Source organism: Gossypium hirsutum, chromosome A04 (genome assembly GCF_007990345.1).
Source record: "Gossypium hirsutum isolate 1008001.06 chromosome A04, Gossypium_hirsutum_v2.1, whole genome shotgun sequence".
Classification (NCBI taxonomy): Eukaryota; Viridiplantae; Streptophyta; class Magnoliopsida; order Malvales; family Malvaceae; genus Gossypium; species Gossypium hirsutum.
The window spans coordinates 61,086,868-61,158,956 of record NC_053427.1 but is presented as its reverse complement, the minus strand read 5'-3'; the positions used below and the strand labels follow the sequence as shown (position 1 = coordinate 61,158,956).

At 34.7% G+C, this 72,089-nt stretch overlaps 1 non-coding gene and 1 pseudogene across 1 annotated transcript; one reads left to right on the top strand and one right to left on the bottom strand.

Annotated features, from left to right (window-relative positions):
* Positions 1–40,991: 40,991 nt before the first annotated feature.
* Positions 40,992–69,429, bottom strand: LOC107947813 (V-type proton ATPase subunit d2-like; annotated as a pseudogene).
* On the top strand, positions 61,611–61,717 carry LOC121228627 (small nucleolar RNA R71). The gene has a single exon (XR_005926203.1). It is a non-coding gene; the product is annotated as a small nucleolar RNA R71 (small nucleolar RNA).
* Positions 69,430–72,089: the final 2,660 nt, after the last annotated feature.

Here is a 72,089-nt window from a genome sequence, read left to right as displayed (position 1 = left end):
GTGATGCATCATTGAATGGTTTGGACCGCGTTTTGATGTAGGAAGGCAAAGTCATAGCTTATGCCTCGAGACAGTTGAAGTCGCATAAAAAGAATTACCTAATGCACAATTTAGAGTTAGCAACCATTGTGTTTGCATTGAAGATTTGCGCCATTATTTGTTTGGTGAGAAATGCCATGTTTATTCTGATCATAAAAGCTTGAAATATCTGATGACTTAAAAAGATTTGAATTTGCGACAGCAGAGATGGTTATAATTGCTAAAAGATTACAAGCTAGTTATTGACTAACATCCGGGAAAAGCAAATGTTGTTGCTGATGCATTAAGCTAGAAATCTTTATTTGTTCTATGTGCAATGAACACTCGGTTGGCTCTATCTGACAATGGCTCGGTTGTAGCTGAGCTGAAAGCAAGGCCATTATTTTTACAGCAGATTTGTGAAGCTCAAAAAGTTGATAATGAAATGTTAGTAAAACGAACTCAATATGATTCAAACCTTGATCCAGAATTTCAAGTTGACGCTGATGATTGTTTAAGATTTAGAGGCCAAATATGTGTTTCGAGAAATTCAGAGTTGATTCGGATGATTTTGAGCGAAGCACATAGTAGTCGTTTATCTGTTCATCCGGGAAGCACAAGAATGTATAATGACTTGAAACAACTCTATTGGTGGCCTGGTATGAAATGTGACATCTCAGAGTTTGTTTCTAAATGTTTGATTTGTCAACAAGTTAAAGCTTAGCATCAGGTACTGTCTATTTTATTGCACCTGATTATGATTCCCGAGTGGAAATGGGATAGAGTGACTATGGATTTTGTGTCGGGATTGCCCCTATCTCTGAGAAAGAAAGATGTGACCTGGGTTATAGTTGACAGATTGACAAAATCAGCTCATTTCATTCCTGTACGTATGAACTGTTCGCTTGAAAAGTTAGCTGAGTTGTATATCTCCAAGGTTGTGAAATTACACAGAGTACTTGTTTCTATTGTTTCGGATAGAGATATGAGGTTCACATCGAGTTTTTGGAAGAAACCGCAAGATGCATTGGGTACAAAACTACATTTTAGTACCACATTTAACCCGCAGATGGATGGTCAATCCGAGCGAGTTATACAGATACTCAAGGATATGTTGAGATGTTGTATTCTTGTGTTTGAAGGTACGTGGGAAAAGTATTTACCATTGATTGAATTCACGTATAACAATAGTTTTCAATCGAGTATTAAAATGGCACTGTACGAAGCTCTATACGGTCGTAAACATAGAACACCATTATACTGGACTAAGCTAAGCAATAATAAGATTCACGGGGTTGATCTAGTTAAAGAAACAAAAGAGAAAGTGAAAGTAATTCGCGATAGTTTGAAAGCTGCTTCGGATCAACATAAAACTTGCGCATATTTGAAACGGAAAGATATTGATTTTCAGATCGGGGATAAAGTGTTTTTGAAAGTATCTCCGTGGAAGAAAATACTTCGATTCTGCGGTAAAGGCAAATTAAGTCCGAGATTCATCGGACCGTATGAGATCGTAGAGCGAGTCGGGCCAGTTGCTTATCAGCTAGCGTTGCCGTCTAAGTTAGAAAACATACATAATGTATTTCATGTTTCAATGCTTCGATGATACCGATCCGACCCTTCACATGTCATTTCCTCGACCGAAGTTGATATTTAGTCAAATTTATCGTACAGTGAAGAACCAATCGGAATTTTAGCTCATGAGATCAAAAAGTTGAGAAATAAAAGAATAGCACTAGTGAAAGTATTATGGCACTGTCATGGGGTTGAAGAAGCTATGTGGGAACCCAAGGATGCTATAAGAAAGCAATATCCAAACCTATTCACTGGTAAGATTTTTTGGGACGAAAATCTCTAACGGGTAGAGTTGTAATAGCCCGGTTTTAGCTAAATTGGAACAGTAGTTTCGGAACCACAAATCTGAGGTAAAAAATTATTTTAATATTATTTTTGGTGTTTACAACATGTGATTATATATGTGTGAAAATTTCGTGAGCTAGTTTTATCGTTTAATAACTCAATTTGAGAAAAATGACTAAATTGCGTAAATTGCAAAAGTGACATTCTATATGTTAAATGCATTTAATTGCTATGAAACTTAAATGTGTAAGTCCTTATATGGTTATTTGACCTTTGGTTAATGGGATGGACAAAAATAGTCATCCATTAAGTGATTTTTAATGATAAAATGGTAATTGGTTAATTAATGTTATATTAAATAAAACCAAGTGAAATTATCATCATCTTTAGTTCATCCTAGCCAAAATTAAAAGAGAAAGAAGAGGAAAATGTGGTTTTAGAGTTTGACCATTGTTGTTCTTTATCAAAGTACGTTTTGAGCTCGGGTTTTGATGATTTCTATGTTTTCATGATCGTTGCTTTATGTTCTAGCTAGCGTATGTCTTAATTTTTGAATTTGTTGATGATTTTATGAAGTGCCATTGGTGAATGCTTGAGCTTTGTGATAGATGAGGATGAAAAATGAATAATTGTTGATAGATTTTAATGTTTTGTAAAGTGATTTTTGACAAAAATGTCAAATAAGGATTAAATTGTGAAATTTGGAAATTGAAGGGTTGAAATGTGAAATAAATGAAATTTTTGGGCTGCTAAGAACCTATATGAAATTTTGCTAGGCTTGGGTTTAAAGAAATTTCATTAATTTTGTGTATTTGTGAAATAGGGACTAAATTGTAAAAATATAGAACTTTAGTGGCTAAAGTGTAAAAATTCCCAAATAGGTATTTTTGGATGAAATTGAATGAATAGGTGATTAAATGAGTTAGTTTTGAATTTATATAGATCAAGAAAGAAATAAATTAGATTTCGATCGGGGAAAATCGAAGGTTATCGAGTAATCAATTTGATTCGTCAATTCTGAATACGAGGTAAGGTTGTATGTGGTAATTTGATTATAAATGCATGTTAAAACTGTGATTATGATATTTCAGATAATGTTTAAATTGTGATTACGACTCTACGGAAGTGTTCGATGATGAAATCGACAAATGAAACTTCCCGGATGAACCTTAGGAATAGTTAGGATGCTAATGACATGTCATTAGGTTAATGTATTGGCTTCGAGCCATGATTTTGGCACTTCGGGTGTGAATAATACCTTGATTTGGCAATAGGCCATGGTATAGGTATTTAGAAAGGAGTTACCTTGATTTGGCTACAGGCTATGGCATAGGTACTTCGAGGTAAGTTACATTGATTTGGCTACGGGCCATGGCATAGGTACTTATCGATTGAAATCTTGTGTATAAGACTTCTATTCCAAATGGTTCAACGGGTAAATAATGACGTGGTTGAGAAAGAGGTTAGTAGGAGGTGGTACAGGTACGTACGGAACCTATTCGAGTATTACATTGAGAAAGTTCGATGAAATGGTATTGGATCATTGTTTGAGACATGAGAAAGGTTTTTGGTTAATGTGATTTCGATTTGGTAATGTGTAAATAGTTGAATCACATTTATTAGATGAATTGAAATAATCACTTATGAACTTATTAAGCTATGAAGCTTACTATGTGTTATTTGTCTATATTTTATAGATAATCAAAGCTAGTTCAGACTCGGGGATCATCAGGAACCGTCATCACACTATCGATCATTTTGTTGGTACTTTTGAAGCCTTGTATATATAGTATATGACATGTATAGGCTAATGTCATTATGGTACATTTTGTGTTATGGAATTATAGCCATGTGATTTGGCTTGTATTTGGTTAAGTTGTGGGATGTGAATTTTGCTTATAAAATGTGTTTATATATGCCATGTGATGTGAATGGTATGCCTTGTGAATTTGGCATAGTATGGTATGAGATTAAGGTATTGGATTGGTGTTATTTTGAGATTTGAGTTAGTTATTTTGAAGGATGAATAAATGCATATTGAAATTAGGTGGAATGAATGAATTTGGCATATGAAATCAATATGATTGGAGTAGTAAATGTGTATTGAATTGGGTAATGTTATTATGGCATGAATTGTGCATGAGTTGATGATGTTTTGGATGCCTATAAAATGTCTTTTTGTAGGAAGGCATGAGGAGGGTGAGAAATATGGCTTTAACCAAGCCTATTTTCACTCTATACGGCCGAGCACACGGGCGTGTGGGTTGACCGTGTGTGACACACGGCCTTGGTACATGGCCGTGTATCCCCTGTGGTACCCTTTCGAATTAAGTCAGTATAGCCTACAGGTTTGGCACTACCTAGACACACGGGCTAGCACATGGGCGTGTGGCTAGTCGTGTGACCTAAGTCAGTAACCCTTCCAGTTTTCCCATGGCCATGGAACACGGGTGTGTCTCTGACCATGTGGTGCAAGTCAGAATGTATGCCCTGTTTTCACATGGCCTGTCACAGAGGCGTGTCTGGTGGCCTTGTGAGGCACACGGCCTGTTCACACAGGTGTGTGACCCTGAAATGCATGAAAATTTCAGAGTTTCTTAAAGTTTTTATATGTTATTAGTTTAGTCCCGAACCTCTTCTAAGCATGTTTTAAGGTCTCGTAGAGCCTCATAAGGGACATTGTAAATGTGTTCATTGGATTTTAATTATGAATGTATAAATGTATGTTAATGATGCATATTGATCGGTAATGCCTCATAATCTTATTCCGAAAATGGATACGGGTTAGGGGTGTTACATGGCTTGTAACCTCCACAACCAGACCTAGATGTTAAGCCCAAATTTGAAATATTACATTGGCCACCAAAATGGCCTTGTAAACGATCAGAGTTTATTAAATTGTCTTTTTAAAACATTTGCTTACTTTAATAGAAAAAGTTAGACTGTTTTCAAAAGGAATTTTTTTTTCAAAATCCAATTAATTTCAATGTTTACTCTTAAAAAAGTTGAATTCCAATTTTATGTGTATTTTTCGAAAACTATTCACTTAATAATGCAACAGAAAAGTGATATTTAATATAGTTTTAATGAAAACCAGATTTCATGCAAAATTGAATCAAATTCCATGTTTCAGCAACTTAAAATCAATTTAAATGTCATGCATGCCAAATAAACCCAAAACCTAAGTTCCATGCCACAATTCAAATACAACAATATAGTTCCAACATAACAGAATTTATAGAAATATGTCAAATAATTTTAGCTAAACTAAAATTTAGTTGAGTCCTCTATATACCGAGTCCGTATCTGAACGTGGTGGGTTATATATAAAGATGGAAATTAAGGGGAAGTGAGCTTAAAAAGCTCAGTGTGAGTTTAGTTAAAAGAAAACTAGTGCATCAGTAGATGAAGCATACAAAATAACAATTCTCAGAACAATTACACTCATATAGTGTTTTAGAGTATCAGTTCTTTGGATTAACAAATCAATATAATATTTCAGAATTCACAGTTATGCATGCACATGCTTATGAATGGCGATGCAATTTTAATTTATCAGAGAAGATCCTACCCAACTCCACTTCATGTAACAACCCAATTTCAGTGAAATCGAAACAGTGATTTCGGGACCACAAATTCGATCAGAAAATAAAATTTATTTTAATTTTATTACATGGTCCGTATTAAGTTAGAAATGTCATGTGAAAATTCAGATAAGAAAATTTTACCGATTATGTGTTTAATTACGGGAAGGACCAAATCGTATAAAATAAAAAAGTTAAATTCTAGTAGCTAGAAGGATTAAATAACTATAGAATTCAAAATTTGAGGTCCTTTTATGGTAATTAGACCATTAAAGAAAAGTACGTAGATTTTTTTGTGACTCATCCATGGAAATTTAGAAAAAAGGCAATGACTAAAATGGAAATTGAATTAACTTAATTAATTAAAAGATGATAAAAGAAATAACATCTTATTTTATGTCATCTTCATCCCCAAAACACATGGAAAACCTAGAAGAGAGAGAAGAAACTTTCTTGGCTTAATTAGGTAAGTTTTCTTATCCCGTTTTTAGTAATTTTGATATTTTGAAACCGGGATAGTTTAATCTATCTATTTGAGGGATCAATTTGAAAAGTTATCAAAGTATGGAAATTATGTCATGGATGAATATGTTGAAAATTTGAAATTTATGGTAGAAAATGAAAGGTTGTTGATAGATAAACAACTTTTACAAAGTGATTTTTGATTAAAACATGATTTAGGGACTAAAATGTAAAGTTGTGAAAATTAAAGGAAAATTCTGAATTTTATAGAATGTATGTGCTGTAAATTTTATAGTGAAATTTTTGTTAGACTTGGAATAGGGAGTAAATTGCATAAATTTCATTTTTCGAGCCTAGGGATGAAATTGGAATTTATGGAAAATTTGGGGGCAAAATGGTAATTTTTCCTAGGATGTAAATTGATTCCACTTGAATTTGAAATGTGATAAATTGATGAATAAATTCATTTGTATAGATCCGGATAACACAAAATCAAAGCTAGATCGAGGAAAAGAGAAAGTTTCGGATTAGTTGATTTATATACCCGAACAAATGTCGAGGTAAGTTCGCGTAACTTAATTGAGCTTGCAAATATGATAAATTGAATGTTGTGTTGTATGGAATGCGTTTTGTATTTATGTGAGTTAATTTGAATGTTATAATATAAGAAATGATTAGATGCTTGAGATTGTTTGAAAAAAGGGTTAAATTTCGTTTGAATATTGGATTTCGATAGATAAACGAAATTTCCTTATTAAATGAGGTCTTGCATTTGTTGCTGACGAGATTTAGCTCAAACGTGTAATCCTATTAACCTCATTATAGATAGGATTTAGCCCGGACAGGTAATCCTGATATAATCCCTCTCGAGCATATGTTATAATTAGGATTTAGCTTGGACTGGTAATCCTAATTGAGCTCTTCTTAGCACATGTTACAGAAAGGATTTAGCCTGCACTGGTAATCCTGATATATGATATGTGGCTCGAGAGGGCGCTCTCTGATTTAAGGATCATAATGGGTACTCTTGAATATAAATTAACGGGTTATTGAATTGTTCACCTTGAGTGTACTACCTAAATATCCATCGAAATTTCTTGATTCAACGGATAAAATACTTGACATGATATGAGAATTATGAGACAAAATGAATCATGTCTTGAAATTATATAGTATAATGAGCTTATCTATGCTTACTTGATGTATATGTGAACATTTATGTAACTAACTTATTTGATTGAGTGTATGTGTATAGGTAAAATTGCCAAATTGATGAAAAAGCATGTTAGTGAATGCTTAATGTTAATAAATGTAAATTGGTAAGTTTTAATTCCTATTATACAAATTTACTAAGCATGTAATGCTTATTTAGCTTTATTTTCCCTGTTTTATAGTGCTCGAAAGCTCGTGAAGGTTGGAGATAAGTTGGAACATGATCACACTATGCACAAACTTATTTTGGTATAAATAGTACACTTATTTTGGTATAATGGCATGTATAGGCTAATTTGGCCATAGATGGCTTAAATATGTTATTTGTAATCTAGCCATTCCAGTAATGGTATGTTTTGGTATTTCTAAAGCATAACGTCATGATAAACACTTATGTGTTAAGTATAAATGACTCAATGATTTCAATGTTTAGGTTAAACAAAGGTAAGAATTTAAACATGTATGGATGCTATGTTATATCATATTAGATGTTAAAATTTGTTTAAAATCAATGCTTGGATTGGTTGGTACTTGGATGTAAATTTTGGTGCAAAATAATGGTAAAATTTTGGGTGAGAAATGAAGCTAGAAATGGCTTTATTTTGTCCACATGGGTAGACACATGGGCATGTGCCTAGACAGAGTGTGACACACGGCTTAGTACATGGGCGTGTAGTTAGGTCGTGTGTGCTCTGCATCTTAAATTCGAAAAATAGAATGTTCAGAATTGAGCACACGGGCAAAGACACTGGCGTGTGTCTCAGCCATGTGTGCTACACGACCTGGAACACGGGCGTGTGACTTGGCCGTGCAAAACTTTCACCTAATTTCAAAAAAATTAATTAACCACACGGCCTAGCACACGGGCATGTGGCTGGCCGTGTGGCACAAGTCAGAGAGCTACTTAGTTTTGAACACGGCCTGTAGCACAGGCATGTTTTAGGGTCACACGAGCGTGTCCCTTGAACCACATGGGTGTGTGAACCCTATAACTTGGAAAACTTTTTGAAATTTCATGAAAATTATTTAGAGTTGCTGATTAAGTCCCGAGTCGAGTCTAAAGCTCATATAGGGCCTCGAGGGTCCATTTAAGGGACGTTATGAATAATCTCAGAAAATGAACAATAACTAGTTATCTGTAAATGTCCTGAAAACTCTGATATCGCTCCACAACCTTGTTCTCGCGACGTATTTGGATTTGAGTGTTACACTACACACCACAGCAAGAGTTCTCATAACTCATCCATCCCTACACACCGCGTTGTGGATAAACCACTAGTAATTTATAGATAATCTACCATAAAAAATTATGGGTAATGCATTAGTATTTTTTTAAAAAATGTTTGTAGTTAAACTATCAGTAAGTTGTGGATGAACCACCAGTATTTACAGATTATTAAATTTCCAATACATCATTATTTCAATCGTCCCGCCCCATGCAATATGCCATGCTAGTAACAGTATAGTACTGAAACAGCAGACATGCTTAACATTTATTCGATTCAATAGTAATAGTAGGCATGCTAAACATGCAATTAGTAATAGTTTATCAGTAATACAGAAATAGTAGGCATGTATTGTAACATTCTGAAATAGGGCCTAGTTGGAATAGTGGTTTCGGGACCACAAATCCGACATCAAAATATTTATTTTATGATCATTATGAGGCCTAGAATATGATTATATGCATGTGTTCAAGTTTCATGAAGAAATTTTAGGTATAAGGTGTCCAATTGGAAATTAGGGACTAAATTGAATAAATTGCAAAATTTGATTCCTAGAAGCAATTTGTATGAAATTGCTTTAGATTATGAATTAGAAGGTCTTGGAGAGCAATTTTCCCAAATTCTAAATTTTTGGACAAAAATAGGCTTGCATGGATGAAATTTTAAAGAAAGGGCATAAGGGCATTTTGGTCATTTGTCATTTTAATGAATTAAAATGGGAAAAATCAAGCCAAAATCAGCCATTTTCTTCTCCATGGCTGCCGAAAATTGAAGAGACACCATAGCTAGGGTTTTCAACATTTTCAAGCTTAATAGTAAGTGCTCCCAATCCCCGTTTTTAACGTTCTTTATATTTTTGAAATCCCAATAGCTGGATCTCTCCATTTCTACCCAAGTTTCATGCTAGGGTTCATGTTTAAAAATTTACCCATGCATGAGTTGCTTGTATTTTAATAGATTATGAAGGAATATGAAAGATTAATGTGTGTTAAACATCTTTTTCTAGTTGATTTTCATAAGAAACCCTTATAAGGACCATTTTGCAAAAGATGTAAATGTGTGGTAGAAATGAGAAATTAATGGATAATGTTGGCTACCATAAGAAGGAAAAGTGTTCGGATAGGCTTGGGTAAGGTAGAAAGTGCATGTGTTTCATTATACGAACCTAGGGACTAAATCATAAAAATATGAAAGGTTAGGGAGAAAATGGTCATTTGGGCCAGGGGTAGATATTAAACTCAAAATGCATAATGTAGGGTATTAATGGGTTAATTTTGCTGATATAGACCCCGAGGAACAAATTCCGAAAGTCAATCGTGGTAAACGTAAGGTTTTAGAACAAATTTCGAGAAGAGTACCAGGAAAGTTCGGATAACTTAAAGTAAACCCCTAATATGTATCATTACATGATTTATGAATGCATGATATTTGGATTTATTGATGGCATGAAAATGTATGAAATGCATCTTTGATAATGAATTGTTGATAACCGTCTCAGTTGAGGTTAAAAAGGGAATTTGATGGATAAACCATGTTTTGCATGTGGAATGAGATCCTGCATGTGTTGCAGTAAGGATTTAGCCCGGATGGGTAATCCGTGATCTCAAGTATGAAAAGGAATCTAGCCCTGACGGGTGTTCCCTGAATGATCAAGCCTCCCGAAGAATATGTGTGCACTATGGATTTAGTCCGGACGGGTAATCCAATTAGGGTCTGAATTTAGCCTGGACTGGTAATTCAGATCCGAGCTTATTAAGGGTGTTTGTCACTATAAGGGATTTAGCCTGGACTGGTAATCCCGACATCACCTTACGATTTCATGATATGAGGAATTTAGCCTAGACTGGTAATTCCGCCATGAAATGTGATGTTCACGGGAGTGCATATATGTAAAATGATCATTCATGAGAATTGACGGATACTGGGTATTCCATCGAGATTTCTTAAAAACTCAACGAGGTTAATATGATGTATGCTAACAAGATGATGAATGATGAACTCATCTATATAAATTACATGATGTTTTGTTAAGTGACTAACTCATTGATTGAGTGCATGTGATAGGAAATCATTTTATAATAGATGATTCCATGATTTAAGTATGGATGTATGCTAATTACTCGGTAAGTTTACTTTCCGGTTATTCGATCTTACTAAGAATGTAAATGCTTACCCCTCTCTTTTTCCCTGTTTCACAGAGCCCAAGGACTCGAAAGGATTGGAGGACAACTGGAGAGTCAACACACTATCAACTAAATAAGCTTTGGTATCGAGACTTTGTTCATTTTGTTCAATGGCATGTATAGTATTTTTGAGTATTTTGTTATATGTGTCATTTGATTTGCCAAATGAAGGCATGTAAAAATATATTTATTTCTTTGTATATAGCCATGAAAGTTGGCTTAATTTAAGTAGACTATGACCTACGATTTTATGCATGGTTTTATTTACAAACGATGGGTTGCTATCAATTGGCAATGAGTCTCTTGAACAAGCCAATTTCGAATGGATTAATGCACCATGGGAACCCATAAACACTAAATGGGAAATAACCTATCATGTATGAAACCAATGATAAGAGGTTTCTATACAATGAGTTTTATTAAGATTATTTACAAGTGTAAAATTGTGTTTTCTCTTAGACTTGGAAATTTCTAAACATAAGAGGTAGAAAGGGGTGACTTTAGGCTTGGAAAATAGCCTATTAGAGTCCACATCGGCGTGTGTCTAGGCCATGTGTGACACACGGTTTTCTCCCATGGGCGTGTGCTAAGGGCGTGTGTCCCCTGCACTTAAAAATTTTTAGCTCAAAGTTGTACACCGTAGGACACACGGGCGTGTGTCTGGGCCGTGTTAATTTAACTGAATGCTCAAGTTTTGAACATGAGGTGAGTCCATGGGCGTGTGCCATGGCCGTGTCTAAATGTCAAAGTTGCCCACGGGTTAAAGGCATGGACGTGCCCCAAGTCACACGGGCATGTGAGTCCACACGGCCCACTTGCACAGGCGTGTGCCCCTTTTTGCTAAGGAAAATGTTCTGAGGAGACCAAGGGAAATCGAACGAGCCCGAATTTGTCTCACATTGCCTTTCGATATGTTATAGGTTTCGAAGGCCTATATAAGGGACGAGATGTTCGTGATCGAAAGGTTTTAAATTTAAATGAAATTTTGTGACCTGAGTTCGTGTACCGAAAGTGTAAAGTTTCAGTAATTCCTCAAGCCCTGTCTGGATTTGGATACGGGTTAGGAGTATTACATTTATTAGTATCAGAGCTATGGCTTAGTCAGTTCTAGGACTACCGTAGAGGATTGTTAAAGTTCGCTATACATGCCATTATTTGAGTGTTGATAGTGTGACGTCTCCTAATTGTTTAAATTGTTTTGAATATAGTAAATGTCTTCCAATCAAGCACAAGATGAGTCCGAGGGAGCCGAGAGCCATGCTCCAGCTTTCGTACAACGAGCTGTATCTAGTAGTAGTAGAAGGATGATGTTAGAAGGCCGAGAAGAGGCCCGAGCTGCTTTCTTTGATATGATGGATGAATGGTTTGGGGATTATCTAAGAAATCGCCCCAATATACCAAGACCTCCCCCGCCTCCTAACCAAACTGATGAGGGTATGCCACGAGGTATGGCACCAGTGAGAATCGGTAAAGCCCCGGTAGATAAACTTAGAAAGTATGGGGCTGAGGAATTCAGAGCGAAAGTTGATGATGACGCTGAAAGAGCTGAGTTCTGGCTCGAGAACACTACGTTGGTGCTAGATGATTTGTCATGCACACTTGAAGAGTGTTTGAAGTGTGCTATGTCCCTTTTGAAGGATACTGCATACAATTGGTGGAAAACCATATCCTCAGTAGTGCCGAAAGAAAATATTACTTGGGATTTCTTCCAAGCAGAGTTTAGGAAGAAATACATTAGCTAACGGTTTTTGGACTCGAAGCGAAAGGAGTTCCTGGAACTCAAACAAGGGAACAAGACTGTAATGGAATACGAGAGAGAGTTCGTATGACTAAGTCAGTATGCAACTGAATGGGTCCAAACGGAATCGAAAATGTGTAAACGCTTCGAGGAAGGTTTGAATGAGGACATCAAGTTGTTAATTGGGATCTTGGAAATACGGGAGTTTGCCGCATTGGCCGATCGAGCCAAGATGGCTGAAGAACTCAATAATGAAAGAAAACAAGCTAAGCGAAAGGCTCAAGTTACGAGTAAGAGGTCTAGCGGTAAGACACTCTCGTTCTCTACGAAGAAAGCCAAGAGCCTGTATGAACGCTCCACTTCGTCAGTGGGATATTCGGGCAGATCAAGAAGCTCTAAGCGATGAGGTCAAAAGTCCTCCCCGATGGTAACTAGTGTGGAGAGTGTAGACGATCAAAAACTGAAGTGTAAGAGCTGCAACAAATTTCACTTTGGAGAATGCCGAATGAAAAGTGGCGCATGTTTCAGATGTGGTTCTCTTGATCATTTTCTTAGAGACTGTCCGAAACGAGCTAAAAAAGATGAGGAATTAGCTCAGAAGACAAATGCTCCTATTTCACGAGGTAGACCTCCGAGATATCCTGGGAGTGCTAGTGGCAGTTGAGTCGAGACGAAAGGCGCTGCAAAACCAGAGGTTCGAGCCCCAGAAAAAACATATACGATCCGTGCTCGAGAGGAAGCCTCTGCTCCTGATGTTATTACGGGTACTTTCTCTCTTTTTAATACCAATGTTGTTGCTTTAATTGACCCAGGGTCGACGCCTTCATATATCTACATGAGATTGGCATCTAGTATGAACATATCTGTTGAACCTATAGAATTCATCATTAGAGTGTCGAACCCACTAGGCAGATCAGTCCTGGTTGATAAAGTCTGTAAAAATTATCTTTTGACGATTCAAGGTCATTGTTTTCCGGCTAACCTTATGTTGTTACCATTTGATGAATTTGATGTAATACTTGATATAGATTGGTTAGCCCTTCATGATGTAATTGTGAATTATGGTAGTAAGTATATTAAGTTAAAATGTCTAGATGGTAAGATTCTACGGGTCGAATCAAGAGTATTGGGTTCGCCGCCAGCTGTAATTACTGCAATGGTTGCCCAGAGATATATGAGGAAAGGATATGAAGCTTACCTTGTGTTTGTGATGAACACTAAGGAAATTGAATTAAAGATTTGAGTCTGTGCCGATAGTATATGAGTATCCAGATGTGTTTCCGGAGGAATTACCCGGATTACCTCTTGAAAGGGAGATAGAGTTTGGTATTGAGTTGGTGCTAGGGATGACTCCCATTTTTATTGCCCCGTACAGAATGGAACCTACCAAGTTGAAGGAGTTAAAAGCACAGTTGCAAGAGATGATGAATAAAGGATTTGCTAGGCCAAGTTTTTCACCCTGGGGTGCCCCCGGTTGTTTGTAAAGAAGAAAGATGGTTCAATGAGGTTATGTATCGATTATCGACAACTGAATAAGGTGACTATCAAGAATAAGTATCCTTTTCCAAGGATCGATGATTTATTTGACCAGTTGAGAGGAGCCACTGTATTCTCTAAGATAGACTTGAGGTCTGGCTATTATCAACTGCGAGTTAAAGACTCGGATGTACCAAAGATAGCTTTCAGAATGAGGTATGGCCATTATGAATTTCTTGTCATGCCGTTTGGGCTGACGAATGCACGGGCTGTGTTTATGGATCTAATGAATAGGATCTTTCGACCATATTTGGATAAGTTTATCGTTGTTTTTATTGATGACATTTTGATCTACTCTAAAGATGATACAGAGCATGCGAAGCACTTGAAAATTGTGTTGCAGACCTTGCAGGAAAAGCAACTATATGCTAAATTTAGCAAGAGTGAGTTTTGGCTCCAGGAGGCTGGATTTTTGGGTTATATAATTTTGGGTGAAGGCATTTGAGTTGATCCAAGTAAGATTTCTGCAATTGTTGAATGGAAATCACCTAAGAATGTAACCGAGGTTAAAAGCTTTTTGGGCTTAGCCAGTTACTATCGAAGGTTTGTAAAAGGATTTTCTATGATAGCGACGCCGATGATGAAGTTGCTACAGAAAGATGTTAAGTTTGAATGGACGGAGAAGTGTCAGCAAAGTTTTGAAAAGTTAAAGACATTGCTGACCGAAGCTCCTGTTTTAGTGCTACCTGAACCGGGAAAAGAATTTGTGGTCTACAGTGATGCATCCTTAAATGGATTGGGGTGTGTGCTTATGCAAGATGGAAAAGTGATAGCACATGCTTCACGGCAATTGAAGCCCCATAAGAAGAATTATCCAACCCATGACCTAGAGCTTGCTGCTATTATTTTTGCCTTGAAAATTTGGAGGCATTATTTGTATGGCGAGACTTGCCGTATATTCACGGACCACAAAAGTTTGAAGTACTTGATGACTCAGAAAGAACTAAATTTGAGATAGCGAAGATGGTTAAAATTAATTAAGGATTATGACCTGATTATCGACTATCACCTGGGAAAGGCGAATGTGGTCGCTGATGCATTGAGTAGAAAATCTCTGTATGCTTTGAGAGCTATGGATACTCGCTTGACTTTGCTTGATGATGGTTTAATTCTGGCCGAGCTGGAGGCTATGCCCACATTTCTGCAGGAAATTTATAATGCTCAGCTTAATGATGATGACTTGCAAGCAAAAAGAGCTCAATATAAGTCTAAGGTTGAGTCAGATTTCTGAATTAGTCTTGATGGATGTTTAATGTTTAGAGATAGTGTTTGTGTACCCAAGGGCAATGAACTTATTCGGAAGATTTTGCAAGAAGCACATAATAGTCGTTTGTCGATTACCAAGATGTACAACGATTTAAAGAAGATATACTGGTGGAACGGTATAAAAAGGGATGTTTCTGAATTTGTATCGAAATGCTTGGTGTGTCAGGAAGTTAAAGCTGAACATCAAGTGCCTTCAGGTTTGTTACAACCTGTAATGGTCCCCGAATGGAAGTGGGACAGAGTTACCATGGACTTCGTGACAGGATTACCTATGAATCCGAAAAAGAAAGATGTCATTTGGGTTATAATGGATAAATTGACAAAGTCGGCTCATTTTATTCCGGTAAGGACGGATTATTCTCTTGATAGATTGGATGATTTGTACATTTCTGATATAGTAAGATTGCACGGAGTACCACTGTAGATTATTTTTGACAGAGACTCGAGGTTCACTTCGAGATTCTGGAAGAAGTTACAAGAAGCCTTGGGTACAAAGTTGAGTTTTAGCACAACTTTTCACCCTCATACCAATAGCCAGTCTGAGCGGATGATTCAGATTCTTGAGGATATGTTGCGTTGTTGCATCTTTGATTTTCATGGTAGTTGGGAAAAATACCTGCCATTGGTAGAATTTGCCTACAATAACAGTTTTCCAAACAAGTTTGAAGATGGCACCTTACGAGGCCTTGAATGGTAGGAAATGTCAAACTCCATTATACTAGACAGAACTCAAGGAACGTCAGATTCATGGAGTTGATCTGATCAAAGAAACTGAAGAAAAAGTTAAAGTGATACGGGATCATTTGAAAGCGGCATCAGATAGGACAAAGTCTTATGCTGATCTGAAAAGAAAGGAAATTGAGTTTCAAGTTGGGGATAGAGTATTCTTGAAAGTATCTCCATGGAAAAAGGTATTGAGATTTGGTCGAAAAAGTAAGCTGAGTCCATGATTTATCGAACTGTACGAGATTACCGAAAGAGTCAGACCGTTAGCCTATCATTTGGCGTTGTCACCCGAACTAGAAAAGATTCACGATGTGTTTCATGTATCTATGTTAAGGAGATATCGATCAGACCCCTCTCATGTAATTTCCCCAACTGAGATTGAAATTCGACCGAACATGACCTATGGAGAGGAACCGATTAAAGTATTAGCTCGTGAAGTTAAGCAGTTAAGAAATAAAGATGTGGCTCTTGTTAAAGTTTTATGGCAACGACATGGTGTAGAAGAGGCTACATGGGAGCCGGAAGAAACTATAAGGAGTCAATATCTGAATCTATTTCCTGGTAAGACTTTTGAGGACGAAAGTCCCTAAGGGGGGAGAAATGTAACATCTTAGAATAGGGCCTAGTCAGAATACTGGTTTCGGGACCACAAATATAACATCAAAATATTTATTTTATGATTATTATGAGACCTAGAATATGAGTATATGCATATGTTAAAGTTTCATGAAGAAATTTGAAGTATAAGGTGTCCAATTGGAAATTAGGGACTAAATTGAATAGTTTACAAAACTTGGTTTCTAGAAGTAATTTGTATGAAATTGATTTAGATTATGAATTAGAAGGTCTTGGAGAGCAATTTTCCCAAATTCTAAATTTTTGGAGAAAAATGGGCTTGCATGGATGAAATTTTAAAGAAAGGGCATAAGGGCATTTTGGTCATTTGTCATTTTAATGAATTAAAATGGGAAAAATCAAGCCAAAATCAGCCATTTTCTTCTCCATGGCTGCCGAAAATTGAAGAGACACCATAGCTAGGGTTTTCAACATTTTCAAGCTTAATAGTAAGTGCTCCCAAGCCCTATTTTTAACATTCTTTGTATTTTTGAAATCCCGGTAGCTTGATCTCTCCATTTCTACCCAAATTTCATGCTAGGGTTCATGTTTAAAAATTTAACCATGCATGAGTTGCTTGTATTTTAATAGATTATGGAGGAATATGAAAGTTTAATATGTGTTAAACATCTTTTTCTAGTTAATTTTCATAAGAAACCCTTATAGGGACCATTTTGCAAAAGATGTAAATGTGTGGTAGAAATGAGAAATTAATGGATAATGTGGGCTACCATAAGAAGGAAAAGTGTTCGGCTAGGCTTGGGTAAGGTAGAAAGTGCATGTGTTTCATTATACGAACCTAGGGACTAAATCATAAAAATGTGAAAGGTTAGGGAGAAAATGGTCATTTGGACTAGGGGTAGATATTAAACTCAAAATGCATAATGTGGGGTATTAATGGGTTAATTTTGCTGATATAAACCCCTAGGAACAAATTCTGGAGGTCGATCGTGGTAAACGCAAGTTTTCGAAATAACCGAAACACATTTTTTGAGAAGAGTACCAGGTAAGTTCGGATAACTTAAAGTAAACCCTTAAATAATTGCATGATTTATGAATGCATGATAGTTGGATTTATTGATAGCATGAAAATGTACGAAATGCATCTTTGATAATGAATTCTTGATAACCGTCTCGGTTGAGGTTAAAAAGGGAATTCGATGGATAAACCATGTTTTACATGTGGAATGAGGTCCTGCATGTGTTGCAGTAAGGATTTAGCCCTGACGGGTAATCCGTGATCTAAGGTATGAAAAGGAATCTAGCCCGGACGGGTGTTCCTTGAATTATCAAGCCTCCCAAAGAATATGTGTGCACTATTGATTTATCCCAGACGGGTAATCTGATTAGAGTCTGAATTTAGCCTGGATTGGTAATTCAGATCCGAGCTCATTAAGGGTGTTTGTCACTATAAGGGATTTAGCCTGGACTGGTAATCCCGACATCACCTTACGAGTTCATGATATGGGGAATTTAGCCTGGACTGGTAATTCTGCCATAAATGTGAGGTTCATGGGAGTGCATATATGTAAAATGATCATTCGTGAGACTTGACGGATACTGGGTATTCCATCGAGATTTCCTAGAAACTCAACGGGGTTAATATGATGTATGCTAACAAGATGATGAATGATAAACTCATCTATATAAATTACATGATGTTTTGTTAAGTGACTAACTCATTGATTGAATGCATGTGATAGGAAATCATTTTATAATAGATGATTCCATGATTTAAGTATGGATGTATGCTAATTACTCGGTAAGTTTACTTTTCGGTTATTCGAGCTTACTAAGCATGTAAATGCTTAACCCTCTCTTTTTTCCTGTTTCATAGAGCTCGAGGACTTGAAAGGATTGGAGGACAACTAGAGAGTCAACACACTATCAACTAAATAAGCTTTGGTATCGAGACTTTGTTCATTTTGTTCAATGGCATGTATAGTATTTTTGAGTATTTTGTTATATGTGTCATTTGATTTGCCAAATGAAGGCATGTAGAAATATATTTATTTCTTTGTATATAGCCATGAAAGTTGGCTTAATTTAAGTAGGCTATGACCTACGATTTTATGCATGGTTTTATTTACAAACGATGGGTTGCTATCAATTGGCAATGAGTCTCTTGAACAAGCCAATTTCGAATGGATTAATGCAGCATGGGAACCCATAAACACTAAATGGGAAATAACCTATCATGTATGAAACCAATGATAGGAGGTTTCCATACAATGAGTTTTATTAAGATTGCTTACAAGTGCAAAATTGTGTTTTCTCTCAAACTTAGAAATTTCTAAACATAAGAGGTAGAAATGGGTGACTTTAGGCTTGGAAAATAGCCTATTAGAGTCCACATGATTGGACACACGAGCGTGTGTCTAGGCCGTGTGTGACACACGGTTTTCTCCCATGGGCGTGTGCTAAGGGCGTGTGTCCCCTGCACTTAAAAATTTTTAGCTTGAAGTTGTACACGGGTAGGACACACGGGCGTGTGTATGGGCCGTGTTAATTTAACAGAATGCTCTAGTTTTGAACACGAGCTGAGTCCACGGGGGTGTGCCATGGCAGTGCCTAAATGTCAATGTTACCCACGGGTTAAAGTCAGGGACGTGCCCTAAGTCACACAGGCGTGTGAGTCCACACGGCCCGCCTACATGGACGTGTGCCCCTTTTTGCCAAGGAAAATGTTCTGAGGAGCCCAAGGGAAATCGAACGAGCCCGAATTTGTCCCACATTTCCTTCCAATATGTTATAGGTTTCGAAGGCCTATATAAGGGACAAGATGTTCATTATTGAAAGGTTTTAAATTTAAATGAAATTTTGTGACCTAAGTTCGTGTACCGAAAGTATAAAGTCCCGGTAATGCCTCGAGCCCTGTCCGGAATTGGATACGGGTTAGGGGTGTTACATGTATCATTCACATATCATGCATATAATAATAATTTAGTTAATCAAATCATAGATTCCAAAATATACATCTTATCAGAGGCTCAATTGAGTGAAACAAAACTCTAAAAATAGTTCAGGACTATACAGGAACTAATCTGCACAATTTAAAAATTATGGGCAAAACTATAAAATAGTGGTCACACTGCCGTGTGAAAAACACTAAATTTACCCTATAGGAAGGACACAACTATGTGGCAGGCCATGTGGAAGGGTTGTGGCCATATGGTTCACGAACTAGCCTAGGATTTACAGGGGCACATGGCCATGTGGTCTAATCGTGTGGTCCACACGCCCATGTGGGAGACTGTGTGGCCTTAAACTTCACATGATTTTCCAGTGATTCACTTGGAAAAGAATACACACCTTTCATCATGGGTTCGATTCACATGTGGTCCAGCACATGATACGATTTTTTAGACTAACACTTCTTTTTGTTTTAAACTCTATATTTTAAGCATACTCTGATGATTCCTAATTATTTACTGAGTTTGCAATGAACTCACCTACTCCTCTCTTACTTCAAAAGAAAGTAGGTCTTTGATGACAGTAGTGAGGTAGATGACTTGGTAAGGCTCATCCATGAACAGATACTAGCGAACCTGGGGAATAGACGCTGAGGTTTTACTTACGTGGGTTTAGATTTGATTCTGTTATTAAAAGAAATTCCTTAAAATTTAAGTTTATTTTTATTTCGTGAACCTTAAAGTTAAACCTTTATTACTAATTTCTTCTTAGCATGAATAAAGTTTGATGTTTCTTTAGTTCTCCTTGCATGTGTGCCATGTTGCATTCTTTCAATATTGCCAAAGTATGTAAAAATATCAAATGCGGACAAATTTTATTGCGAAGTATTATTTTCTGTGACCTTATATGCATGCGAACTCTTAGGAGCGATAATCTTTCTACTTAGCGAACCCTACCTAAGTTTGAAAACCTTTGCATGAATGTCTCTTTTGTTGCAAAGCTCGATTGTGTGCAATCCTATGATGCTTTGTTTTAAATTTGAACCCATGGTTATTGATGTTATGCGAACTCACACGTTATTCTGTTATGCAAACCTTTCCTTTATTTGTTTGATAAGCTCACATGCTTTACACTCTATGTAAGATATTATTTCATTGCTATGCTATAACTTATCATAATATAGGTTGTAAGTAAGTGGTGTGCTAGAGGCTAGGTTGGGAGTCAGTGGAGAGTCACTTCGGTGGCTAATGTTGCTCGCCAAATTTGGGTCGAACCTACTCGATCGGGTTTGGGGTGTTATAGTGCACAAGGTAATTTTAATTTTAATTGCTCTTACGATTTTTGTAGTTTTTATTTTCTTGATGTTTATTTTTTTAGATTTTTGTTTGCTTTTGTTTTCACCTTTAATTCCTTTGTACTTAAGCTTGTTTTAGTATAACAAAAAAATATTAACATTAGTTATGCATAATGCTAAATTTAGGGCCAGTTTAGCATTGCTTCGAAGAATCACTTTTCGGGTAAAAGGCACTTTTGAGATAAAAAACACTTCTTGAGATAAAATCATTGTTAAACAAGATGCTTTTGAGCTTTTCAAAAGTGCTCTTGGGATAAAAAAATGTTTTGCAAAAGTATTTTTTTAGCCAAAAGAAGAAGTCAAAAATTTTAGCTTTTGTTCAAAAGTGCTTTTTGGCCCTCAACGTCTATATCTTTTAAGCCAACTGAATTGTTTTTTTTAATGATAAATTTTTAAACATGATAGCTTTCATGACAATCCACATATACTTCATATTTTTTTTATTTTTTTTATATATTTTTTGAATTTTGATATTTTACTTTTTTGAATATTTGTATAAAATTGTAAATTATTTTTTGGTGTGATATATAAAACAAATAATGTCATGTTAGAATGAAGTACATGATGGGCGTTGAAATCACCAAAAATAATTCCTACAAAATAACTCTAAATAGTAGTAAAGAGTGGTAGTAGGGTCGAGTCCACGAGGATTGGTATTATAATCAACTTTCGCATTTAACTTGTGATTAGAATTTCTGTCGTGTCAATAGTCGTGGCTATAGTCATTCCCACGACTCCAAACGAACCTGCTAATAAATAAATAAATAAACGAAACTAAATAATTGTAACAACATAAATAATTAATTAAATAAATTAGAAATTAAAATGGAAATTAAATTCGGATTTTGTAATCAAAGATAATAAGCCTTAGCCCTAGACTTTGTGGATTCCGAATTTTGTAATCGATCCTTGAAAATTAATTTTCTCCTCCAAACAATAAGCTGGTTATAGCAGTTAAGAACGTCCTAACCACCAATTCTTCCTCTTGTACCTGGTCTCGGTACGACATGCAAACCAACCCTTACCAATTATCCAACTGAGATACAAGTGTTCCCGATTCAAGATTCCGGCAACCTTGCACTCTGAGGAACCCAACTCGAATTAACGGACTCAATCGCATGGGTCGTTTAAACCCGATCACTTCTTCCTTGATTTGTTCTCGAAGATCCAAATACGGCACGACCGACTCGCTTCTCCAACTGTCAGCAAACACGACTCTAACTCAACGTGCATTTTTTGACTTAAAAATTAAGTTAACTTTAAGGGATGAGTTGTCAATCCCGATACTTAAGAAAAATGTGAATATTGATTGGAAGGATTTTTAGTATGGATACGTATCTCACGATTCTCTACCGGAAAGAATATCAGCCTAAAACTAAGATGGAATTTAGTTAAACATGAAATTAATCATGCTTTGTAGGTTTTGAAAGGTGATTTGATGATAATGGAGAAGAATGGGAAAGAAAGGTACTTGAAAAGGATTTGGACAAATTTGGCAAAGAACAAAGAAATGAAAATTAAACAGTAGCAGCTATTGACGCAGCAACTCTGGAAGAAAAAAAGAACAATTCTATTTAATTCCAAAAGGAAATCAAATGTAAAATGTATTCGGTCTTTCTGAGCTTCCTTAAAGCTATATTTACTAAATTTGACTTTAATCACTTCAACATATAATTAAAATCAAATAAAAATAAAAATTAGATTTTTTTTCTAATTTTAGCTTTTACAAAGTCAAAAGAATCTTATGAGTCCTTGGTGTTTTTCACATTTTTTATTCGGCCTCACTTTATTGATTATGTTTTAATTTGGTCATTTTCTGCTCGTTTTTTACTCATAGCATCTCAATTGCATCTCAATTGCATCATTGACAAAATTAAAACATAAAAAACTAATTCAATAAGAATCAATTCAAAAATTAACCAAATTAAACACAAAAAGTCATGTAAATTAACATGTTATCAATACATGTGGACTATCACGCAAATTGCCACCCCAAAATTAATAAAAATTAATGTTTTAATCAGTATTTCTGTTAAAAAAATAGATAGACTCTTTTGAAAGGTTAATCAACAAATATAACTTAAAATAATAATAAAACTAAATTGAAAAAATATATATAAACGTATTCGAATTAATTAAAACATGTAACAAAAGAGAATCTAAATCGATCTTAGTTTAGGAAAATTGATGTGATGTATGGTTATTTTATAATACTTCGAATTTTTAATATTTTATTCTTTTAATATATCTGATAATCATATTAGATACATACGTAATAAAAATTTCAAAAGAAAAATGCTAAATAAAATAAATGATTTTTTTTTAAATTTCACTACCAATTAAGTATATGAAATATTACATAGTGTTGTTATAGTTATAAAATAATGTTGTCAAAATCACAACATCAATTTAGAAAATTTATTTAATACGAGACATTTTATTAAAACGTGTATGTGTGTAAAGAACACTTATTTAAAAGATAAAAATGTATTTAAAAATAATATATAATAAAAAATGAAACATATAATTTGAAACTGATTAATAATAACAAATGAAATATGTATAATATTAAAATTAAAAAAAATAAATTAAATTATGAGTAAAATAAAATTTAAATACATAAATATATCATATTAAGAATACTAAATGAGAAAAATTATTTATCATGGTATTGTTTTCAATCTTGAGTTGGTGTTGAGTTAACTTGTGACATCAGCTCAATCAACAATATTAATATATATATATGAAGGTAAGAAATTGTGCATATTAAAATAAAAATGAATAAAAAAATAAAATAAAGTTTTGATTGAGTGGTAAACTTAAGATTTTACTAATTCAACCAATACAAGTTTAAATATCATTATATACATATTTTTATTAGTTTTTTAAAAAATAAAGATATTAAAATACTTTCAAATAATATGACTTATCTTAATTATAAAATAATATTTTCGTAATTTTTTTAATCGAGTTGGTAGTTGTTTAACTCGTGATTACACAACTTAACTGATGACTTTATTAATAGTATAAATATTATCAATGTAATATTTAGATTGCATAAACAAGATTGAGAGGATGTGGTTTAGATGTCACCTTATCATACTAATCATATATATATATATATATTATAGCGCAATTTGATGTTTGAATAAAAGGAAACATTCCTATGTAATCTAATAGTGCCATTTGTCACAATAAAAACTTATCATGTGTAGTTAAAGATTATATTAAAATAAATAAATTTAAGGCTTCTTGAAAAGACTATTATGGAAAGTAGTAATTTTTTAATTGCAATAATAACTATACAATCCAATTATATATCTTTTAAATTATTTTTTTGGAAATAATTATATTTATTTTATTGAGAATCAATTTGTTGCCAAATTATTTTATTTAACCATGACAAGTTAATTTTTCAAAAAGAAAAATAATATTGTTAATACATTAGAAGTGCTAAAGCATTATTTTCCAAAACTTTACAAACAAACTTTTACGGAAACCGACAAATAAATTACTTAGAAAACATCTGATCTTCTTTAAATTCAAAAAAAAAATCAATAATAAATAATTTTAATAATTACAAATATAAAAATCCATAATTAAAAAAAATCATGTGTCATATATTTTGATAATTAAATATCAATAAAATAATTGACATAAATAATACCAAGAGTCAAATAAATAAATAAAATAAATTATTTCTCATAGTCATGACATGCTCTCGGATTTAGCAGTCACGTTTTAGACTTCAAGCAGGAGTATTTCTCCTAGTTATCTTTTGTCAATTAAACTCTAATTATTCTAGGGATATTCATTAACAAGAGTTTTTCTTTGAAGACGATAAGATATAGTCGCATATGAATTTTAATGAGAGTTTCATGGTAATTATGGAGAGTATTTTGTACCCCTTTTGTGAGTGCCCAATAAGATTTAGAGTTTTATTTATCGATTTGCTCTTTGAGATTTTGAGCTTTGTATTCGAGGTTTTGGGCAATGTACAAGTTGTACATTTAAATTATTTTCTTTATATTGTACTTTTATTTGTTTACTTATTTAGTGAAAAACCTATACCTCCTTTAGTTGTGGTTTTTATCCTCTTTGAAGATTTTCCATGTAAAACATTTGTGTTTGTTCTTTTTCATTTTTATTATTTCGTTGCTTATACGAGTCGATACTAACGTAAATAATGATTAATAAAAGTGATTTTTAAGTTCAAATTTAATATTTGAAATATGTGATTTTCAATCACTAAAGTAAGATTTGATAAAAAATCATTCAAACCAAAATCCAATAATCTCAAAGTGCAAAAATGAAGTTATTAGGAAATATTATTATGAGCAAATATATTAACACCCATTTATCCTATATTTTTGAAACAGTGAACTAATAAAGGGAAATAATTATGAAACCATTAAAATTATTCAATAATTAATAAAGCGCTATAAGAAAAATATCGGTAATCAATTATTAATTAAAAAAAATGAAGCCTCTACGTTCGGGTCATCATAATTTTATTTGAAATATTTATGACAGAATGTTTAGGTAAAATTTGTTTGAGTAAACTATAAAAATAGTCACTTTTATTTGTTTTAATACATTTTAGTTATCTATATTATCGTTTTGTTACGAAGTGACCACTTTACCGTTAAGCTCTGTTACCTTCCTAACGGTAATTCTACGTGACAATCCAAATAGATTTTAAGTGTCAACTTGGATGTCCAAATAGGATGAGAATATGTTTTTAATTAAATAAATTTAATCAATTAAAAATTTTAAACCCTAAATCTTAGACTGAAAAACAATTCATCTTTTTTTTTAATTTTCTTTTTCATTTGACTGAAAAAACTACTATATTCTTTATTGAATCAAAACAGTAGAAATCAAATTGAATGCTTCATCAATCAATTGAATTTTTTATTCAACATAGAAAAACAAAGGATGGATTCAGTGGAGGGTCTAGGCATATCTTCATTGCATCCGTCTATCTCTTTTACTGAATAAGTAGTTTCACTCTAAAATAGCATATTATTTAATGAAAACTCTAAATTAAAAGCATTAATATTTTTTTTCTTTTTAATATATTCTTCACAAAAGAAAAAAATCCTTAAAAAGAACTCCAAATAGTAAGTATCTATGTGGTTTAAATACTACAATGTTTAGAAACTCCAAAGTTTAGAAGGATGTGTAGCCATGTTTTAATTGACTTTGTTTCTTATCATGAAAGTGTGGAAAGAAATTTTAATAATGGTAGAAAGTGTCATTAATGAGTAATCAATCCTTTTGATTTTTATCATGAAAGTGTTGATTGCTAAGCAATCTGTAAATGGTTCTTACAGTGGATTACAAATGTAGTTGTCTGACATTTTCTTGATGTGTATGTACTCAAGTCATAGTATTTGCCATAGTTATACTTATAACTATGCGAGTCCTCTAATTTTGTTGCTTTTTTACTTCATTTTCATCAGATATTGTTGTGTTTTATTAGTAACTTGTTATCGGTGTTATAGGCAATGTTCAATTATTTGAAAGAAAAAAATATGTTTGGTTATGTCAGACTTTATCTTTCATGTTATTTAGTTTCTTATTATTATTATTATTATTATTTTGCTGATGTTTTTACTTCATGTTTTTGAAGCTGCTGCTTTATCTTGGAGGTTGTCTGTGATAACTCAATTTATTTTTTTATGGATTTAATTTAGCTGATATCGAACTTAGGGCCTTTAATTGTTTAATTATTTACAAATGACTTTAAAAACTTGTCTTCTAGTAATATTTGGTTAATTAAGTTAGTAAAGATGTAAGCAAAACCCATAAAGACTAACTAAATAAGTAAAGCTGCATGAAAATAAGTCATGAAGGTTAATTATATTATATTCATATAACATTGTTATGGGGAAATTTTGTAAGTTCTCTTGGACTTCTTTTAAATAGCTGAATAAATAAAATGGCATGCATGGTTCAACAATCTGTAGTGTAACCAAATTTATGTTTAAAGACTTTATTATTTGGGTGATGTTTAAGTAAGGTAAGGTTCAAATTGACTTGGTAAGGACCGATTGTTCTTGGAGGAAATAAATGGTGAAAATTTCGGTTAAATGTCCTATGTTGTACCATTTTATATGTTGCTCGGATATCTTTTATACTTGAAATTTTACAGCTTGATTGTGTGTAATTATGTTAACATTATTGACCTGAAGATATTGTCAATGTTGTTTGCTACATTATTTCTACATTTATGTTGTCTTAATGTAATTTATAGTTGTTGTCAAAATGTCTCTTAATGTGCGTATTTATACTGTCCAAATGTAATTTATAGTTGCTGTCATAATGTCTCATAATGCGCATATTTATGTCGTCAAAATGTGAATAATGGCTGTTATTTTGATGTTCTAGATTGTGTATTTTAATGTTGTCCAAACGTGAATACCAATTGCTGTCCGAATGTCCTAAAATGTTCATGAATTCATCAGTGGTGTTGTTTGAAATTGAACTGGAGTTGATATAATGTTGTTTTCAGGTTTGAATTGTTGTGGAATTTGTTGGTAATGACATAATGTTTTGTTTTTCTTTTTTGGTTTAGGGTTTGATGTTGAACAAAATACTTCATGGGGAGATTTTGAAGGAGAAGCACCTGACTCAAATGATAGTTAATATAAAACTTATGAGTCAAATGCTTCTTACTTTGATTCTTTTGAGTCTAGTGGTGATAGGGTAGATGAACCAGAGGTTGAACTAGTAGGTGAAATGACATAGAAGGAGTTAGGTCACTTACTGGGCTAAGATTTTTGGGGTTTAAGAGATGATTTTGATAATAACAGTGATGATGATTTGAATAATGACGTGGATTTTGATAAAGATGGGAATAAAAAGTACCCTATGTTCTATCCTCAAACTGATATGAGAAATACTATATTAATAAAGGGTTTTGTTTTCCCTAGTATAGACATTTTAAAAGATGCAGTTAACAGTATGGAAGGATAAATAGGGTGGTAACGAAACTAACTAGGAATGGCAAGCTTAGGGTGAAAGCAGCCTATGTACCTAGTTGTCCATGGACGTTGTAGGCATCCAAATTAAATCCAAAAGATCTAATGGATGAGAGTTGGCAGATTAAGACCTTAGTCAAGCACCATATGTGTGGGAAGGTAATGAAAAATAAGAATATTACTTTAAAGTGGATGGCTAGACACTATTTACACAAATTTCAAGTTGATCCCAATTATTCCTTAACATATTTACAGAATGATATTAGGGTGGATTTTGGAACAATAGTGTCTCAAACTAAATATATGAAGGCAAAGATTAGGGCCTTAGAATTAGTTCAAGGGAATCACAAAGCCCAATATGCCAATATATACGATTATTTACTTGAGTTAAAGAGACGCAACCTTTGTACAACAACCATATGTAAATTAGACTGTAGGCTATTTCAAAGGCTTTATACATGCATTGAAGCATGCAAATTAGGTTGGTTAACTGGTTGTAGGAGAATTATAAGGCTAGATGGGTGCTGGCTAAAAGGATATTATGGTGGACATTTGCTTGCTGCTGTTGGGGCTGATGCCAACAATTGTATATGTAATGCCCCAATTTTCGGGAATTCTGTGAATGTTGGCATAGGTTTAATTATGTTAGTGGGCCGCTAGAAGGCCCAAGCTTAAGATAGAACCCGACAATTTTAGTTAATTTTTTTTGTTCCATAAGAAAAAAGGGGGTGAAATTATGAAATAGGACCTATGTGAAAATGTTTGAAAATGCTATAGGCTAAATTGAAGTGGCCAAATAAATAGGAGTGCAAAATAGGAGCATTTGCATGACAAACCTCCCATTTTACATGAAGTGGCCAGCCATCATGTTGTTGTAGACAAAATGTGCACTTGATATCCATAATTTATGGTACAAATTGATACAAATTGATAATGGGTTAGGTAAATGTTCCATGATAATGGGTTAGGTAAATATTTCATGATAATGGGTTAGGTAAATATTCCATGATAATGGGTTAGGTAAATGTTCCATGATGGAAATTTTATGTCTTTTGTATTAAAGAATTAAATGGATGAAATATGAAATTTTATTAAAAGAAAAAGGGGTGAAAAGAACAAGTTTTGTCTATCTTTGTTCATCATAGCCGAAAGTTAGAGAAGAGAAAGGAGAGGAGAAAGCTCTTGAATGTTCGGTTAGTTGGGGAAGAAAATTGAAGGTAAGTTCATGGTAGTTTGCTTTTATTTTGAGGTTCATGAGTTCTTCTTGATTCTACCTTAACTCTTGAAGCATATTTTGGTTTTTAGTTGTGTTGTGAGCATTTAGTCATGAATTAAAATGAAGGAAATGGTTGTTGTTTCATGTTCTTTTGATGAAAAATGGAAGATAGGTGAAGTTGAGCCAAACAAATGAGCATGCATGTGCCTTAGATGTTAAAGGGAAAAATCGGCTAACATGTTGTGCTTTAAAATAATGAAATGGAGATTATAATTAAGTAAAATCATAGATATGTGATGATTGATTGGTGATATACATGTTTAAATAATATGCATGCAAGTTATGTGTGAAAGAGTGATTTGGTAATAAATCTGCTTGGGACAGCAGCAGTTAAATTGTATGAGATGAATTAGAAGCTGAATAAATTATGTAATTAAATCTTAGTGAGTCTAGTTTCAAATGAAAAAAACAAGAACATATTTTTAATTCTGTACAATGAGAAATTTGATTCGTAATGAAGAGTGGTCAGATTAGTCAAACAGTGAAACATAAGAAACTTTAAGAAAAAACTGGTATTGATTGGCCAAACCAAAAATTCTGAAAATTTTATGGATAGAAGATATACGAGTCTATTTTCAAGGAAAATTAACGGCACTTGATTTGGAGTTTCGTAGCTCCAATTATAAATAATTTAGTGACTGTTGCTCAGGAAGACAGCTTGCAGTGAAATTATGATTATGTGGTAAACATTGACAAAAATTTGTTAATGAGTTGCTTATTGATTTCTTATAAGCTTACTATGATCTGTAGGTGTGGTTGGCCGAATATTGTAAGAGGTTAATACGTAGTTCGTATTTGAATAGTTAGATTAATGTGTTAGTAATCCAATTGTAGGCAGTTCGTCTGTGGATCTCGTCAGCATATCGTCGCAAACAGGTGTGTAACTAACACCCTCTTTCTTAGTCTGGATCGGCAAAAGTCGAAAAGCCGAAATGCCGAAAACCGGTATTTTGTAGATTTGCGAGTGTGCAAATGCTCGTGAGGTAAATCGATTAATGTTTTGGTAAACTGCAAAATTTGGACTGCAAAGTGCATGATTTCTATGCCCTCGATATTTTTGGGCTTAATGGGCCAAAGTTGGAATGATGGGCCAACGGGCCCAATTCGGTAAGAACCCTCGGTACGTGATTCTGTTAGTACGTGAAAAGTAGGAATATGCATGAAAAACCCTAAAATAGATAAATTACTGAAATACCTTTAAAAGTGAAAAATTTACAGTTTTACCCCTAGTAGATAAATTACCGAAATACCCTTAGGGTTAAATTGACCTAAATGCATGTTTGACTGTTGTTATTTACTGCATGCCATGTTGTTATTATCTGATGCATGGGATTGGGATATTGACGGAGGAAGTACTGAAAGTGGCTTGTCCACGTACTGGAGGCTTTGCCTCAATTTACTGTTAACTGAGCAGCAAGGCTGCAACTGTGGAGTGTTGGGCTGGGTGGGTTGAGCTATTCCCCACATGGAGTGTATGGCTGGTACGGGTGGAGTGTAGTGGTTGGTGGGTTGAGTAGTCTCCCCAAATGGGATTGCATATATTTATTAATGTTGCATGTATTTTGAAATGGGTCTATGGGCCATACTGTTATCTGAATAATGGGCTAAGGCCCAGTTTATTGTTATCTGAAAAGGGCTCTGGTCCAGTACCACTGTTACCTGAATGGGCTTAGGCCCAATAGGCTTGAGCTGACTTGGGCTTTGAATGGGTTTTCCTTACACACTGAGTTTCCCCAAACTCACCCCTTTTATTTTCATCCACGCAGGAAATCCCCAACCATAGTGGGCTTGGAGCTGTGAGGGAATTTGGAGTGGCCACCCGTTCTGAAAGTTTGATTTTCTTCTGGTGAACTAGACATCCTTTTATTTACGTTTGAAGTTTTGGGTTTTTAAATGTAATAAGGCCGCTTAATTATTTTTGATGGTTTTAATATGTATTACTGAGATAGGTATTACTTATTTTAACTGTTGAAATTGGATAGCTTTAGGGCGCGTTTTCAAAAACAACAATTGATTTCAAAATAACACGACAACAAGCAAAGCTTCCGCAATGAAAGTATTTTCTAAAATTAATCACTTTTCCTAAAAATGACTTAATCAAATCGGTTTCCTAGAAATATCCTTGACGTTAAGGTGTGGCAATGGCGGTATGCATGTCTAGGATTGGATCCGAAGGGAGCTTGGTACTTAAGCAGTCCGATGGACTCACCACCTCTTTTCCGGTTTCCTACCTGGTGCACAGCTTCCATTCACTTTAACCTATAATGAAATTATCTTTTAAAACACTAAGTAAGTTTTTCTGGATCAACAATATAAAATGTTTTGAACGCTTCGATGTGGCATGTCGGATCTAGTCATAACGTCTGGGTCGGGTTTGGGGTGCTACAGTATATATCCAGTGGCCTTTGCTATAGTTAAGAGTGAAAACAAACAGTCATGGTTTTGGTTCATCGAGCTATTACATAGGGACTTGGAGATCGATAACTCCTACAATATATGCTTCATGTCTGACAAACAAAAGGTACCATAAAGCCATACTGTTCCCTAAATTGTTTATATAAGGTTAGAAGTGATTTTTGTGTTGTTCCCTAATGCTGGAGCAAGAAATTGTGCCAGACATCTTTACAACAATTTCAGAAACATGGAAGGATTTAGAGGCCAAGCTAGTTGTCTCACTTTCTGGAAAGCTGCTAAAGTAACTTTTCCAAGAAAATCTGAAAAAGTAATGTCTAAAATGAGGTCGTTGTCAAAATTTGTTGAAACTTGGTTGAGTGACAAGGATCAAAGAACGTGGTTAAGAGCCCACTTCTTAACTAGATGCAAGTCTGATCTATTACTGAACAACAATAGGGAATATTTCAACAAGGTTAAAATTTGTTTTTTGAGCTGACTGTTTATCACTTCATGTTGTATAAGTGTTGTTGGAGTTATTTAAGGACTTGCTCTCATTGCAGGTTATTTTAGAAGCCAAATATAAGCATATCCCAATGATTTTGGAAATAATTAGAAGAAAAGTCATGAATAGGTTGGTTTCCATGAGGGAGGCTGCTGAGAAGTATTCTGGACCTTTATGTCCAAGGATATAGAAGATTGTCTGAAATTGCTAATCAGTCTAATAACTAAGTTCAGCTAACTCTTTTTTACTTAGTTTGGAATTTTGTTACTTAGATGCAAAAGTTTTAATTTTAGAATGTTATTTTGTTTGTAGCGTATGGCCAATATATGTTGGAAACAAGAAGTATGAGGTAGATTGTGGATTAGACAACAAACATGTGGTTGACCTCCTCAACTCCTCTTGTTCATGTAGAAAATGAGACTTGTTAGGAATCCCATGTAAGCATGTTATTTCTTACATGCAACTACTTGCTGTGAGCCTTAAAACTTATGTTAATACATGCTATACTTTCACTACTTAGTTGAATATTTACAACCACTTGATTAACCTTATAAAAGGTGTAACACCCCTAACCAGTCTTCGTCACTAGATTAAGGTTACAGAGTATTACCATATGAAATAGAACATTTAAAAACAAAATAGGAACATCTATACAAATTTAATATTATCAATTAATAACTCAATTTAATTATAGAAAAAGCACACATGCGGGCCTTAAACTGAGTCTATGGGGCTCTAAAAATAACGTGAGAACAATCAAGGACCAATTTGAAACAAAATAGAAAATTTTGGAAAAAGTTGAAAATTTTGGAAAATAGGGGTCATACAGCTGTGTGACATAGCCTAGACCATGTGGAGATTCGAAGCCTAAACACACGGTGGTGTGTTCGCCCTTTGGGTATTTGAAGTAGGGCCACACGACCGTGTGACCGCCTATGTGGGGTGACCGTGTGTGGCACAAGGTGGTGAGCCATTTCAAAACCAAACCTTGCACACCAAGATACTTCATTTTTACAAACATTCACATAACACACTTAAAACATACCAATTTCTTCAACCTATGAGACTAACCAATATGCCATCAATAGGCACCACAATTCATACCTCAAAATCAATCCAACCAATATCTCAAGTTCATTAATTAAACACATATCAAACATACCAAAACCATTTCAAACATACATGTCATTCAACCATGGTTTGGCTATCTTTACAAGGCATGCATAAGTATTCAATAGCCTATTTGTTTATACCATTATTTTCAAACTATTAACTATAAATATTAAGTCATTTATAAGCTTGGCACCACTCTAACATACCAATTTTCCAAACTACAATAAAGTCCTATTACATACCAAAGCACACACATATCATTTTACCACTTCATTCACATTTCAATAAACCAAAGGCCATTTAAATCACATGGCATTCACAAGTGACCAAAACCCATACTTACATATACACATTTATAAGCCAACCACAAGGCATTTAGGTAAATAAACTTAAACCACAACACATTGATAAACAACCTAAAAACTAACTTGATGGTTGAGTACATGTGATAGGAAATTTTACTATGAATGTTGGCCTGAATGTCTTGTATGATTGCATACTAAATAACTGGTAAGTTTACTTCCCGTTATCCGGACTTACTAAGCATGTTAATGCTTACCCCCTCTCATTTCCCTGTTTTACAGAGCTCGTGAACTTGTGAAGATTGGAAGATGATTGGAGCATTGTCAACACTATCAACTTGTTTTGCTTGGGTATATAGATACTTTATTTTGTTTCAATGGCATGTATAGGTTCTTGTTATTTTGTGATATGTGTCATTGGTTGGCCTATGTAAGGGCTTAAATATTAAACTTATTCTTTTTGTATATGGCCATAAGACATGGCTCATTTTGATGAAGGCTATGACCTACTAATTGTGCTTGTTTGTGGTTAAATGTTCTTGTGATGATTAAATGTGGTATATTATAAATAGACTTATGAAATGTGGTCAAATCACTTGGGATGGTTAGGTCATAATTGGAAATGAGTTATAACAACGAGCCAAGTCTAAATGTGTTCTTGAATGAGTTATAAATCCCAAATACTGTAACGCCCCAATTTTCGGGAATTCTGTGAATGTTGGCATAGGTTTAATTATGTTAGTGGGCCTCTAGAAGGCCCAAGCTTAATATAGAACCCGGCAATTTTGGTTAATTTTTGTTCCATAAGAAAAAAAGGGGTGAAATTATGAAATAGAACCTATGTGAAAATGTTTGAAAATGCTATAGGCTAAATTGAAGTGGCCAAATAAATAGGAATGCAAAATAGGAGGATTTGCATGACAAACCTCCCATTTTACATGAAGTGGCCAGCCATCATGTTGTTGTAGACAAAATGTACACTTGATATCCATAATTTATGGTACAAATTGATACAAATTGATAATAGGTTAGGTAAATGTTCCATGATAATGGGTTAGGTAAATGTTTCATGATAAGAATTTCATGTCTTTTGTATTAAAGAATTAAATGGATGAAATATGAAGTTTTATTAAAAGAAAAAGGGGTGAAAAGAACAAAGTTTTGTCCATCTTTCTTCATCATAGCCTAAAGTTAGAGAAGAGAAAGGAGAGGAGAAAGCTCTTGAATGTTCAGTCACTTGGGGAAGAAAATTGAAGGTAAGTTCATGGTAGTTTGCTTCTATCTTGAGGTTCATGAGTTCTTCTTGATTCTACCTTAACTCTTGAAGCATATTTTGATTTTTAGTTGTGTTCTGAGCATTTAGTCATGAATTAAAATGAAGGAAATGGTTGTTGTTTCATGTTCTTTTGATGAAAAATGGAAGATAGGTGAAGTTGAGCCAAACAAATGAGCATGCATGTGCCTTAGATGTTAAAGGGAAAAATCAGCTAACATGTTGTGCTTTAAAATGATGAAATGGAGATTATACTTAAGTAAAATCATACATATGTGATGATTGATTGGTGATATACATGTTTAAATAACATGCATGCAAGGTATGTGTGAAAGAGTGATTTGGTAATAAATCTGCTTGGGACAGCAGCAGTAACGTGACTTTGGAAAATCACCATAAATTGTGGGAGATGAATTAGAAGCTGAATAAATTATGTAATTAAAGATTATTGAGTCTAGTTTCTGATGAAATAAACAAGAACATATTTTGAATTCTGTACAATGAGAAATTTGATTCGTAATGAAGAGTGGTCAGATTAGTCAAACAGTGAAACATGGGAAACTTTGAGAAAAATCTGGTATTGATTGGCCAAACCAAAAATTCTGAAAATTTTGTGGATGGAAGATATATGAGTCTATTTTCAAGGAAAATTAATGGCACTTGATTTGGAGTTTCGTAGCTCCAGTTATAAATGATTTAGTGACTATTGCTCAGGAAGACAGCTTGCAGTGAAATTATGATTATGTGGTAAACATTGACAAAAATTTGTTAATGAGTTGCTTATTGATTTCTCATAAGCTTACTATGATCTGTAGGTGTGGTTGGCCGAATATTGTAAGGGGTTAATACGTAGTTTGTATTTGAATAGTTAGATTAACGTGTTAGTAATCCAATTGTAGGCGGTTCGTGTGTGGATCTCGTCAGCATATCGTCGCAAACAGGTGTGTAACTAACACCCTCTTTCTTAGTCTGGATCGGCAAAAGTCGAAAAGCCGAAATGCCGAAAATCGGTATTTTGTAGATTTGCGAGTGTGCGAATGCTCGTGAGGTAAATCGATTAATGTTTTTGGTAAACTGCAAAAATTTGGACTGCAAAGTGCATGATTTCTATGCCCTCGATATTTTTGGGCTTAATGGGCCAAAATTGGAAGGATGGGCCAACGGGCCCAAATTGGTAAGAACCCTCGGTACGTGATTCTGTTAGTACGTGAAAAGTAGGAATATGCATGAAAAACCCTAAAATAGATAAATTACTGAAATACCTTTAAAAGTGGAAAATTTACAGTTTTACCCTTAGTAGATAAATTACCGAAATACCCCTAGGGTTAAATTGACCTAAATGCATGTTTGATTGTTGTTATTTACTGCATACCATGTTGTTATTATCTGATGCATGGGACTGGGATATTAACGGAGGAAGTACTGAAAGTGGCTTCTCCACGTACTGGAGGCTTTGCCTCAATTTACTGTTAACTGAGCAGCAAGGCTGCAACTGTGGAGTGTTGGGCTGGGTGGGTTGAGCTATTCCCCACATGGAGTGTATGGCTGGTACGGGTGGAGTGTAGTGGTTGGTGGGTTGAGTAATCTCCCCAAATGGGCTTGCATATGTTTGCTGATGTTGCATGTATTTTGAAATGGGCCTATGGGCCATACTGTTATCTGAATAAGGGGCTAAGGCCTAGTTTATTGTAATCTGAAAAGGGCTCTGGCCCAGTACCACTGTTACCCAAATGGGCTTGCATATGTTTACTGATGTTGCATGTATTTTGAAATGGGCCTATGGGCCATACTTTATCTGAATAAGGGGCTAAGGCCCATTTTATTGTAATCTGAAAAGGGCTCTGGCCCAATACCACTGTTACCTGAATGGGCTTAGGCCCAATGGGCTTGAGCTGACTTGGGCTTTGAATGGGTTTTCCTTACACACTGAGTTTCTCCAAACTCACCCCTTTTATTTTCATCCACGCAGGAAATCCCCAACCATAGTGGGCTTGGAGCTGTGAGAGAATTCGGAATGGCCACCCGTTCTGAAAGTTTGATTTTCTTCTGGTGAACTGGACATCCTTTTATTTACATTTGAAGTTTTGGGTTTTTAAATGTAATAAGGCCGCTTAATTATTTTTGATGGTTTTAATATGTATTACTAAGATAGGTATTACTTATTTTAACTGTTGAAATTGGATAGCTTTAGGGCGCGTTTTTAAAAACAACAGTTGATTTCAAAATAACACGACACCAAGCAAAGCTTCCGCAATGAAAGTATTTTTCCAAAATTAATCACTTTTCCTAAAAATGACTTAATCAAATCGGTTTCCTAGAAATATCCATGACGTTAAGGTGTGGCAATGGCAGTATGCATGTCTAGGATTGGATCCGAAGGGAGCTTGGTACTTAAGCAGTCCGATGGACTCACCACCTCTTTTCCAGTTTCCTACCTGGTGCACAGCTTCCATTCATTTTAATCCTTAATGAATTAATCTTTTGAACATCAAGTACGATTTTCTGGGCTTAGAATGGAAATTTTTTTAACGTTTTTTATGTGGCATGCCGGATCCGGCCATAACTTCTGGGCCAGGTTTGGGGTGATACAAATACAAAGAGGATAAATTAGCATGTACATAACCGATGAGATGAAGTTAACATGAAATAGAATATTTATGGTAGTACTTGGGCATATTTAGGCCATGTTAAACTTTATTGAGATTCACAAATATGAGTGATTATTGAGGGTGACCATTGGCTTAGATTGGTAGCCTTCAAAAAGGTCTACACGGATAGACACACGGGCGTGTGTCTAGGCCATGTGTGACATACAGTCAGCCCTACGGGCGTGTGGTATGGTCGTGTGTCCCCTGCACCAAAAATTTTTAGGTTAGAATGCATGGTAGTAAACACACGAGTAGAGACACGGCTGTGTGTCCCAACTGTGTAGAAGACACGGCCTAGAACACCGGCGTGTGTACTGGCCGTGTGACCCTAAATGCATGATGATGTCATAAACAGAATGCTCGAGTTTTTGGGCACGGGCGACAACACGAACGTGTCTAGGCCGTGTGTAGTACACGAGCCAGGGACACAGGCGTGTGCTCGGCCGTGTGAAAATCCCTGTAGGTTCAAATTGAGAAATAAATTTAATTAATTACACACGGGTAAAGGACACAGGCGTGTTCCAAAGCACACGGGCATGTGCATTGCCTCCACACAGGCGTGTGAGGCTTAACCTAGGAAATTTTCCAAAAACTTTCTTAAGTTCTCAGTTTAGTCGCGGACCATTCTCAATGTATGTTTTGGGCCTCGTAGGTCCATAATAAGGACATTATAAATATGATTGACTAGTTTTAATTTAGACGAAATTTTTATAGCCCATACTTTCTGAAAATGTCATGTTCATGCACAGTAATGCCCTGTACCTTGTCCCGATCTCAGGTACAGGTAAGGGGTGTTACACGAAACATGTTATTTGAATAGAAATGGTTGAAGGATACCATAGTGTCTTTGAACCATGGCCTTATTCATTCTCGACTTGATGCCATAGTGTCTTTCAACCATGGTTTATACATTTTTACGTCGTGCTGCCATGGTTCTTTCAACCGTGGTCTTATTCGTTTGATTCATAATGCCATAACATCTTTTAGTTATGGTCTTACTCATTAGAGTTGTGGTGCCATAACATCTTTCAGCTATGGTCTTACTCGTTTCCAGTATGATGCCATAGTTTCTTCCAACTATGGTCTTATTTAGTTTCAGTATAATGTCATAGTGTCTTTCAACTATGGTCTTATTCATTTCCTTCAAGCCAACAAATTTGATTCACACATATATAGAAAAGTAGATAATAATTTATCAAACGTTAATTAATTGAATTAACCAAGTTACGAACTTACCTGAACTTATAAACAACTTCTAACACGAACTGACCACTATTCCACCACTTTGACTTTTTCGCGTTGTGTCAGTTCAAGTTGTTTTTTTTATCTAGATAAATATTTTTATTCAATTAATCCCATTCTAGCATTTAAAGCAATTAGTTTAGCTTATAACCCATAATAATGAAAATTTACAAAATTACCCTTAAAGTTTACCTTTTTTGCAATTTAGTCCCTAAACTTGAAACTTGTAATTTAACCATTTTTAATTAAAATTCATGTCAGTCAATTTTTACCTAGTCTTATAACAACCCATATTTATCATCAATTTACAATATTTTCCTTTAATTTTACCATTTTCATAAATAAGTCCTAAACCTTAAAATAATCAAAAATTACTTAACAAAATATGTATATTTAACAACTAAGCTTAACAATATACCATGAAGCTTCAAAAACATATCAAATTCATCCATTACATAATTTATAACATTTTACAATTTTACAATTTGACCCCTAAGTTAGCTAGATTAAGCTAATACGAGCTCAAAAATATAAAAATTACTAAAAATAGGACAAAATTTCTCTTACATGCACCCTAATATAGCTTGGACGAATGTTCTTTATGCTTCACCATGGCTATACAGTTTCAAAACAAAAAGAAAAGGAAGAAGATGGTAGTATTATATTTTGTCATCTTTTATTTTAATTACTAATTTATCAAATTACAAAGTTAACCATTAAAAATAATTAAAATTTCACTAAAAACTATACCACATCCGTCCACTATATTTAAGCTTCGAAAATTTACCAATTTAAACCCTTAATCCATGTGTTAAATCAATTTAATGCACCTATAGAGATTAACTTTTACACATTTTTCAATTCAGTCCTTTTCACTTAATTAACTATTTAAACATTAAAATTTCTTAATCAAATTTTAATATGACCCTAATAAAACTCCATAAATATTTGTATAAATATTTATGAGTTTGGTTTATAGAAATGAGGTCCCAGTACCTCATTTTCTAAAACACCTCAACTTTAGGGGCAAACCACTTGAACCTAAGTATTCTTTCAATTAATAGAATTCATTAAATCAAATATAAATAATATTTTACTTGACTCAAAAATATTAATTAATAATATTTTCAAACTCTCACATCGGATTTGTGACTTGAAAATCACTGTTTCTGACACTATTGAAAAACTAGTTGTTACAAAAGGTAATAGCCTTAAGACCCTAGACCTTTTGATGTATTACTTTATTGTAAATGTGTTTGACATCTTTAAATTTTTGCGTATAGGTTCTACGCAATAAGAACATGTGAAGGACATGGAAACCATTTCCTCCCATGATTAGAAAGCCCCCAAGAAGACCCAAACAAACAAGGAGGAAATAAGTTGATGAAGCAAGAAAGAGTGGACCAAACTTAAGTAAGACAGGACAACAAGCTAACTGCACCAAATGTGGCAAACCAATCCATAATACAAGGACTTGCAAAGGGATTGTTTGGGGAAACCAAATGGAAAACCAATCATCGAGCCTACAAATTTTGAAACTAGCCACTTCAATGGATAACACACCAAGCCAACCACCATTAACCCAAAAAAGCTCAAACCGTACATCAAATTTTTTAGCCAAATTACCTTTCAAAAGGAAGGATCCACTTGGTCAACAAACAATAGTCAGATGGATGCAAACTCAACAAATCAGTGACTCCACTCTGACATAACTATCACGATTTAAAAAATGCCCAAGTATGAATCAATTGCTTTGACTGAATTGGATTTCATTTTGTTGCACAGTTAGGAATATATTTTGTTTGGGGAAATATGTTTTGTGGACAAATATTATATCTTTTTGGAAGGGTTATTGAACTATGTTAACAATAGTCAAATGATACACTTTGTCTTAGTTTAAGGTTTGCAAACAATATATTTTTTCTTCAAATGTTAAACTATTGAACAATTACTTTGCTAAATTTTAAATGGAATCAACATTTCAATTTATTTTTTATATCTTTTTACTCTCACAAAAAACTATGAGACCATGAAGATAATCAATGTATTAACTTCTGAAAGGTGATACAAGTTCGCCTAAGGAATTTCCTCTTTCAAAGAAGCAAGGTTTTTACGATTATTTGAAATAAACTTCTTTAGTATACTTGAGAAATGATGGAAAGTTTTTACATTTTTTTTTGTGAAAGGGGTGGTTAACAAGCTAATTTTCCCCTTAATGGCTTTAATGGCTGGAGTCTTGGGTGGAGATTTTGAAATTGGAGGTGGCATGCTTATAAGCCCACTTCTTTTTCAAGTTGGAGTAGCCTTTAATGTAAGTAAACAATATATATATCCCTGTTACTACCATAATAGAGTTCCAAGGACTATCAAAGGTCAACTTTATGAAATAGCCGATGCTATCAAATGATAGCAGCAAAAAAACCAAATAGTAAAAAAACAAATAAGTTGGTTTCACTTGACTACAGGTACAAGTTACACAAAACTATTTCAATTGCAATGTAATCAATGCTTTCCAACTTTTAGGGGTACAAAAGTTAGAATATCCGAGCAATCAATGTAGCTTCAAACATTATTTTCAGTTCTCATTTCACATACTCTTTCAAAGGGAAGGAAAGCAGTAAACAGTACACAAATCCTAGACTTTTAGTTTTGAGCCACACATTCAGAAATCCACATTAGGTTCCTGATCTCTTGCTCTCTTAATGTCATGTATGCAAATAAAACACCATTATGGATTTGTAAGTGAAATTTGATGCATTATTTATTTGATGAAGAAAATAGGAAATATAAAATAAATAAAAGCAAAATCAATCATATGCCGCCATTGTGCTTTTCTTTGATTATTGTTATTAACAAAGATAGTTTGATGCTTGAGAAATAAAATATAAACCTGTTGCTCAAAAGCTGGGCAAAGCCTTTTCACTTCCTTCTTGTAAAATGCCTTGTCAAGCATCTGGCTCTCTTTGTAAGATAATTTGGAGAAAATTGATAGGTAGGGAGGATATTTTTCTATCGCAGCACAGAACTAGGCAACAAACAAAGCAAAAGACTAAGAACTCAAAGTAGCTTCATCTAAGAATAATATGTAAAACAAACTTGGTCAATATCCTCATGCACAACAAGTTCTTTATGGCCATAGGGATAACTATTTAACACGAAATGGCATTTCAGATATAACACTCAAACAAACCTAATACCGAAAATAAAAGAGCATAGCCAAGCCACAGAGAATAAGCATACAACAAACCAAAATTCAAGTATAATTTCCTTCGATCATTAGGCATAAGTTCAATGCTAATGCTGTAAAAAGTAAACCAAACCAAACATGCTTATTAGAAAATACATGGTAAGAAAATATATAAAGCAAAACTAGAAAACTGTATGAAGTAAACATAGTACATAATTAATAGTATCTATTAATGGAGATATTTACAACCCTTCTGTCAGCCTCAAAGGCAAGGAGGTCAGACATGATCTCTGTTGTCGCACCACCAAGTTTCTATAAGAAAAAGGAACGTTTAACTTAACAAGTAGGGAAATGAAAAAAAAAAGTAGCATAATCATATTAAAAAAAAATGCCATCTTTCTTTTGTATCAAAATCTTACTTGGAAAAATTTGTAGAAGTCTTTAATGAATGCTTTGTAGAGAGTGTTCCTCGTGATTTCAATGTTCATGTCATCAAGATCCTAGAGAAATTCCAAGATAAATGAAGCCAAAATAAAAGGTTTAAATATTACATTGTTCAACACAATAAACACCCCAACACAACTACTAACAATCGGACATCTGTGCTTATACATAGATAATAAAGAAAGTTGTTAGAAGCATGTACTTTAGAGGTAATACACTCAGAAAAGGATGGATGTAACAGCCCATTTTTTAGTGAAATCGGAACAGCGGTTTCGGGACCTCAAATCCGCCCCAAAAATAAGGTTTATTTTTATTTTACTATATGGTTTGTAATATGGTAGATATGTCGTGTGAAAATTTTAATACGAAAATTTTATCAGTTAAGAGTTTAATTATGAGAATGACTAAATCGCATAAAATGAAAAAGTTGAACTCTAGTAGCTATAAGGATCAAATAGCTATGGAATTTAAAACTTAAGGTCCCTATATGGTAATTAGACCATTAAGAAAAGTATGTAGATTTTCTTGGTGACTCATCCAAGAAATTATAGAAAAAGGGCAAGGACTAAATTGAAATTTGAAATAATTAAATTAATTGAAAGATGATAAAAGAAAATATCATCTTATTATTGTCATCATCAACTAAAATTTTATGGAAACCCTAGGAGAGAGAAGGGAAACTTTCAAGGCTTAATTGGGTAAGTTCTCATGTCTCGTTTTTAGTAATTTTGGAATTTTTGAAATTGGGATAGCTTAATCTCTCTATTTGAGGGACTAATTTGAAAGGTTATCAAGGTATGAAAATGGGTCATGGATGTATTATGCTAGGAATTAGAAATTTATGCTAGAAAATAAAAGATTATTGATAGATAAACAATTTTTACAAATTGATTTTTGATACCACTGTTGGAACGCCGGTGCCTCCAAGGCGCAGCGGAAAAATAAAATAATTAAAGATATTCCGGCGATCCAAACCATGGATCCATGTGTAAGGAACGTATCGGGGTGATAAAAGGTTTTGAAATTACCGAAACTTCAATCTGAGTAGACAGCAACGCCTAGGCAACGGGAATCCTTAACCACTATCGAACCAAGCCGCAACCTTTTCGATGTCGGCCTCTACGTAGTCCACACAGTTGACAATGAACGGTAGAAAAATCTCAGAAACTATTTCAGTGATTTTTATGCTTGATGACTGCTAGACCCTTTAGCATAGTTTTGGGCTTATTTATATGTTATTTCTTTAGGGTTTTTACCCTTGCCATATATAACACCCTTTTAATTGGTATATCTTTTTTTTTCTTTAATGAATATTAATTCATTAAAATTAATCTGAACATAATAGTCATCATTAAAATAAATATAATAATGTTTAACTGAAAATTATAATTACATTAATTATAATAAAGATTTCGGTAAACTATATTTATTTAAACTTATATACGAACCAAATTCATATACTAATGAAATTATGTTCTGATTATGTGTACAACATCCTTGTACGTATAGTATGTTCAACAATTTGATTGCCCAATTAAATTAATTCTATAATTAATTTAATTCATCTAACAATCAGAATACAATACCAACTATGTTTTACTCCGTCCATTTCAACCATAGGGTGTGACCCTATAGGTTCTTGTAACGTTAGCAGTAATATTAGAACGATTCTAATGTTACAAACAATGAGTGGCATCTAGCAATGCATCATTGCTACCTAAGTTACGAGAAGTCATGATTCGACATAACCTTTTGTGATTAACCTTTCATGCATTAATCCTTAAGTCCTATATCTTTGGAATGGACACAAGTCATGGAATAGTCACACTTGCATAGTCTGTGACAGCCCGATTTTTACCCTAGTCGGAACGGTGGTTTCGGGACCACGAATCCGAGTAAAAAAAAGTTATTATTTGTTTATTATTTATCTATGTTTTGAATGCATGAATTTGGTTGGCATGAAATTTTATTTTAAAATTTGCATCATTTGAATGCCGATTTATTGAATAGGGTCTAAATGCATAATATTAAAACTTAATGAGTTATTTGGTGATAACCAAATTATGAGGACTATTATTAGTGGAGGGATTTCATAGGAAATTTTGCCATTTCCAAGTGTAGTGGACGGCACTTGTTATTGTTATTAGTTTTATATAATGAATATATGCATTTTACCTATTAGTATTATTATATTATATGAAATGAAAGTAATAAAAATAAAAGAAAAGGAATAAAATAAAACCACTTGCCTTGTTCTTATCGAAATAAAAAGAAGAAAATAGTAAAGAAACAAGACATTCGGCCTTCCTTGATTCAAAATTTAGGTATGTGTTTAGCTTTAATTTGAAATTGGTTGCATTTTTGAGATGTTAGTTGTCTTTTGATCATAACCCATGAATTTATTTTCCTAATTGTTGAACATTGAATGTTCGGTCATGAGGTTGATATAAAAAAATGCTTTAGTTCTTTGTTGAATGTGTTAGAAAATAAGAGTTGGTGTTTGATTATTGAGGTTTAAATTTAGATGTTAGGTGATTTTGTGTTTATGGTATGAAAATGAAATAAATTGTTAAATGGGAAGTTAATTGCAAAATGGAGATATGTAAGGATTCATATAGGCATATGGAGCATTCGGTTATGGTACATTGAAATAAAGAATTGATGTATTTTAATTATTAAATACTTTGGACTATTTAGCAAATGTTGAATACCATGAGGAGCGAATAAGTAAACTTATTAATTATGCATTAAGAATTGATTTGTTTATAAATTAAATTGAATAAGTTGAAATTGAAATTTTAATTAGATCAAGAAACGAGGAGATCAGAAGCGGATAAGAGAAAAGCGAAATTAATTGAATAGCCGAGAAACTTAATCCGTCGATAATCGAGGTAAGTTTTAAGCAATTGAGTTGATTGAATTTAATTATAATGTAATTCATGAATTCAATGGAAGTACATAATTATATATGTATAATTTGGTATAATCAAAAGTGAATACATATGTATGGTTTGATATCACCGAAGGTGAATATATATATATACATTTATTTGATCTAGCCGATTGTGGTATAAGTATGTGTATATATATTCAAAATGGTAGTAAGCTTGAGATGAGCACTAAGTGTGCGAAGTGAAATTGGTAATGAGTACTAAGTGTAAAAAAAAATTGATCATTTGGCACTAAGTGTGCAAACTGAATTTATACCGAGTACTAAGTGTACGAGATCGGTTAATAAGCACTAAGTGTGCGAGTTTATCTTTACGTATCAAAGATGGCTTAAGGTGAATAAATGTTTATTTGTTTGTTTGAATTAAGTTCAAGAGAAAAATGAGCTAAATTCGGAAAGGGGGAAAGCAAAAGTAGTTGATTAATCAATCCGTAATTGTGCAATGACATTCAAGGTAAGTCCTTAAGTATGCGCGCTTAAGATTATATAATATGATAAGAAATTATTTGACCTTTACAAGTTCGATTTGCAATAAGTATATCGAATTTAGGCTATAAAGCCGAATATGAAATGGATGATTTATGTATATAATGTGGCTGAATGACTATTAAGTAATGGTGTGAAAGTGTGTAATATGTGTGTTCAATTTTATTGTACTTGTTTGTATAAAGTCGAATGTAAATTGAATGGTATATATGTGGTAATCGAATAGCTATTATGAAACAAAGTCAAAGAATGGGATATTTGTATAATTGATGAATTGTGACTATTGTTCCTACTTGATCGAGGTTGTGTGTGAAATAATTTGTGAATATGGCATATAGCCAAATGGTTATTAAAAGTGAAACTGGGATAGTGAAAAGATTATGCGTTCTTTGTGTATGATTATTGAACCGAAAGTTAAAGGGTAGGTGTATATTTTGTGCTTATATTCGAATGAAGCAATTGAATTACTAATGTGATATGTTATGTGAAATGTGTTAACATGTGAAAAAAATATGCAAGATACTGGAAATGTATCCGGGCTAAAGTCCCGCAGGCTTCGTGCTGGAAATGTATCCGGGCTAAAGTCCCGCAGGCTTCGTGCTGGAAATGTATTCGGGCTAAAGTCCCGTAGGCTTCGTGCAGGAAATGTATCCGGGCTAAAGTCCCACAGGCTTTGTGCTAGTAATATAATTTTGGGTTTTATACCTAGCAGGCGAAGTGCCGATAAATTTGATAAAAGTATACAATTACAAGATCCTACACTAAGATGACAAATTGAAAGTGTATTACATATTAAGTTGGCCAGGTATGTATCATGTACTCGTATGCGATTTTGATTTGAATTAAATTATAAATGTATAAAGTGATGCATCTGTGAGTAAGTGTTATGACTATAAATGTGATCGTGATACATTTGGTAAATGTGTGAAGTTATGTGAAGTGATTCTATGTTTATATTTAAATATAAACACTTGGTCCTTGTGGAAAGGTTTGTTGAAGTATATGATTTTATTTTTAGGTGATTACGATCATGGAAAATTAAATGTGAATATGATATTGTATTTTATTCGTTTCAATTGAACTAAAGTTGATAGTGAAGCATTTTAATGCCTATGTTATATGAGTTCGATCTTGAATGACATGATATACATGTTTAAATAATTTGAATTCAAGGAATATGTGAAAGAGCAAATTTGTAATAAATCTGCTTGGGACAGCAACAGTAGCGTGATTTTGTAAAATCACCATAAATTTTTTAAATTGAATTAGAAGCTAAATAAATTATTTAATTAAAGCTTAATGAGTCTAGTTTCTTATAAAAGAAACCGTGTAAGCAAAAGAATTGTAGATAATGAGATATTTGAAGTGGCGTTACATAGAGTCAAAATGACTTCAAAATCCCCTGTTCTGTTTTTAGAAAATCATTGTAAATTTTACAATGATGATTATAAGATAAAATTTATATTCTTAGACTCCTTAATGAGTCTAGTTTCAAATGAAATAAACGAGAAGATATTTTGAATTCTATACAATGAGAAATCTGATTTATAGTGAAGAATGGTCAGAATAGTCAAACAGTGAAATAGGGGAAAATTTAAGAAAAATATGGTATTGATTGGTCAAACCAAAAATTTTGAAAATTTTAGAGATATAAGATATATGAGTGTATTTTTAGGGAAAATTAACAGCACATGATTTGGAGCTTTTTAGCTCCAGTTATAAATAATTTAGTGACTGCTGCTCAGCAAGACAGCTTGTAGTGATTATGTGATTATGTTGTGAACATTGAATAAACTTGGACAGATGTATGTAGTCCATGTGAAAATGAGACGTGATAAATAACAGATAAATGTATGCTATATGTGCTTGAAATGTGACCTTGTGGTTCCATGAATCAAACATGGGAAAATATGACATGTTTTGGTTGGTATGTATTGGATATGTGCAAGTTTTGTTCATACGAATGAATTGGCAGTTATCACACGAATTTAAAATCATAGTCATAAGTTATTTGTAAATATAAATAAGTGAAGCTATTTAACAAGGTTATATGAACTTAAGAGTACTATGAATGTATATGCAATTGAGATTATTTTTCAATTCGGATTAGTGATATGGAATTTTCATAATCATTGAAATGATTTATTTGCTTAAGGCTTACTAAGCTTTCAAAGCTTATTTTGTGTGTTTTTCCTATGTCTATAGGGCTTCAGAGAAATTGCTTGGGTTGGAAGTCGAGGAGATTTCATCACACTATCGAGTTATCATGTGAGTAGATAAAGTTTGTATATCATTAAGGTTTAAGGCATGAATAAAATAGACTAATAGTGGAAGGATATTTTGGTTAACGTATTTAAGCCATGCGAATATGGCATCTTTTGGATGTTTAATTTTAAAAGTTAGAAATTTGATCACTGGTTGTGTCTAGCATTTATATAAAAAATCTTTATTTCAAGAGAATGTTCAAAATTTTACTGTTAAGATATGTTTTCTGATTTCCGGTAACGCCTTGTCCTATTCCGGCGACGGTTACGGGATAGGGGTGTTACATAGTCCATCCCATGTTTCTTGATACCTTAAGTGTACTATGATACACAAATAAGTATGACATCTCATATCAACTTATTTGAGCATGGCCATGCATTTCTAGTCTCACTCAATCAAGTGGCCTAAGATATTACTCCTATTATGTAGGAGGGACTTATCCTATATTGATCAACCATATCCCTCTACATAGATTGTGGTATATCCAACATCAGTCTTTATAGAACAACCAGTTACGATGTTCATTTGACTATATCAAAATATACAACTCACGATGTTGGGATAATGATGATCTCAAGTATAAGGATCATATACATATTAATCACTATGAGTAATGTTGTGAAAATTACATAATAATCCAAGAAACATATTCATAGCAGGTCAGTCCAATATGTTGTTCTCTAACACACATATTCATGCATTGATTTTGACACTCCATATCAATGACAACTCTTTATCATCAATCAACTACATGTTAGTCTTAATGCATTATTGTTTTCCTAGCCAACAATAATACTTGACTAAGGATCTTTTAAGAATAATCATATTATTCTCAGGACATTATTATAAAACAGTTTATTTATGTACACAGAAAAGAAACTGAAATAATAATGGCAACGCCTTATATCAATAAACATGATAAATCAAGTATGTTATTACAACCATCTCGTGATTGATCTTTGGGCATACTCTTACAGAAAATATGATTTAGGGATGGGTACCCTTGAAAAAAAATTGACGGATTATCGAATCATACACTTCAAGTGTACTACTTGTGCATCTATCGAGATTCAATGGTTCAACGGACATAAAACTCTTGACATGCATGAAAATCTTGATATGTTATGATAATGACTTGAAATAATATTGCTTGATGAGCTCATCTATTCTTACTTGATGTGTATGGAAACTTTGTGACTAACATGTTTGATTGAATGTGTGTGATTAGGCAATTTAGCCAAATGGATGAAAACATAACATTGTATCCTAGATTTTAATAAACAAGATTGGTAAGTTTGGTTTCCGTTATACGAACTTACTAAGCATGTAATGCTTACTCTGTTTTATTTTTCCCTGTTCTATAGTGCTCGGAAGCTCGTGAAGGTTGGAAGATCATTGGAGCATCGCCACACTATCAAATAGCATTTTGGGTATACTTAGTAAAATCATGTTGGTATAATGGCATGTATAGGATAACTTAGCCAATAGTGACTTGAAATGTTATGTTGTAACCTAGCCATTGGAATGGCTAGTAATGGTTCACTTTGGTATGACTAAGTAGATTATTATGTTATACATATACGCATGTGTTATGTTATGAATATGTTATCAGAGGTTGTTATTGCCTAAGTTAATCCAAGGTAAGTTTACAAACACATATGCATGTGATGGTATGCTATGATGAATGATAGAATTGTCTATTTTAAATGCTTGGATTGGTTGGTATTGAATGTGTGTTTCATGTATAGGTCTTAGGTGAAAATTTTGGCGAGAAATGGAGTTAGAAATGGCTTCATTTTGTCCACACGGGAATGTGTCTAGACGTGATGGCTTCATTTTGTCCACACGAGCATGTGTCTAGACGTGTGTGACACACGACCTGGTAACATGAGCATGTGGTTAGGCCCTGTGTCCCTTGCACCTTAATTTTGCAAAACAGAATGCTCAGAATTGGGCACACGGGCAGAGACACGAACGTATGTCTCAGCCGTGTATGCCACACGGCCTAGAACACGGGCATGTGCCTTGGTCATGTCAAACCTGCACCTATTTCTGAATTGAATTAGTTAACCATACGGCCTAGCACACGGGCGTGCGGCATGGCTATGTGTTCAAGTCAGATAGTTACACGAGGTCAAACACGACCTCCAACACGGGCGTGTAAGTCCTACACCTTGGAAAAATTTATAATTTTGCGAAAAATTCTTAGAGGTCTTGATTAAGTCCCAATTGATTCTAATGCTCGTATTGGGCCTCGAGAGCCCGATCAAGGGATGTTATGGATGGTCTCGATAAGTGAATAGTAATTTAAATATATTAATTGAAATTTTTTTTAAATGTTCTGGTAATGCCTTGAAACCTATTCCGGTGAGGAGTATGGGTTAGGGGTGTTACATTAATGGTATCAGAGCTACGATTTAGTCGATTCTCAGATTAGACGTAATGAACTCGAGTTTAGCTATACATTTCATTATATAAATTGTGATAGTGTGATGACTCCTAATAATTTTAAATGTGTTTTTCATATAGTAATATCATCTAATCGAGCTAGAGCTAAATCTGAGAAAGCTGAGAGTAATGTTTCAGCTTCGGTTCAAAGAGTTACGTCTGCGTCTGGTAGTGAAAGGCCCATGTCTGAAGGCTAAAGTGAGGAGGCAAAGTAAGCCTTCTTTCAAATGATGAATGAATGGTTTACCCAGTATTTGAGAACAAAACTTGTTGTACAACGGCCTCCCCCACCTACTCCCCAACTGATTCCTAAGGTACCACAGGGTGCCGAACCTGTTAGAATTGGTAAGTCTCTGATAGATAAAATCTGCAAGCATTGGGCGGAAAAATTTAGAGCTACCGTAAATAATGATCTGGAAAGGGCTAAGTTTTTGCTAGAGAACACTACCCGGGTTTTTGATTAATTGTTTTGTATACCTACTAAATGTCAAAAATATACAGTATCCCTACTGAAAGATACAGCTTATCATTGGTGGAATACCATAACTTCAGTAGTACCGAGGGAGAATGTCACATGGGAATTCTTCCAAGCTGAATTCATAAAGAAGTATGTGAGTCAGAGATTTATGGATCAAAAAAAGAAAGAATTTCTAGAGCTCAAACAAGGAAACATGATCGTATCCGAATATGAACGAGAATTTGTTCGACTGAGTAAGTATGCTAGAGAATAGGTTTTAACTGAGGCTAAAATGTGTAAACACTTTGAAGAGGGCCTAAATGAAGATAACAAGTTATTGATTGGGATTCTTGAAATAAGAAAATTTCAAGTGCTAGCTGGCCGAACATACAAAGTGGAAGAACTGAGTAAAAAGAAAAAAGAAACAAGCCAAAAGAGAGGCTCGAGTTTTTGGAAAAAGAACCATGAGTAAGTTACAATCATTTACTTCTAAGAAATTCAAGAAGTATTATGACCGTGTGACCACCTCTACAGGATATTCTGGAAGAGAGCAGGGTTCTTAACGTTCTAACCCAAGGTCTTTATCTCCATCTATGACCAGTGTGGGTAGTGTCGGTAATCCTAAACCAAAATGTAAACATTGTAACAAATTTCATCATGAGGAATGTCGGTCTAAAAGTGGAGCTTGTTTCGGATGTGGCTCCAAATCCTAGTAATCCTGTCTTGGAGGCAGACCACCCCGCTATCTCGGTAAAGTTAGTGGTAGTCGAGGTACTACCAAGGATACTACAGTTAGATCTGAGGCACGAACTCCTGTAATGACATATGCTATTTGTGCTAGAGAGGATGCCTCTGTAGCAGACGTCATTACTAGTACATTTTCTCTACTTGATACTGATATTACTGCTTTGATTGATCCTAGTTCCACACATTCATACATATGCACGAACTTAGTAACTGTTAAAAATTTACCTGTTGAATTCACTAAATTTGTGGTTAAAGTTTCAAACCCCCTAAGCCAGTATGTTATGGTGGATAAAGTTTGTAAGAACTATCTGTTGATGGTAAAAGGTTATTGCTTTCCGGCTAACTTAATGTTATTGTCATTTGATGAATTTGATGTAATCTTGGGAACCCGATATGATGCAGTGGTTAACTGTAAGAAGAAATATATTGTATTGAAATGTTAGAATGGTGAATCGCTTCATATTGAATCTGATAAACTAGATGGACTACCTAATGTGATTTCAGCAGTATCGGCACAGAAATATGTTAGAAAGAGGTATGATGCCTATCTTACGTATGTGATGGATAGTAAAGTATCTGAGTCAAAGAATCAGTCAGTGCCAGTAGTATGTGAATGTCCTGATGTATTCCCAGAAGAATTACCTAGTTTACCACCAGAAAGAGAGGTGGAATTCTCTATAGATCTTGTTTCGGGAACAACACCAATATCCATAACTCCTTACAGAATGGCTCCTACTGAATTAAAAGAGCTGAAAGTATAGATGCAAGATTTGATTGACAAAGGTTTTACTCAACCTAATTTCTCACCTTGGGGTGTGTCGGTTCTATTTGTAAAGAAAAAGGATGGATCATTGAGGCTGTACATTGATTATAAACAACTCAACAAAGTTACAATAAAGAACAAGTACCCATTGCCTCGTATTAATGATTTGTTTGACCAGTTAAAATGTGTTACTGTATTTTCAAAGATCGGTCTCCGTTCTGGTTACATTCAACTACGGGTAAAAAAATTAGATGTATAAAAGACAGCTTTTAGAACCAGGTATAGACACTATGAGTTCCTTGTGATGCCATTTGGCTTGAAAAATGCACTTGCAGTGTTTATGGATTTGATGAACAGAATTTTCAGCCCGTATTTAGACAAGTTTGTGGCGGTATCTATAGATGATATTTTGGTTTACTCCCGAGATGAAAATGAACATGCTGAGACTTGAGAATAGTGTTACAAACTCTACGAGAGAACAATTGTACGCCAAATTCAGTAAATGTGAATTTTGGCTATGTGAAGTTAGTTTCCTTGGGCATATAATATCTACTGAAGGTGTCAAAGTAGACCCAAATAAAATTTCAGCCATTGTTAATTGGAAGCCACCAAAGAATAAGTCTGAAGTTTGAAATTTTCTAGGACTAGTTGGTTATTATCTAAGATTTGTAATAAGTTTTTCAATAATAGCTTCACCGATAAATCGTTTGTTATAGAAAGATGTGAAATTTGAATGGACTAATAAATGCCAGCAGAGCTTTGACAAATTAAAGGCTTTATTGACAGTAGCACTTATGTTAGTCCAGCCTGAATCGGGTAAGGAATTTACAGTTTATAGTGATACATCATTGAATGGTTTAGGCTGTGTTTTGATGTAAGATGGTAAGGTAGTAGCCTATGCTTCATGACAGCTAAAGCCACATGAAAAAAACTACCCGACACATTCTTGAATTGGCAGCCATAATATTTGCATTGAAAATCTAGCGGCATTACTTGTTTGGTAAAAAATGTCACATATTCACCGATCATAAAAGTTTGAAATACCTGATGTCACAGAAAGATTTGAATTTGAGACAGTGTAGATGGCTTGAGTTATTGAAAGATTATGATCTTGTTATTGACTACCATCCGAGAAAAGCCAATGTAGTAGCAGATGCTTTGAGAAAAAATTCCCTGTATATTTTGCGAGCAATGAACACCCGATTATCGTTGTTTGAATATGGTTCAATGATATCTGAGTTAAAAGTTAGACTAATGTTTTTGTGACAGATCTCTGAAGCTCAAAAAAATGATAGTAAGTTGCAAGCCAAACGGGTACAAAGTGAATTGACTCCTGACTCAGAATTTCAGATCGGGGCTGATGGTTGTTTGTTATTCAGAGGCAGAGTATGTGTACCAAAAGATACAGAACTAGGACAGAAGATCTTAAATAAAGCTCACAATGGTAACATGCCTGTACATCCCGGTAATAATAAAATGTATAATGAACTGAAAAAGATGTACTAGTGGCCGAGAATGAAATGAGATATTTCTAACTTTGTATCTAAGTGTTTGATATGTCATCAAGTAAAAGTTGAACATCACTTGCCTTCTGGACTATTACAGCCAGTTACGATGCCGGAATGAAAATGGGAAAGAATTACCATGGACTTTGTAACGGGATTACCTCTGTCTCCAAAGAAGAAAAATGTCATTTGGGTAATCATTGATCTGTTGACAAAGCCTGCACACTTTATTCCAGTACGTATGGGCCATCCCTTGGATAGATTGGTTGAATTATATGTTTCTGAGATTGTCAGATTGCATGGACAGCCTGTCTCTATTATTTCAGATAGAGATCTTCGGTTTACATCTCGATTCTAGAGCAAATTGCAAGAGGCTCTAGAAACTCAGTTACATTTCAGCACTGCATTTCATCTCCAGACAGATGGTCAATCTAAACGGGTAATACAGATCTTGGAAGATATGCTTCAATTTTGTACACTTGAGTTTGAATTTAACTGGGAAAGGTTTTTGCCTTTGGTTGAATTTTCTTATAATAACAGTTATCAGTCTAGTTGATCGCGATTTTTGTGGCAGGTAAGTTTTAAATATTTATAAATAATCGTTCTTGAAACTAACTATTATCGCGATGCAGGCAAGTGTACCTATCGAACAGTAGTATATTTTTAGCAAGACCGGATTGTCAAACCCAAAGGAACTAAAAGTACTAATAATGACTGTCTTTTTTATTATCTAGCCTAAGAATAAGGGGGTTTTCTTTTAACTAACTAATTAGCTAATCTAAGAATTCATAGGGAATGGAATTGAGGGATTACTTTTGGAAAATGATTGAATTAAGAAAATACCTAAGGAAAAATCCACCTAGAATGTACTTGTTATTCTGGCTCCGAATCGAATGATTTATTCATTTAACTTGTTCTGCAGAGATCCCTAAGTTATGTTATTATCCCTATTCAAGACTAATAACGTCTAATCCCTAGATTGAATAATTGAGACTTTTCTCTAATTAACACCCTAGGGTTGCATTAACTCAATTTATGGATCCCCTTATTAGGTTTCACCCTAATCCGGCAAAATCTTGTCACCCTATGTCTAGGCGCACAAACAACTCCGGTTAATTATGAAAAATGTACTCTTAGACAGGGTCTATTCCTCTTCTGAATAAGAGCTTATCTTGAATCAGTATCCTGGGATATCAAAACAAGAATTAAGAACACATAATTAAGAACAAGTTAAATATTTATCATACAATTCAGAAAATAATAGCAAGATTTGTCTTAGGTTTCATTCCCTTTAGGTATTTAGGGGATTTAGTTCATAACTAAAAAGGAAATCATCTCAGAAGAATAACGAATACAAAATATAAAGAAAACCCAAAACTCCTGAGGGAAGTTGAGGGGAGATCTTCAGTCTTGATGATGAAACCGGCTTCTGAGATGGATCAATCGGCGTCCTTCGAGTAATTCCTTCCTTCCTCTCTGTGCCCTCCTTTCCTCTTCCTTTAGGGCGTATTTATAGGCTTTATAATGCTTAAAAACCCTCAAATTAACCTTTTTCGAATTAGACTCAACTTGGGCTTGGCAGGGACACGCCCATGTGAATCGTGCTTTGAATCTACCAAATTGACACGACCGTGTGGTCTACCCGTGTGAGGAAGTCCAGGCCATGTTGATTTCGTACTTTGGCTCATTTTTTCTATTTTTGGCCTGTTTCTCATTCCTTTCGCTCTCCTATGCTCTCCTAAGTATAAAACATGAAATTAAAGCATTAGGAGCATCGAATTCACCAATTCTAAGGGAAAATCATCCATAAAATGCGTTAAGCATGGGGTAAAAATATGTATATATTACGGTTTATCAAATACCCCCACACTTAAGCATTTGCTTGTCCTCAAGCAAAATCTTCAACTCATAATCAAAATAAATCTTTCTTAACTTATAATTTCTATCGAAAATATCTCAAAAAAATCCATAGGTAATCATACATTGAGAATTCAACTAAAAGAACATAAAGGTTTCAAACATTCCAAGTCAAGTGTTTAATCATGCAAACATAGGTGTCTCCCCTCATCTAAGTAATTACCTTTGATTCAGAATATCACAGAGTGTCACATCCTCACTAAAGATTCACTCAAATCACTCGAGGTGTTTAAGGACAATAATTGAAGCACTCAATAGTCAATAATGAAAAATTATTACCATAGGCTTGCATGAAAATCAAATCTCCACCACTATAAATTGAGATGATACATCAATCAAAAGGTCTTTAGAGGGTTGTAATGAGGCTTGGTTAGGGGTGTGGTCACAGGCTAAAAGCAAAAGTTAGAATCGAGATTGAATTAAAAAATCACTTAACTAGAAAAAGATTTAATATCACTTGCGTGCAACAGAGCTTCTTCTCAAAATATAGAATTAAATACTTAAGCTCAAAAACAAAAGGTTACTACTACTAATATGTATACATTTTTTTTAAGAACAAGTTAACTTACAAAATAGAATAAAACATAGTTAAGCAACTATTTCAATTCAAATCTCGACAAAAATGGGGATCAAATTAATTTAGAGGATTTCAACAATAATGGGTTAAGGGTTAATATTAAGGGTAACATATTAAATTGTTTGTTAGGCTTAAGGGGGTTTATTAGGGGTTAATCGTGGAGGTAGGCTTTTCATGGCATGAGTGGGTTAATCCTAAGTGCCTTAATCATTTTGACATGTCAAATCAAATGGTGTGGTCTTGACATGCATAATCAAACAAGTTCTAGAATAACAATTCAATACTGACGCACTTAAAGCAATAATGAAAGTAAGCATGAAAGAATTAATAGATGCTCAATAGGCTCAAAAATTTTAAAAAAAATTATGGCTTTTTGATGTTTAAAACTTGTGAATTCCAACTCAAAGTAATACCTAAACTTTGGGGAAACAACCTAAGATTTTAAATTCTTAAAAATAAACTTATCATGCTTGATTCTCTAATGTCTTAAAGTTTAAACAATCAATGCATAAATGCCAATGTTTTAATTCAAGATATATCAATCAAAATCATAAATCAATTAAAATTTATCCTAAATATGATATGAGAGCTTTTCAAGAGAACAAGGTAGTCATTCAGGGATTTTTCTGATAGGGACATGAAGTAAATACCCCCCACACTTAAGATGTACATTGCCCTCAATGTACAAAGATAGATATAAGAATATAGAAAGAAGATAGAGAGAGAAGTGAAACTTCCTGTTTCATGAATTCCTCGAACTGGAGTTTTGGAGAGTAATCGGTGCGAGAGTGGAGGAGGATACTCCGGCGGTGGTAGAGGTTCATTAGTCCATAAGTTTTGTGCCAAAATAATATTATATCTAGTGGTAGCTATGGTCGTGGTCGATCAGGACATGGTAGTCGTGGAGAACCGTTCCCGGTGGAGTTTTTAGTTCCTGTGCGATGATGAGCTTAGGAGCTCTATATAATTGTGATAAAATAAGGAACTTTTTAAGGGATATTAGGAAGAATAATTACTCATAAAGAAATAACCGAAATTGATGATTAAAAAAATTCTAAAGTCTAATAAAAATTAAAAAATAGTTTTAATAAAAATTAAAAACATAAAATAATAAATAAATATTTTTAAACATCTTCATCGTTGGATGGTTCGCGATGTGGGACTGGCGATGAGATATGGAGGTGTTGACAAATTTGCTGTAGAGTAGCATCAATGTTGTCAAATCATTGAAAACACTTTTGCTCGAATCGACTGAGGCACTCAAAGATGTCAGCATATGAAGTCGCCGCATGCACTAGACAAGAGGGTGGTGGTGGCTGAGACGGTGAGTCCTCGTGCTGTGGTGGGACACCATCAGGAATGTCCTCGTAGGCCTCATCCTCGGTAGATTAGGCGAGATGATATTGAGGAGGGTAGGTTCCTCGACTCTTTTTTATCATCCTCATACTAAGTATGCTTGAGATGCCTTGTGGAGACATCTAGCCAATGAGGGTTAAGGATGATTCTTGGGCTGTGGTGTTGAGAAGCCCGAAGTGTCGAGCCAACCGAGTAACATAGGGGCCAATGGAAATGAACCCCTTCCTATGCCGCTTCGTCTGGTGCTGAATCACGAGGGCGATGAAATAGGCAAGGTCGATGACGTGCCCGTACGACATACACCATAAAAAGTAGGCATCGTGAGTGTTGACAACTCTGGTGCTCTCTCGTCTTCCTGTAATCGTGTAAGCCAAAATGGCATGTAGGTACCTCAGAGATGGAGGGAGAGCTGATGCCTTGGAGTGGCTAGGATTGTAGGTGGCCCCACCTAGTACTAGTGCGTCCCAGCACCGTGAAGGAGAATGATGGATGTGATGACTGAGAGCATGTAAGTCATTCTCCTCCTTGAATTCCTCCGTATATAAACCCACCGCTGTACCGAATTCTGGGACGCTGAGCTGGTGGACTAATTCACCTAGGCGAAATTGGACCATGCCGGGATCCTCTTAGTTCATCATCAAGGTCTGAAGATGAAATGTGGAGCATAATTCCATCATAAGCTCGAGATATGTCGGCTTGATGATCCCAAACAAAAGCTCCCAAGGGTCGGTGATTAGGAGGGCTCGAATCGCTTCAGCCAACTGAACTTGTTCTACCGCAGCCCAGTTGATGCAGCGGCCCACAATTAAAGGTCAGGCTCGAAGTATTTGGAATAGTTCTTCTTGGGGCTTGATGGGGAACCTCAGGAGAGGGTGACGAACTTCCGCAGTAGGACCCGAGGAAGATGACGCACCCTTCCTTTTCTTTGAAACAGGGATAACAGCCTTTTTACCACATGAAAATGACATGGTACCTGCAAATAGAATCATCAAGTCATTTTGATGAGTGGTCAAAGTAAAACGAAGAAAAATTTTAAATAAAAATCATAATTTCATCCACAACTAACTAAAACAATAAGTTCAATGGCATAGTTTTGTGGCACTAGCACGGTGATATGAGTAAAAATGGCCAGGAATTTAATGGAAATATAAAGAGCATAAATTTAGCACATGGTATGAGTTGTAATGGTAAATAACAAAAAACAATTGAAAACTATGAATATTGATTTAGAATAGGTGAGTAAGGCATGAGAGTTTCATAAAAAATATGTCATGGGAATGAATGATAACAAATCTTAAAAGAAATGAAACTTGAATGATAGCATAGTGTGAGATACATGAAGATTATAGCATTAAAAATGCATGGAGTTAAAGGTAAAAGAGTGAACAAACACTAAAAAAATGGAAGAATAAGCGTCAGGAATAAAGTTGGAAGCGGCGCACGGGCATGGCGGGGAGGGCGTGTGGACTTGCAGCGGCTAGGGTTAACGTTTTTGGGTGAAGAAAACAATGAATACTACAGCTTATTTATAGATTTGGGGGCACACGGCCAGGTAACACGCCTGTGTTCCCCAATTTTAGCCCGTGTGATTCGCAAATTTTGAGTTTGGGCACGTCTGACATTTAGTACACGCCCGTGTTCCTTGGGCGTGTGGGTGCACACGGTTGTGTCGCACGGTCATGTCTGGCGTTGTTCGCTTCTCTCACGCCCATGTAGGTAGACCCACGCCCGTGTCACTCTAACAGGTTCGACCACGGGTGCTAGACACGAGCGTGTCGCACGCCCATGTTGTTTTAACAGGTTCACCCATGGTTCTTCCACACGGGCGTGTCGCACGCCCGTGTTGTTTTGGCAGGCTTGACCACAGCCATGTCGCAGGCCGTGGCGTTTTATCGTAGCCCATGTTTGGGAAAATTGTTGCCCTGTTTTCACACGGCCCTAAGCACACCCGTGTGCTTGGCGTGTCTCAGTGGAAAACCTGTATTCAAGAGCTCCGTTAGTAAGTTAGGTGTTGAAGACTAAATTTTAAAGAAGTTAATATAGTTAGTGCTTGGGTTGCCTCCCGAGAAGCGCTTATTTATAGTCTAAGCTCGACTTACCTCTCCATTGAATGGTCAAGGTGGTTCAAGGAGTTTATACTCCTCATTCATGCTATCATTCTCATCAAAATAAGGTTTCAGACGGGTGTTGGTTACCTTAAAAGTGCTGAACTTGGGATGACTTACCTTGACTGTACCGAATGGGAAAATGCTAAGTACCGTAAGAGGAATTTCTGTATTCGGTGTGGTAGTGACAATGTGAGGATCTGTGGCATCTAATAAGACTTTATCTCCAACCTTAAGTTGATGTGGGAAGGTGTTGAGCTCGTTCTGGCGTAGTTCTGGTTTATCGTGTGTTCTTGGTTTATGCACCCGCCATTCATCTAGCTCCTCAATTTGTAGCCTTCAATCTCCATGAATAGGTCCTCTGCTACTGCTTGAGAATGACTCATGTGCTTCCTTTAGACTCATTTCCTGCAAAGTAGGTTGTACCATATTGTCAGTTTTAGTAGAATGGGTTAAACGATCACCTTCAATTTCTGATGTATTGCCAGAATTGCGAGCTTGAAGGGTGATTGTTTCGTCTCCCACAAGGAGTGTGAGTTCACCTATGCCAACATCAATGATCGTTTTAGCAGTTGCTAAAAAGGGCCTTCCTAGAATTAAAGGAGTGTTGTTATCCTCTTCTATATCTAGAACAATGAAGTCCACGGGAAATATAAATTTATCGATTTTAACTAGCACATCTTTAATAATACCCCTAGGAAATCTTATAATTTTGTCTGCTAATTGAATGCTCATCCTAGTCTGTTTGGGTTTCTCGAGACCTAATTGTTTGAACATTTTGTAGGGCATGATGTTAATACTAGCCCCCAAATTAACTAATGCATTATTAACATCTAAACTACCAATTAAGCAAAGAATCGTAAAACTCCCTGGATCTTTTAGTTTGTTGGGTAGTTTATTTTGGAGAATAGTTGAGCAAACTGTGTTTAGGTCCACATACGACTCCTCGTCCAACTTCCGCTTATTTGCTAAGCTACTTTAAAAATTCATTGCGTTTGGCATCTGCGATAAAGCTTCAATAAATGGTAAGTTAATATGTAATTTTTTTAAGAGTTTAAGGAATTTACCAAATTGTTCATCTGAGCGGTCTTTCCTTGAAGCGTTGGTGTATGGCACACGAGGTTTATATTCGACATTCACTAATTTGTTTTTATTATGACCTATCTCACCTTGACCTCTGCTTACCACAGTTTCTTGCGTCGGTTCTGGCTTAGATCCTTCTTCATCTTGAACATTAATCACGTTGAGTTGTTCCCTTGGGTTGGGTTTAGTATTACTTGGCAAGCTACCTTGTGGTCGTTCGGAGATTAGTTTAGAAAGCTGGCCTATCTGAGTTTTGAGCCATTGGATTGACGCTTGTTGATTTTTAAGTACTGTTTCAGTGTTCTGAAAATGGGTTTCTGACACCGAGATGAACTTTGTGAGCATCTCTTCAAGGTTCGGTTTCTTTTCCTGTTAATAGGGTGGCTGTTGAAAACCCAGAGGATGTTGTGGTCTTTGATTTCCTTGACCGCCCCACGAGAAATTGGGATGGTTCCTCCAATATGCATCATAAGTGTTACTATATGGGTTATTTTGGGATCTAGAGTTATTATTACCCATATATTGAACTTGTTCCTCCTCAATGCTAGGGTTGAAGGGTTGATACTCTGTGCATGCTCCTCCTCCATTCGTCTCGCACCTCATTCTTGGATGTATCTGAGTAGAACCAAGTAAACCATCAATCTTTTTCTTTAGAAGGTCTACCAGGTTTGACAGCATAGTAACCGAATCGACATTATAAATGCCTGCTGTTTTAGTTGGCTTAGTCCTCATGAATTTCCACTGATAGTTATTCAGTGACATCTCTTCAATAAACTTATAAGCATTTTCAGGTGTTTATTATTGATGATTCCGCCAGCAGCTACATCAACCATTTGTCCAGTCGAAGGATTCAGGCCATTATGGAATGTTTGAACCCAAAGCCAAAGCGGTAACCTATGGTGAGGGCACCTTCTCAGTAAGTCCTTGTATCTCTCTCATGCATCGTAAAGAGTTTCTAAGTCCATCTACACAAACAAAGAGATATCATTACGTAATTTGGCCGTTTTAGCCGACAGAAAATATTTTAATAGAAATTTTTCGGTCATTTGTTCCCAAGTAGTGATTGACCCTCGTGGTAATGAGTTCAACCACTGTTTAGCTTTGTTCCTCAATGGAAAAGGGAATAACCGAAGACGACTGGCATCATCAGAAACACCATTAATTTTAAATGTATCGCATAGTTCCAAAAAGTTTGCTAAGTGAGCGTTGGGATCCTCATCCTGTAAACCATCAAACTGAACAAATTGCTGTATCATTTGAATAGTGTTAGGTTTTAGTTCAAAAGTGTTTCCAGCTACAGTAAGTCTAACTATGCTTGATTCAGTTCCTGTTAAAGAAGGTTTAGCATAATCATACGTAGTGAGTGGAGCAGGATTTTGATTAACCGCAATTACAGGAGCTAGCTGATTGTCTTGGTTTTCAGCCATCTCTTCGGTTGGGGGTTGAGTATCGTCCTCTTGCTCGTTCTCTGTGTATCTTAAGCTCCGCCTTATTTCTTTTTGGTTTTTGCGAACTGTGCGATTGATTTCTTCGTCAAAAAGTAGTGGTCCTGATAGGTTTCTTCTAGTCATAAACTATAAAAGCCTGCCAAGAAAAAGAAAAATTAAATAATAAATAAAAATAATAAAATTAAATTAAATTAAATTGCAAGAAAAATAAATGGCTAAAGTAATAAAAATTAAGCGTTCCTAATATCTTAGTTCCCCAGCAACGACGCCAAAAACTTGATCCCGCGATTGTGTGATAAGTAAGTTTTAAATAGTTATAATTAATCGTTCTTGAAATTAACTATTATCGCGATGCAGGCAAGTGTACCTATAGAACAGTAGTATAGTTTTAGCAAGACCAGATTGTCGAACCCAAAGAAACTAAAAGTACTAGTAATGATTGTCTTTTTATTATCTAGCCTAAGAATAAGGGGGTTTTGTTTTAACTAACTAATTAACTAATCTAAGAATTCACAGAGAATGGAATTGGGGAATTACTTTTGGAAAATGATTGAATTAAGACAATACCTAAGGAAAAATCCACCTAGACTGTACTTGTTATTCTGGCTCCAAATCGGACGATTTATTCATTTAACTTGTTTCATAGAGATCCCTAAGTTATGTTATTATCCCTATTCAATACTAATGACGTCTAATCCCTAGATTTAATAATTGAGACTTTTCTCTAATTAACACCCTAGGGTTGCATTAACTTGATCTATGGATCCCCTTATTAGGTTTCACCCTAATCCGACAAAATCTTGTCACCCTATGTCTAGGCATGCAAACAACTCCGGTTAATTATGACAAATGTACTCTTAGAGAGGGTCTATTCCTCCTCTAAATAAGAGCTTATCTCGAATCAGTATCCTGGGATATCAAAACAATAATTAAGAACACATAATTAAGAACAAGTTAAATATTTATCATACAATTCAGAAAATAATAACAAGATTCATCTTAGGTTTCATTCCCCTTAGGTATTTAGGGGATTTAGTTCATAACTAAAAAGGAAAACATCTCAGAAGAATAACTAATACAAATATAAAGAAAACCCAAAATTCCTGAGGGAAGTTGAGGGGAGATCTTCAGTCTTGATGATGAAACTGGCTTCTGAGATGGATCAATCGGCTTCCTTCGAGTAATTCCTTCCTTCCTCTCCGTGCCCTCCTTTCCTCTTCCTTTAGGGCGTATTTATAGTCTTTAGAATGCCTAAAAACTCTCAAAATTAGCCTTTTTCGAATTGGACTCAACTTGGGCTCGGAAGGGACACGCCCGTGTGAATCGCGCTTTGAATCTGCCAAATTGACACGGCCGTGTGGTCTGCCCGTGTGAGGAAGTCTAGGCCGTGTTGATTTCGTATTTTGGCTCATTTTCTTCGTTTTTAGCCCGTTTCTTGTTCCTTTCACTCTCCTATGCTCTCCTAAGTATAAAAATGAAATTAAAGTATTAAGAGCATCGAATTCACCAATTCTAAGGGAAAATCATCCATAAAATGCGTTAAGCATGGGGTGAAAATATGTATATATTACAGTTTATCACTAGTATTAAAATGGCATCGTATGAAGCTTTATATGGTTGCAAATGTAGAACTCCATTGTATTGGACAGAACTCAGTGAGAAAATTTTACAAGGAGTTGACTTGGTCTGAGAGACCAAGGAAAAAGTGAAGGTTATTCGAGACAACTTGAAAGTAGCCTCTGATCGTCAAAAGTCCTATGCTGATTTGAAACTAAAAGAAATAGAATATCAAGTCAGTGACAAAGTATTCTTGAAAATGTCACCTTGGAAGAAAGTTTTCTGGTTTGGACGTAAAGGAAAACTAAGTCCACGGTTTATTGGACATTATGAGATTACATAAAGGATTGGGCCGGTTGAATATCGATTAGCTTTACCACCATAGTTTGATCAGATTCATAATGTTTTTCATGTGTCTAACTATGGCGGTATCGATCCAACCCTTCACATGTTATCTCTCTGACTGAGGTAGAGATTCAGGTTGATATGACATATGGTGAAGAACCAATCAAAATCTTAGCTCGGGAAACAAAAGAGTTAAGAAATAAAAAGGTAGCTTTAGTAAAAGTTCTTTGGCAACGATACAGTATAGAAGAGGCTACCTGGGAGCTGGAGGATATTATGAGGAAGCAATACCCGAATCTTTTTACTGGTAAGATTTTTGAAAACGAAAATCCCTAAAAGGGGAGAGTTATAACAGCCCATTTTTTAGTGAAATCGGAACAGTGGTTCCAGGACCACAAATTCGACCCAAAAATAAGGTTTATTTTTATTTTACTATTTGGTCCGTAATATGGTAGATATGTCGTGTGAAAATTTTGATACGAAAATTTTATCGATTTAGTGCTTAATTATGAGGACTAAATCGCATAAAATGTGAAAGTTAAATTCTAGTAGCTATAAGGATCAAATAGCTATGGAATTCAAAACTTAAGGTCTTCATATGGTAATTAGACCATTAAGAAAAGTATGTAGATTTTCTTGGTGACTCATCCATGGAATTATAGAAAAAGGGCAAGGACTAAATTGGAATTTGAAATAATTAAATTAATTAAAAGATGATAAAAGAAAATATCATCTTATTATTCTCATCTTCAACCTAAAATTTTATAGAAACCCTAGGAAAGAGAGGGGAAACTTTCAAGGCTTAATTGGGTAAGTTCTCATGTCCTGTTTTTAGTAATTTTGGTATTTTTGAAACCATGATAGCTTAATCTCTCTATTTGAGGGATTAATTTGAAAGGTTATCAAGGTATGAAAATGGGTCATAAATGTATTATGCTGGGAATTAGAAATTTATGGTAGAAAATGAAATATTATTGATAGATAAACAACTTTTACAAAGTGATTTTTTGATGAAAATATGATTTAGGGACTAAAATGAAAAGCTATAAAATTTGATGAAAATTCTAAAATTTTATGGATACATGTGCTGGAAAATTTGTAATGGGGCTTTGGTTAGGCTTGGAATAGGGAGTAATTTGCACAAGTTTCATTTCCGGGCCTAGGGACAAAATCAAAATTTATAGAAAAGTTAGGGGACAAAATGGTAATATGAAATGTATGAAATTGATTGTTAAATTCATTTATATAGATCCGGACAACACTAATTCGAGGTTAGATCGAGCAAAAAAAATATTTCAGATTAGTAGACTTTTACGCGAACAAGTGTCGAGGTAAGTTTGTGTAACTTAATCCAACATGTAAATATGTTTAATTGAATATTGTGTTGTATGGAATGTGATTTACATTTATGTATATTACTTAAATGTTATAATAAGAAACTTAATACATGCTTGAAATGGTGATAAAGGGTTAAGTCCTAATTGAATGTTGAATTTCGATGATTGTATACGCTTTCTCGGAACAATTAAGGTCCTGCATTTGTTGCAGACGGGATTTAGCTCGAACGAGTAATCCCAATGATCTTGTTATAGAAAGGATTTAGCCCAGACAGGTAACGCTGATATAATATCTTTTGAGTATACATTATGATTAGGGTTTAGCCTGGACTAGTAATCCTAATCGAGCTCCTCTGAGCATACGTTATAAAAAGGATTTAGCTTGGACTGGTAATCCTGTTATAAAATATGTGGCTCAAGAGAGTGTTTCTTGGTTAAGTTCCCTAATGGGTACAAAATGGTAATTTTTCCTAGGACGTAAATAAGTCCATTTAAATATGAAATGTATGAAATTGATTGTTAAATTCATTTATATAGATCCGGACAACACTAATTCGAGGTTAGATCGAGGAAAAAAAATGTTTCAGATTAGTAGACTTTTACGCGAACAAGTGTCAAGGTAAGTTCTTGTAACTTAATCCAACATGTAAATATGTTTAATTGAATATTGTGTTGTTTGGAATGTGATTTACATTTATGTATATTACTTAAATGTTATAATGAGAAACTTAATACATGCTTGAATTGGTGATAAAGGGTTAAGTCCCGATTGAATGTTGAATTTCGATGATTGTATACGCTTTCTCGGAACAATTAAGGTCCTGCATTTGTTGCAAACGGGATTTAGCTCGAACGAGTAATCCCAATGATCTTGTTATAGAAAGGATTTAGTCCAGGCAGGTAATGCTGATATAATATCTTTTGATTATACGTTATGATTAGGGTTTAACCTGGACTAGTAATCCTAATCGAGCTCCTCTGAGCATACGTTATAAAAAGGATTTAGCCTGGACTGGTAATCCTGTTATAAAATATGTGGCTCAAGAGAGTGTTTCTTGGTTAAGTTCCCTAATGGGTACAAAATGGTAATTTTTCCTAGGACGTAAATAAGTCCATTTAAATATGAAATGTATGAAATTGATTGTTAAATTCATTTATATAGATCCGGACAACACTAATTCGAGGTTAGATCGAGGAAAAAAAATGTTTCAGATTAGTAGACTTTTACGCGAACAAGTGTCAAGGTAAGTTCGTGTAACTTAATCCAACATGTAAATATTTTTAATTGAATATTGTGTTGTTTGGAATGTGATTTACATTTATGTATATTACTTAAATGTTATAATGAGAAACTTAATACATGCTTGAATTGGTGATAAAGGGTTAAGTCCCGATTGAATGTTGAATTTCGATGATTGTATACGCTTTCTCGGAACAATTAAGGTCCTGCATTTGTTGCAAACGGGATTTAGCTCGAACGAGTAATCCCAATGATCTTGTTATAGAAAGGATTTAGTCCAGGCAGGTAATGCTGATATAATATCTTTTGATTATACGTTATGATTAGGGTTTAGCCTGGACTAGTAATCCTAATCGAGCTCCTTTGAGCATACGTTATAAAAAGGATTTAGCCTGGACTGGTAATCCTATTATAAAATATGTGGCTTAAAAGAGTGTTTCTTGGTTAAGTTCCCTAATGGGTACCCTTGAATAAGAAATTGATGGATTATCAAATCATAAACTTCGAGTGTACCACTTGTGCATCTATCGGGATTCAATGGTTCAATGGACATAAAAATCTTGACATGGCATGAAAATCTTGATATGATATGATAATGACTTGAAAGAATATTGCTTGATGAGCTCATCTATTCTTACTTGATGTGTATGGAAACTTTGTGACTAACGTGTTTGATTGAATGTGTGTGATTAGGCAATTTAGCCAAATGGATGAAAACATAACATTGTATGCCTAGATTTTAATAAACAAGATTGGTAAGTTTGGTTTCCGTTATACGAACTTACTAAGCATGTAATGCTTACGCTGTTTTATTTTTCCATGTTTTATAGTTCTCGGAAGCTCGTGAAGGTTGGAAGATCATTGGAGCATCATCATACTATCAACTAGCATTTTGGGTATACTTAGTAAAATCATGTTGGCATAATGGCATGTATAGAACAACTTAGGCAATAGTGGATTGAAATGTTATTTTGTAACCTAGCCATTGAAATGGCTAGTAATGGTTCACTTTGGTATGACTAAGTAAATTATTATGTTATACATATACACATGTGTTATGTTATGAATATGTTATCAATGGTTGTTATTGCCTAAGTTAATCCAAGGTAAGTTTACAAACACATATGCATGTGGTGGTATGCTATGATGAATGATAGAATTTTCCATTTTGAATGTTTGGATTGGTTGGTATTGGATGTGTGTTTCATGTGTAGGTCTTGGGTGAAAATTTGGGTGAGAAATAGAGTTAGAAATGGTTTCATTTTGTTCACACGGATAGAGACACGGGAGTGTGTCTAGACCGTATGTGACACACGGCCTGGTAACATGGGCATGTGGTTAGGTTGTGTGTCCCTTGCACCTTAATTTTGAGAAACAGAATGCTCAAAATTGGGCACACAGGCATGTGCCACACGACTTAAAACACAGGCGTGTGTCTTGGCCGTGTGAAAGCTGCACCTATTTTCGTATTGAATTAATTAACCACACGGCCTAGCGCACTGGCATGTGGCATGGCCATGTGTGCAAGTCAGAGAGTTACACGGGGTCGAACATGGCCTCCAACACGGGCATATCCTAGGGCCACACGGGGCTGCCCCTTGGACCACATGGACGTGTGAGCCCTGCACCTTGGAAAAATTTTGTAATTTTGCTAAAAATTCTTAAAGGTCCCGATTAAGTTCCGACTCGATTCTAATGCTCGTATTGGGCCTCGAGGGCCCAATCAAGGGACGTTATGGATGATCTCTGTAAATGAATAGTAATTTACGTAGATTAATTGAAAAATATTTTGAATGTTTTGGTAATGCCCTGAAACCTTGTTCCAGCGACGGCTACGGGTTAGGAGTGTTACAATGGAGCCAAAGGAGTCTCAACAAGAACTAATGTATAGAGTTTACGTATGTTCTAAGCAACTTTTAGTGTTGCAATACTGAAGTAGCAAAATAGAAAAGTCAGCGTTGATATTAGGTGAGGTTAGATAATAACCTGATCGCAATTAAGGGGTTCAAATACCTATCAAACATGCCCAAAGGATGGCACTCCTCCAAGAACTATTGAACATCTCTCTCATACAAGGTTAAATTATTTGCATATTTACACCATCTTAACATACATATTTCGTTACATCACTCAGAACTCAAAAAAGCCCAACCAAAGTCAGCAACCTTACAATACCCCATCTCCCTCTCCAAAAAAAGTGAATTAGCAACATAAAAATGTAAAATATTCACACCGTCGTATCAAAAACCACCTGTAGATAATACTAGACAAGGTCGGCACTGCTAATATTCAATTAAATGAAACCTAGATCATTAGATGTGAAATAAATCAACTACCATTATTCAAGAGAAGGATAATTTGATATATCACAAGCAATTCACAAAAAGAATTTTTGCATACGTGATATATTCTAAGAAGGTGGACAATGGCTCCGTAGCTTGGCATAACATATACTTATACTCATCAACAAATTTTAAAGTATATTTCTCCATAATTATAGTCGTATACAATGGTGAAGGTTCTGCAAAGTATATAATCAAATTATAATGAGATCCCATAATTCATAATATTAATCAAATATAACTTGAATTAATAACATGAAGTTGTAGTTAATATCAATTTCAGCTCAATTCACACAAAAATAAAAGAATTACCTTACCAGATTTGAATTGAAAAAGCAATTAAATTGAAGATCATGAAAGATACGTACCGTTTTGGAGATAAGGGTCGTACTCAATGGCAGAGAGATGCATCTTGATATCATCAAGGGTTTCGCAAACCATAATAAAAAAAATTCAAACATTGGGATTGTCAGAGGAAACCAAGTCCTTCATACCCGATTGCTGCCTAGATATCATTTTTTCCAGCAAGGACTTAGTTATGCCAAAAATCGGAAGATGTTTGATGCAAAAAGTGAAGAAAACAAAACAAAAGAGAAGAGTGAGAAATAGATTGGAGATACGCAACGAGTGAATTTGGTTGATTTGGGGGAATCTGTGTGGGAAGAATGTGATGGTGAGAAAAGATGGGGAATACTCGGGAATGAAAGAGATTAATTGACTCCTTTTTACCATTTCATAAATTTTATTGAATTAAAAATCTATTCTCATCTCATTTGGACATCTTAATTGACACTTAAAATCTATTTGCACTGCCCCATAGGATTATCGTTAGGGAAATAACGGAGCTGAACGGTAGAGTGACCACTTCGTAACAAAATAATAACATAAGTGACTAAAACATAACATTTCAAACATAAGTGACTAAAATGTAATTTGAGACAAACAAAAGTGACTATTTTTATAGTTTACCCTATTTATTTTTACAAAAATGGAAACATAAATAATTAAAAATACTATAATGCATTTAATCACACATCTTATCTAAATAAATTGTATGCAAAAAAAAAAGTATTATTAGTTAACCAAATTCACAGCAAATAAAAAGAACCATTAATTATTTTCTTATTTTTTTTCCAATTTCTATATTTATATTACATCACATATATATCCTCATTTTACCCAAAAAGGCCCATTTCCAAAATTATTTGCGGAAATGGGCTAATTTTCTGATTATTTACCAGAAAAGGCTAAATTCCGCGAAAACATATCCACGTCAGCGCGTTCTCAGGTGATGTGTCAGCAAAACGCGTCCCTAAGGCAGTGTTTTGTCCACATCAGCACAAAGCGCTTCCTTGAAGGAGAGTTTTGCTGACGTGGACAAAACGCTCCCCTAGGGATGCATTTTGCCCCCTTTTTTAATGTTAGGGTTTTTTCCTTGGTTTAGGATTTTAGGGTTAAGGTTTAGGATTTATGGTTTTAAGGGTTTATAATTTTAGGGTTTTTTAAGAAAAAAATAATTAAATTAGGGTTTAGGGTTTAAACTTAATTAATTAAATTAACTATTAATTAAAAAATCAATTAAATTAAGGTTTAGGATTTTAGGGTTAATTAATTAAATTATGTTTTATTTTTTTAAAATAATTTTATGTTTAGGGCTTTGGAAAAAATATATTAGCAATATAAAAACTTTTTGTTTTTTTTCTATAGTAGTATCTGAAAAAAAAATTTGAGAAAATGTTTCTAAACAAATAGTGTCCAAAACGCTTTAAACATGATACACTGTCAGCAAAATTGCTGAAAAAAGCTCCCACGTGGATGCTATTTTTCTACAGTAGTATCTGAAAAAATAATTTTGTGAGGACGTTTCTGAACAAATAGTGTCCAAAACGCTTCAAGCAGGATACATTGTCAGCAAAATTACTGAAAAAAGCTTCCATGTGGACGCTCCTTTTCTGCAGTAGTTCCTATTTAGCCTTAGACTATAAATTAGCAAAATTTCATTCTCAGGTTACATAAGTTACAGTAAGAGAAATTGAGGCTAAAGTAGAATAGAAACTGAAAATGAGTGAACGTATTAATGTTGTTATTTACTATGATGGTGAGGTCTATGACACCGAGAACGGCATTGTTTTTTTATCGGAGAACATAACACGACTAGTTTTTAACAGAACATAGATTTGACAGAACTTCGTAAAAGAATTAGGCGGAAAATTTTCGGAACGACACCAATGAAAGTTTTGTCTATTAAGTACCGATTTTGTGCTTCAGTTGATCTCGTGAGATATGACTTATTCGACATCAAAGGTCCTCGTAGCTTGGAGGCAATGGTGCAGACTCATCTTACTAGTGGACCAACCTATCTTGAGTTATATGTACAATTTTCACCATCAAATGATGTATTTGCGACTTCAACATCTACTGCTGTTCGATAGGAATACACGACCCCTGCCTGACACTCCGTTAGTGGGTGACAAAACACGAAAGCGCCTGTGTTTGGTAGAAGTATGGAATACACAACCTCTGCACGACACTCCACTAGTGGATTGGACAGGCACCTCGATGGGTCGATGTTTGATACTAGAAATACATATTGGGGAATGACATCAACTTCTAGTGGTTGGCAATCCACATCTAATTGAGGACATTATGAAACGTCCACAAGAAGGGGTGATGTACTCCCTACGACGTCCACCTGTGAGGGGACCTCATTCGTTGCAAATGATAGTGGGTCGAATGATGAGTCTAACGTGGATCCACCTCAAGAGCTCGACCCCGATAGTGCAGAAGTTGCATTATTTTCTAAACTAGAGTCTGTTCCAACCATACCTGAAGATATTGAAGGGGGTTCAGATGAAGAAGAACAAGATCCGTAATTCAGGGTGTACTCACCTCCAGCCCATATGCATAATGTCAATCTATCTCAAGATGATGCGTTAGAGTTTCCAGATCTACCACACAGAAGATGTGACCGTACAAGTTCGTCATTGGATTTGGGTGATTTGGAATATGGTAAAGAGTTTTCCAATAATGATAGTTTTCTTGGTGCATTGAAACGACATAGCATTATGAACGAGGTTAATGAAAACATGGTTAAATCCAAA